General features: G+C 34.5%; 1 protein-coding gene and 1 long non-coding RNA gene across 2 annotated transcripts; one reads left to right on the top strand and one right to left on the bottom strand.

Moving 5' to 3' along the window:
- Positions 1–34,782: 34,782 nt before the first annotated feature.
- On the bottom strand, positions 34,783–36,536 carry LOC125683330 (uncharacterized). Its single transcript, XR_007372907.2, has 3 exons — positions 36,196–36,536; positions 35,499–35,562; positions 34,783–35,327 (listed from the first exon to the last, which is right to left on the bottom strand). It is a non-coding gene; the product is annotated as an uncharacterized LOC125683330 (long non-coding RNA).
- A 187-nt stretch (positions 36,537–36,723) lies between these two features.
- Positions 36,724–47,669, top strand: LOC125683317 (homeobox protein Hox-B6a-like). Its single transcript, XM_048924349.2, has 2 exons — positions 36,724–37,312; positions 45,549–47,669. The coding sequence occupies exons 1-2, from the start codon at positions 36,820–36,822 to the stop codon at positions 45,845–45,847; spliced, it is 792 nt and encodes a 263-aa protein (XP_048780306.2). The 5' UTR covers positions 36,724–36,819; the 3' UTR covers positions 45,848–47,669.
- Positions 47,670–72,089: the final 24,420 nt, after the last annotated feature.

Raw genomic sequence — 72,089 nt, 5'->3', positions numbered from 1 at the left:
GGAAGTGACAGACGACTGAAAATGATAATAAAAGTGTATAATTTTGAGGTGAGGTGTGTTGATGAAAAGACATTCTCATGTGGTGATAAAAATCGGCGACAAGGAGATGTGCCATTGTTCTGTTGTTTCCGACTAAAACACTGGAATATTTACGACTTCATAAATCTTTTTTTAAACCTAGAATGACCAATGTGTGAGGGCCCAGCTTCAGCGAAACGGAGGAGGCAGAAAATTGAATCCCGTGAAATAGAATGCTACACAAAATAAATGTACATGTTATATAGACTATAAGAATAAATATATCTGTCAAATAAAATATTTTAACAAGTTTAAAATGAATCATTGAAAGAACAAAATAAAGTTGTGAGGTCGACTGATCATTTTTGATAAACATTTTCCGTTAAATTTCCATTTATTTATTTTATTATTATTATTTGTTCTACATCGATAATTACCGGGGACTAAAAATAATTATTTTGAGGAATCGCAGGGGAAAAAAATCTTTTACATCTATTCAAAACAAAATTTATATATTTTACTAAATGAATCATCCTTTTAAAAAACACGTACTCCATTATTAGTATAGATTTTTTACAAAACCTTCAATACGTAGTTACATGTATGTTTTGATCGTTGCTACAGTGCAACTTGAAATACAAAATGTGTAATTTCTAAGAAAGAAATATGATTTAAAACTTGATCAATACTGAAAACGAAAATGTGAGCAAAATCTAACAATTTATAGTTGTACAGAAGTGACCCATAGCCCAATGATTAATATTATTCTGAGATCAACGGTATCAACTACATATTTGTGTTTAGGAAAATATATCTTTCACTGGATTCAACAAGCGATAAGCATCTCTCTCAACTCCTATCAATATTGTAGTGACAGCGATACTTTGCCCTCACGCATTTGTCTTTCTGCAAACAAAGTGCCCATCCGCCATATTGGATAGCTTGCCGAACTAATCTTTTTCACGTTATGGGTGTTCCGTTGTCCTGCGTGCTCTACTAAGGTGGCCGAAAGAATTTAACCTTTGCAGGTAGAAATACACTGAAAGCGACACACCTTTCCTGTCCGTTAGCAGATTCAACTGAAAAATGGTTTTATTCCTTCCCGTATTGCAGACAATTAATAATAGTAATTACCTAGTAGTAAATGAATGATGTCTAGTTCTGTTTATGTACAACATGAATAAATTATACAAGGCACCTTTGTTTTAAAACAAGTACAAATAAAGAAGTTTGCGACTCTCTCTGAACACACGAGGTCGTGATAGTTGGCGGGATTATGGTTTGGACGGCACACGACGGGTTAGACTCTAAGAAAAACAATGCCACAACGTGTAATAACTGTTTGTTCCTTTAAACTTTGAAGTCTTAAAGGTTTATAAATTCTATTTATTCTTGTAAACGTGGTACAAAGACAACAAGACATTATTTCTGTAGATCAATGGCTGGAGCAGAGTTGACGTACAGATAAACGGGTGAAGATAGCAAATTACCATTGATTTATTGACTCTTTAAATGGTTTTACAATTGTGCACAACATTATTCCATGGTTTACACAAACACACAAAAGAATAAAGTATCCTAAATATCCCAAATCCACTTTTGTAGTGTAATTAAAAATCAAGCAAATTAAATTAATCCACTTCACATCATGTTTGCGAGTCGGCACGGGATTGCTCAAGTCCGCATAAACCTACCTGCAGCTAGAATTCATAAACATCCTTTATATGAAATAGAAATGAAGGGAGAAAAAAGAAGATATTTCCAAATTTTGACAAAATTCACATTTATTTAGGAAGTTTTCCAAAGCCAAGATTAATACCAAGTAAACCGCAGGTGCGCGGAGGCCTCTTATATCTACCGCAAAGAAATTTTATGGCGAGTTTATTTCTCTCAATCTGACCCGTTTTAAGGAAAAGACATAAACTCTGGAGTCAGACTCCCATAATTATAGAAATATTACCTCGTGGTATTCATGCCAATTCGCTAGAAAACAAACGCATGTAATCAGATAGGAGACTTTAATTTCACCCAATTACGATTTACAGCGGAGGAAATGACCGAGGGGATTTATTTTATTATTTTTATTCAAAGTTTACGACATACACTGGTATTTCGGCCAGTAAGACGGAATCACAAGCAGATAAAATTAATAAAAACCTGCAGCAGAAGCCCCGTAAATCTTTAGTTTTCGATTAGAGCCGACCATCATTAGTCGGCAAAATAGATGTTTGCCCGTTTGTTTAACGAGATGACAAATATTTCTCGAATGCTCTCACTCTCACAAGTAAATCACAGCAAAGTTTCATATCGCTGACACCTACAAGGACCGGAATGGTCGTGTGAGGTTCATTAAGAAACTAAAGGCGATGGCCAATGGACATAAAATTACATGCGATTTTAGAACACGTGCTGTTTCCTTTGTTTGGATACTATCCCTCTGAGGATATTCTATGTGTCTCACACATCGCATCTTCTGAAGATAACTAACATTATTTGAAGCGCCTCTTGACGAGAATTAGGTATCGATTGAGGAAAACGTATTTTGATAAGGTTCCTTTAATTAATGAATCAACTGGGTAGGAAAAGTTGCACAATCATTTCGACCCAACGTGTTTAGTTCGTTAATTAAAATGTTAATGCGGGGATTACAATGATTTATGTTTCCTTTCGAGATTTTACAAACTTCTGCAAAAATCTGCAATCCGCTCTTTCCGTGGGAACGCTTGGAAGATGTTTTTCATTTTGTGTCTTCTGAAAGTGATTTAAACCATTTCTTTTTTTACAACATTTTTATTACTGATGGGGCCGTAAAGTGAGGTTAAAGATTTCCAGATATATTTTACGAGCTTTCTTGTATGTTAAAAATAAACAATGAAAAACATGTATACTATGATAAATATAACTGTTTCATCCTTTCAAGAGGATCATTTTCATTTTACTTGTTTTCACTTGACATTTTGTTGTTTTATAATAGGACGCATTATGTCATGTATTTACTATGATATGTGTGCGTTCTCTACGTCATACAATATAACTAGTATGTACATATTGTACATGTACTATATACCAGGTAAATATAATATTGGATCTCTCTCTTAAGAAAATTAATGGTCAGTTTAAAGGAAAATAATATTTCAATTCCTTGATAGCATGCGTAACATCTCTATGAGGATCTCTTGAAAAGTTCGCTTCATTGCATTAAAGCAAGCAGTTTGAAAAATTTACAAATTACCAATAGAATGCCAAACCCTTTTTCTTATTTTTCACACAAAATGTTATTTTATGAGTTACGACAAAGTTATAAACTACGTGCGCGTCTGAGAGAGAGAAACAGATTTGTCACGGGGTTACAATTTACAAAGCACATACTTTTCCCTTTATTTATAATTAAGAAACTGGAAACTTCCGCGTTGTGCAGACCAATAAATTTTAATATAACTGATAAAAATCGTGACGAAATGATACGGTAGCTGTTTTCTGCATGGATAATAATGTGGAACTTAACTTACGAAGTTCTACACTATTCTTTATGTCGAAAACAGCTGCAATATCTTTTCTTCACGATTTTGAAAAGTTATATTCAAATTTCCCGCCGATATAAAACTGTCATTGACTTGGTATGTGACGTCATTCCTTTTCCTAACACCGAACAACTAAGTTTGATACGTAACTTTATGAATACGTCCTTCTGTGATGAAAGTAGAATCGCATTTCCGGATCTTCCAATGATAGATTACCGGTTACATCATGAAAAGGTGAAGATAACGAACAGTTATCAATGTCATGGCTCTTATTAAGATTACAAAATCCGGACCCATGGACATACCAGAGGTGGGATCAAGGTGCCTTTGAGTAGTAAAGCACCCCCTGTCGGCCGGTCAAACCCGCCATGAGCCCTATATCTTAATCAGGTAAACGGAGTAATTTGTAATCTTTCTTCTGTGTACGAATGTTGCAATAAGCCTTAATCTATCTACGTTTTTGTTTATTTGTATGTGATAATTGATCAATGGCGACCAAGGCCGTAGCAGTCAACGTTCGTTATCCTGTCAACGCATTTCACTGAAAAGATCCCTCAAGCTTAGTGAGAGGGAACAGTTCTCATCTAAGTCTGACAGAGAGTCAGTATCGAGAATCGAACCCGACACCTCCCGGTCGCGAAGCTACTACGACAGGTCTTGATCTACATGAAACCAGATGACAAGTGTTCGACTGAACCTGGTACCGTCCGATTTCGGAAATTGAGAATACGATATCAATGTATCTTGAATGAATCCTATATTTATGATTTGAAGCATACATGTAAAGTGCAATAGAAAGTCCTGGCCCTGGAGGGACCCCCTATTGATTATTGTACTCTCTCCACCAGTAAGCCCCAATCCAGGAGCGAAGATGTAGGTGGATAAGGCACACTCTAAGCAAGTCACACATTAACATCACAAGGAAAGCGCAAGAGGGGTAGACCCAGAAACATCGGACGGAGAGACATGGAGGCCGACAATAAAAGAAAAAGGAAAGTGTGGAAAGAACTGGAACAAATTGTGCATGATAGAGGGACCTGGAGAAATCTTGTGGGCGGATTGGGGTACAGTGTAGTAGACATAAGTAAGTAATACATGTACAGTAAGGTTTCCCGCCGTAATGACGTTACATACCAGAGTATGTGTTGCTTTATGATTTTCAATACAGATTATTTTTACTACAAGTGTTGCTGTTCAGCAACAGATTAATACACACTCGGTAAAACACACGATACTATTTAATTGAAGTAATTTCCATGATATTTTATCTGCTTAATAGCAATAGAAAGCATCAGCTCTGCAAAGTTTCATATAAAATCATTGCCTTAGATATATAATGCACATACAACAAATTAGTAGGATTTAAGTCGTCGGAGTTACATTGGTTTATCGAAGATAAATATCAATATATTTTACTAAGATGTACATGTATCATCAGGGTAATTTCTGGCTGGTAGCCATTCTCTTTTCGGGTATTAGGTCATAGCGTCACGACCACCATGCACGATTCCCCAGCACTTGGCATATGAAAATTCAAGAGCCGTGGGAGATGAAATGCTAAAAGAAAGGTAAGAGACCAGGGGAAGTAGTGTTGGGGACCTGGGCCAGCCCACAGGTGTCTACGACATCCTCCACCCCGCTCCAGTGATGAGCAAATACAGCAGATCACAGATGCGATCTCTCCGGGCATGGCGGTCAGTGTAAACAAGCCTCCCATCCCAGTCCGGGTCACGGATCCAAGTTTGAATCCTGAGGGGTAGACTTGGAATTTATTTTCAATGACAGTGGGGTGATAATTACCCATCTAGGCAAGCGCATAGTTACAGTCTTGAGCTGGGTTACAATGTCCCCAATAAAATCAACGTTCCCATTTCCAATGGGCAATATGTCAATTTAATCAAATTGATGCATAATTCTTCAGACCCAGATGATGAAACACAATATATATTATAATATAACTTCAAAATGGTAATCTAGCAATGGCCAAGAAATCTAAGCTAAAATCTATCACATACATCGAAGTCTGGACAGATTTATTTGTTGTTTATTCAGCTATCTTTGCCATTGTGCATCCAGAATGCATCACTTCAAGTATATGCACATAATCCACTTGGGGGACTAGCAGGTCACCTGGTTTGGGTTGGCGTGACTACGATATTCAGTTTCGCTTAAAGAAAGAGCAAGCCCTAGTGTTGACCATGAATCGTTGTTGTACATGGAAGCCCCTTAGCACCCTCGGTAACAAGAACACGGACCAAGTTAACAAATGTTACGATTTCTCCGGATATTGTAAAAAAAAAAAAAAAAAAAAAAAACCACCTGTCCATGCAAGCATCTACATGTATGTATGCGTTGTTCGTGCAAACACCCTCTATCAAGTGCTTCTCATCAAACTCCTTCAACACACCACAGTAATCTGAAAGTGTCGCAGTCAACAACAGACAACAGCCTAAAATAAGGGCAGTCATTTACACATCAACTAGGCATATACAAATTCCATACTTAGAAAGTTATTTTAAAATACCAACCAGATAAAAATATAGCAGTTGAATTATTACAATTTCACATGAGTTTCGACTCTCGTACAATGGTTCAAGGTATTCAAGTTTGCCATAACCTTCTATCATTAGAGGGACTTGAAAAGCAAGCAACTAAATTAATTGATAAGGAAATACATTTAGGGAGGGCGGCAGGACCATTCCCCACCCACCCTGTCTAACCTTAGGTTACCACCAGTGAGGATAGTCCCCAAGAAGGATGTATCTTTGTTCCTCGCGAAAATATTAACAGCTGTGAAGGAGAAACTTCAAACGTTCTGTGCGACTACATATGCCACAATTTGTGTAAATCAAGTGTGGATTCTAAAAAATTCTAAAGAATTTTCAGTAAAATTGAAATCGCAAATTTTTTCTCAAATCAACATCAAAATGTATGACTTTTCAACACTTTACACGACCATTCCTTACGATAAATTAAAGACTTGACTTTTTGACATCATAAACAGTTGCTTCATCAACAAAAATGGAAAACACAAATATTCCTATCTGGGGATCAGTCATCCAAAATATTACTTTGTTAAATGCCACTCTGATTCCGCGCACAAGTTCTCTGATGTTGAAATCAAAAATATGCTGTAGTTCCTCATTGACAATATCTTCGTGGTTTTTGGTGATTAGGTCTTCCAACTATCTGTTGGAGTCCCTATGGGCACGAATTGTGCTTCTTTGTTAACTAACCTGTTTTTATATTCTTATGAAGCAGAATTGATTTAAAAACTTCTACGTGAGAATAAAAAAATCTCTTGCTGTGGCCTTCAATCCGACATTTAGATAATACTTTTCATTCATATGTCGATTCGATATATCCTGTGGCCGAGTGGTTAGAGCATTGAACTCAAAATCACACGGCCTCTCACCACTGGTTGGCGCGGGTTTGAATTGTATCTGGGTTCTCTCTTCCACCAATAAAAAAACTGGGCGCCACCATATAACTGAAAAATTGTTGAGTGTGGCGAAGAACAACAAAAATCAATCAATCGATATATCCCAGTTAACTCGAAATAAAATACATCACAGAATCGTCCACTTATGCTTCATACTTGGATATTTTATTGAAAGTAGATATTTCAGCTTCTCCATTGTGAACTTCCCATATTTATATAGCAATATTCCATTATCACCTGTATATGGTGTTTGTATATCTCAAATGATTCGATACACAAGAGCTTGTTCTGCGTATGGTCAGTTTTTAAATCTAAGCAGGCTACTGATAAACAAGTTGATGGTGCAGGGGTTCCAAAAGTCTCGTTAAAGTCAGCATTTCGCAAATGATATGGTCGTTATAACGATGTAGTTTGCCAATACAACCTATCATTGGGTCAAATGCTATCTGACGTGTTTCATACCGATTGTTAGGCCGTTCTTGTGAGCCTGGTTTTGACTAGGGGTAACTCCGTTTAACTGATCAAGATATACGGCTCACAGCGGGTGTGACAGGTCGACAGGGGATGCTTACTCCTCCTAGGCACCTGATCCCACATCTGGTATATCATGGAGCCCGTGTTTACCCAACTCTCTATTTTGTACTCCTTATAGGAGTTATGAGATTGATCATTTTTCGTTATCTTCACCTTTCATGTATCCGTTAGGCTCATTCATCACCTATCATACCCTGCAGGAGCTAGTGGTAACGATTTTATCGATTAAAATTATTGTTTTGGGAGACAATGAATGGAGTTCGAATTTTATGTAACCCCTATCATTTTCCACTAATTTTGTGTCAAGTGCAAGTAACTGAATTTCTGTAAGTTAGACCATTAGATTTGTAAAAGACTTAATGGATCTGATTAGTAAACGTTTATACGTGTATTCATATATTCTAGAGACAAAGCACGCTTTATTTATTCTTGTGTGTGTGTGTGTGTGTGTGTGTGTGTGTGTAAAAATGGGAAAAAAAACACAACAACATTGTATTGATTGTGCTGTGAAAATGTATTATGAATGTATGATAATAGATATAATCTTGATAATGATACGATTGCTCGTAAGTCCACATACTTTCTTATATTTCAATAGTCTAAAAAGCATCGATATAAATACATGTAATAGATACACGAAATTAACTAATGATTGAGAGAAGCCAAATAGAATTTGCTAGTGTGCTGGAATGGTGTATTTTTATTGTAGTCCTCAGATTTTATTACCATTAAGTCTGTTCCTGCCGGGTAGTCAGTTAGACGTTTGATAATGTATAACCCAATACAGGAGGCGGGATGACCGAGATCAAGAGGTGATAAATGCATTATCTGGAAAGTGAATAGGTACTGAAAATTGATTTGTCAGAAAGTTGCCTCCTGTGTAAACCAAGTTCTTAATTACAGTTAATGAATCGTAATACCTTTGGCCGAGTGTCTATATTTTTCACCACGTAGATGACAGCGATTGCGTGATATCAGTTTCGTTCATAGTATAAATTGTTGTACCCCTGGACGATCCAAGAAAAAAAAATGTAAATCGTTAATCCGGGATTCAACTTTCGGTTCATTATTATATGCGACACTTCAGCCGTGATTTCCGAAAATAATTTCATGTGCGTGTTTACATCTGCTTCAAAGGAATAATCAAGAACCATATCACTGTAGATTTATGTTTGAAATGACAAATTTTGAAGTTTTAGTATCTGGTTTTTACCAGTATATGTATCTCTTAAGATGAAAGAAAAGCAGAAGGGAACAACAACAGGAACATGCATTTGAACCAATATGAATTCCAGAATTCTCTTTAAATTCTACGTTTTCCCGCCAAGCTTCAACGAGTGCAATTAAATAATATTCATCAGTCGTATATCAAAGTAAAACATTAAAATTAGTTACATTCTTTGTTTTGCTTTTGAAATAATGTTAAATGTATATCGAAAAAGTAAAAAAAATAATGAAATCCCATTTCGCATTTGTACTTGCAAACTCGTTTTGTCACAACGAAATGTCATTTAAAACAACTTAATTAGCTTTCTTTGTTTACCGTATGCATAAAACTAAGGAATGCAGTTCATGTTCATACCCTTATGTACTTTAAAAATTCTACTTTTTATTTGTCGACATTCAAAACGTACTACTACATGTATATGTATATTTATCCGTATTCTTGCGCGCATTGTTTACAACACATCCATGTGGAAATGACTGTCATTAGAATTTGTAGAACTATCAAAGTCAAAAACCTTGGAAATGTGAATATCTAGTGAATGAAATGTGAATATCTAGTGAATGAAATGTGAATATCTAGTGAATGAAATGTGAATATCTAGTGAATGAAATGTGAATATCTAGTGAATGAAATGTGAATATCTAGTGAATGAAATGTGAATACCTAGTGAATGAAATGTGAATATCTAGTGAATGAAATGTGAATATCTAGTGAATGAAATGTGAATATCTAGTGAATGTAGTGAATGAAATGTGAATATCTAGTGAATGAAATGTGAATATCTAGTGAATGAAATGTGAATATCTAGTGAATGAAATGTGAATACCTAGTGAATGAAATGTGAATATCTAGTGAATGAAATGTGAATATCTAGTGAATGAAATGTGAATATCTAGTGAATGTAGTGAATGAAATGTGAATATCTAGTGAATGAAATGTGAATATCTAGTGAATGAAATGTGAATATCTAGTGAATGATATTCGAGAAGTCGGATACTATCTCAAGCCTAAGTCATGACTACAGATGTACAGATGTACATACAATATAATAATAACAAAACCACATGCAGAAAAGGTGTTGTGATCACTTGTTCAATATCCCCATCCATCATGAAAATCAACAGCGTTAATCACACCCGATATGGTTTTGATTTTTATTTCAACATTAACTTAGTATATATACGGATGGGTTTTTTTTTCACTGTGAGGGTGGAGCGAGTGATAATATGGCTTGTTTTGAGTTCGGTTCCTCAGCGTGTTACGTAAAAGGAGTGAATTATTCATTCGCGTATCAGCAAGGACATCCTTGATTACAATAAATATGCCTGATGTATTATGGAGTTTTCACATGTTAGATCATGTCAATGTTGGTACTCTACATGTACATTAAGCACGCCCCAGCGCGGGAATGTTAAGATCAATGTGTGTCAGAGTGGTTTGAATTTAATTGTGAATGGATTATAACTGACGTTTCATGTAGGTGTTGGGGAACAGATAATTGATAAAGTGGAAATGACATTAAGTCTGCCAGAAACAAAACTTCATAAAGTTGGAAAACATTGAAGTTTATGTCTGTCAGTTTTTACAAATTTTATTACTTTTTTTCCAAATGGAGTCATTTAAAACTGATCATTACCAAAGTTAATTTCTACATCCAACCAGCGGATTTTCAAGCTTACCTTGATTATTTCAAAGCGATTCTTATAATCCAGAAGCGTATTTCCGTATAAAGTATAGAACATATTTATTGGGGTGTGGGCAGCTGCAGTTGAATTTCAGCCATTAATTACAAACGCTCTTCAAATAAAATTGTTTTAGATTAATCCAGTTCAAGGCTTATTCACAAAGACTTGAATCTTTTCGCTTTGAAAGGAATACTAAACTTCATCTTGGTATTCTTTTGTGATAATCCTGGATCCGCCGCCTTTTCTATGATAATAGGAGGAAATTGGAAAAGGCTTCTGTTGGACCTTCTGTATACTAATTTTCTTCCCATTTTCTCCAAATAATTAATCACCAATGTCCATATATTTTACCCAAAAGATCAGATATTTATACTGAAAATCTATTCAGTTTTTTGCAACCCGTCATTGTGCATACAATACAAACATGAACAAATTGCGAATGACCATCTGGATTTACATTTTCAAAGGAAAATGTTGATAATGTCAAGTGAGGTTTATGATGTACAGACCATGACCAAACATAGTAACATGACATAAATTGTGTGTACTTCAAACTTTCACAAGTTTGTTGATTTAAATAAGAAAGTCTCGCGGATTCTTAATGTTATGGATTATACTTGAATATTTTTTTTTAAGATTCACCGTGTTAATTTATTTTTAATGATTGTCTCTCGAAATTATCTCGTTATTAGTATTCTATGATGATGCCTTATATGCGATTTTGTGATCTAGCTGTCCATTGGAGACTTCTATGAAGAAATAACGTAATTTACATCAGATACTTAAGAAAAAATACACCAGAGTCGTACACTTCTGTTTCATACTTAGATATTTTATTGAAATTAGATATTAACGGCAAACTGACAACTCAACTGTATGACAAACGGGATGATTTCAACTTCTCCATCGTCAACTTTCCATATTTATGTAGCAATATTCCATTATCATCTGCATATGGTGTTTACATCTCTCAACTAATTCGATACGCAAGAGCTTGTTCTGCGTATGGTCAGTTACTAAATCTAAGCAGGCTACTGGCAAACAAGTTGATGGTGCTGGGGTTCCAAAAGTCTCGTTTAAAATCAGCATTTCGCAAATGATATGGTCGTTATAACGATGTAGTTTGCCAATACAACCTATCATTGGGTCAAATGCTGTCTGACATGTTTTATGTCGATTGTTGGGCCCTTCTTGGCACCCTGATTTTGACTACGGATAACTCTGTTTACCTGATCAAGATATAGGGCTCATGGTGGGTATGACCAGTCAACAGGTTTATGCTTACTCCTCCTAGGCACCTGATCACACCTCTTGTGTGTCCAGGGGTCCGTGTTTGCCAAAATATCTATTTTGTATTGCTTATAGGAGTTATGAGATTGATCACTGTTCGTTATCTTCGCCTTTCATACAGTAAACTGAAACAAAGTAACATAAAAATTGCATCAGAATCAGGCTGAGTAGCTTTTCTAAAGACGTCACAGTGCTAGGAGTATGCAAAAATGAAGATAGCGAACAGTGATCAATCTCATAAATGCCAACAAGAATACAAATCGAGAGAATGGCAACACGGACCCATAGATTCATCAAAGGTGGGATGAGCTGGTTCTTAAAAAGAGTGAGCATTCCCTGTTGACTGGTTACATCCGCTGTGAGCTCTATATCTTGAGCATATAAACGGAGTAATCCTTAATCAAAATCAGAATATAATGGTCTAACCATTGGTACAAATGTATGAAATATGTCAGACAACATTCGATCATTATAATGCTCATATAAAATTTGCGAAATGATTACTTCAAACGAGACTATGGAATTCCCTGCGAATGAAAGCAAAATTTATCACACGCAGAACATACTTTCGTGAAGGTAAAGTCAGCCCATTAGTCCTAACGTTTAGTTGTTAGTTTGCTGTTAACATCTATGTTCAGTAAAAATTCAAATATCAAACAGATGTGGAAGACTTTGTGGTGTCTTTTATCTGAGTGCACTGGAATATGCATAAAAATAAATTAAACGCCGTTGGTGTATCTAAATGTCGAGTTCAAGGCCACAGCAAGAAATTTTATATCGAAGCTTATACCTCATAAGAATACAAAAAAACAACAACCCCAAAACAGGTCAGCTAATAAAAGAGCTCAATTTGTACCCATGGGAATTCCAACAGACTGTTGGAAGACATGATTCCCGAAGACTGTTGGTATTGTCAATTAGGAACTTTAGCATCTTGTGTAATATCAGCTTGAACGTACACTGCACATGTGCGTAGAATAAGAATGTTTAACGAAGTATTTTTGCATGGCTGATCATAAGTCTTCGCTATGAATATTTTCAAGTTTCATTTTTATTGAAGAAGCAGTTGACTATAGTGTAAAAAAGCCAATTCTTTAATTCATTATGAAGAATGGTGGTGTAAAGTGTTCAAACTTCGCTTGTTTTGATGCAGATCATTTGGAAAAGATTTTTTTAATTTCAAATTTACTAAAACTTTGGGAATTATTGAAACCATAATCAAACTTGCTGATTTTATGTTTGTTTACGTCTCATCGGAGCATGTGTCACTCATACAGCGACGCTGTCAACTTTAGATGAAGTGGTACAATATTGTGACCGATAAATGGTGCCCAAAGCCGTAGCAATGAAGGTTTTTTTATTGTGCCAATGCCCACTATGACACGAAGCTTCGTTTTTAAGGTCATAACCTACAGAACGATGATTTAAGTTTTATCAGATATGGTGTTACATGTACCTTTGTAGCAATAGTGTCAGAATAGCAAGACCTCAGTATGGTGTAATCTAGACGAGTATTGACACAAATTCTGGGACCAAAGAGACGTGCAAGTAAGTCAAGAAAGCAATTTGCAGGTTCTAAACATGCTGATGAGGTTGTATATTGCTTAACGTCCCGCTCGATAATTTTGCACTCATATGGAGACGTTATCATAGAACTGCAAATTTAGGCCTATGGTCGGCGCTTACGGCCTTTGAGTAGGGAGGGAACTTTTTCGTGCCACACCTGCTGCGACACGGGATCGGTTTATGCGGTCTCATCCGAAGGACCGCTCCATTTAGTCGCCTCTTACGACAAGCAAGGGATACTGATCCGGATCCACACGGTATTTTTGATTTGTTGTTTTTGAAGTTCAAAGATTACATATACTGTAGTTCAAATTTAAGAAAGAAAGAAAAAAGAAATCCTGTGCCAATTCTGATATGTGTCATCATTCATCATTAATTTGGAAGGACCTCAAAAATTTCTATTAAGAAAGTGCCTTAGGCAATATGTAAAGTTATGAGGCTTTTTTGTTTTGTTTTTGTAATGTATTTCAATCAGGTATTATAAATTCAATTCAAGTGGCATGTTTTGAAGTCAACTGTGCTGTATAGTAAATGTGATGTAAAAACAGAAGGTATATTTCCAACGGTAATATTTTGGAAGTCTTCAATAACACTTTAAATTCATAGAATTAGAAAACATTAAAGTAATGTAGCATTTTTGTAAAATGTTTTTGTGGTGTCTATTTACATGTACATACATTTAACTTCATTAATTGTTTCCCCAAATTACTGAAAAAAGAGTTGACATCCCCAGCATGTGGCATACACATCAGTGAATAATTAACTCAATATAAATACGCGATTTGAAAATCTTGATTTCGTAATTTACATTAAATCGAATTTTGAGATTCTACAGACACTCCCGACATTACAAACAATCCGTAATGAAGTGGCAAACACTTCATCAACCTGACATGCACATGTAGGAAGCACATGTTTCGATAAAGAAATGACTGAAATGCTTTAGCTGAAAAGGAATTGCAAGGTTGTAGTTAAGAATATCGATCAACATGAAGTAATATTGTCATGTATCCCCACTAGTGAAACATTTTGATGATTGCATAAGTACAACCACTAGTAATCGAACCCGAGAACCCCCGACCGCTTTAACAACAAGGTTAACATTGTTGATATAAATGTATGATGTGATCCGGATTTAAAGTCTTCAAATTCTATATTAAATATATAATTGTTCTGGTAGCCTTGTGGTTACTTAATGCATAAGTTTGATATTATTTCTTTATGGCCTATATATACCGAACAAGGCTACGAAAACAAGCGAACTTTATTAAAGTTTTTAGTGTTCAGTTCGATTGGGGCTTTATTTCTTGTAGACATGTCTTGACACAAGTGTAACAGAAAATATGTTAAGAATTTTTATACTAAATTTTGAAGCGGCTATTTTAAACTACAGGGGAAAACCCTGAATCATGTGCATAAATAGTTCTCTGGTCTATCCCAATTTTCCCCAGCGAGTTTGTGTTCTACAGCTGCTTAATCAAATGACATCTCGAGCACTCTTAAGTAATTTCAAATTCCTCAACTTTCCTTGAGGTAGACTAAGGTGGTTATTTAACATCCTACCCTCCCTCGTATCATTTTCATCACATTAGGATAAATTCGAGGGGTATAATTTTACATACTGTAAAGTCATTAACTTTTCGTTCCATGGACGTAAAATCATATCCCAATAAACGAAAGATATTGAGTGCAAAAGAAGAACACAACACGAAGTCCCTACTAACATGCTGCATTTCATAAGCTCGAAAATTTAAGTTCTTCCAAAATAAGTGATTCTATGGTTCTGGGAAGTTTTTTTTTCGCGAAAAAAAACACCCAACCCAGTTTTAGTATTATTTTATGCCCTTTGCTATGCATTTGTTGTTCTTTGTTTTTATTGTTTTACATGTAAAGCACTTTAGGGCAATTATCTTAATCAGTTAAAGCGCTATGTAAATTTACAATAATAATAATAACAAATATCTATATATAACCGCAACACGTTTAAAAAATTCTAATCTGCAATATATCCATAAACTAACTGCAGGGCTGAAATTATTTCATCTGAAATATTTAAATGAAGATATTTGCGGAAAAATAATTAACATCGGCATTTTTGTTCCTGAATATTTAGCGATAATATTGATACATCTGAATAATGAAATCAAAACTATTCGAATTGACTGGCAACCAATTATGTTTGGTAAACTAGTGAGTCTTATTGAAGTTGTGGGTTTTGATTTCCAGTTGGTCTATAATTAATGAAAAAGGTATGGTTTGTGAGGAAATATATACATGTATATTAGGAATTATTTGGTATTGAAATATAGAGTATATAATGTAAAATTACAGTGATATATGTATAACCGATGAATCGTGCTCAGAAAAGGTTGCGCTGTGAATCTAAATATTTTATAGTGGATGAGTCCGTAGCTCTCAGGTCAACTTTCCTCAGAGAGCTACACTTCAGCAGCTGTCCATAGATGACCTGCCGATATTCAGTCCAGCAATATTCCAAACTATCATCTCTCCGTATTGGAAGACATCAACACTATCTTTTTGTGGATATTAATCTCGTGGAATGTATTTACCCACGAATTCAAATCCTTCGTGAATGCAACACACGTAATGCCCTTCCAAGATAGAATGAAACATGCAATTGTTATTTTCTTCTCTCTGAGTTTCTATTGTAACATGTCTTAGTTGTCAGTCCTTAGTACTCATGATGCTTGAACCAAAACTATGTACGTGAAACAGACAATTACTAGTATTTTTGTTCACATCACATGTACTTGCATTTCATATGATAATCGATTGGAACTGTCTCATCGTTCGCTTTATGGATATCCAATATCTCTGAAATCTTCAAAAGAAATTACGTTGAATACGGGAGCTTCATGGGTGTATTAAGCGAATAAGGCCGCCCTTTCCTTTTATGAAACTTTTCATTATAATTAAAACGATGTTCCTGAGTGCAAGAATGTTTCGTTTTCTATGCAGCTATAATTCACCGCACGTCTTCTGTTACTAGAATTTTCATCACACCACTAATAATCAAATCTAAATTCACTTATTCTATTTCTAAAACATGTTTCCATGTTATTATAGGAGAAAAATAGTTATGCAAGTGTATAATTTCAGAATTGTGAACAGGCTAAGTCGTCAATTTGGAGAGTGTCTCGTGTATGCTCTCTTTGTGCTCTTTTCTTACCTTTTAGCGGGAATTTTTCTTGTTTACACTATTTATAGAATGTGCTCAATATATGCTTTAAATCAGGAAAAGTAGTGTACGCATCAAGTAAATGTGAATATTTCTGACGTCATATGCATGTTAGTTTTCTTTATCGCCGTATTAAACATATTCTATAGAAAACCTGCATCGGCATTAAATTTACATACATTAAAATTGTTTATCAAATTAAAATGTGATGACTTTAATTTAATACTATGTGTACGACAAGGGGAATAGCTATCGCCACCTACAATACGTCAGAAATGTAGACCACGTGTTTGTTGTTTATATTAAAGGTTACCTAGTTTTGAAAAGCGTTACAAGATATATCTTTGTTAGTCAGTGTAATGAAAATGTTTCAGATATGCAGCATGCATAGACTCTATACTTATATTGTAAAAGTTTGAGACTTCAGATTAATGCCAAGAGAGCAGTCACTGTTCTGTGTTCAGGCAAAGTGAAAGAGTAATGAAACAAAAATCTTATCATTATTAGAAATGTCAGAATTAAAAAGCAAACCATCGTTTACAAAATGTAGTACATACACTCTACTGAACATTAAAAAATGCGTTCCAAAGAAAACGAAATTGAAAACGAAAGTTAAAGTTGCATGATCCTAATTTCAACATTTTTTCCCACTTTATAAAAAAAACGCTGTTAAATCATCGCTCATACGTATTTATGAGGCTATACGACATTTCATACCTCATTTCACCTGTTTTAGCCAGATTTATTTGATTTTGAATCGGTGTTTACAAACAACCGTCACTCGGCCATTTCAAGTGACAGTCAGATGTTCAATTCAAACGTTCCGATCATCGCTGGTCTTACGTTTGTAAACCTGTGTACTGTGTTGCAACAATACCTTGCCAAAATAAAATCATCGAATACCTCTTAGTAATTCGATGTTTTACGCGCTTTCAGTCTTAACGTTCTGTACATTATGTCGGGATTCCCTTGACGCGTGGGGCCTCCGTGGCCGAGTGGTTAGAGCATCTCGCTCAAAATCACACGGCCTCTCACCTCTGTCGGCGCGGGTTTGAATCCCGCTCGCGCCGGTAAGTGAGAAAGTTTCCCAGTTTACTTTCGGAAGGTCGGTGGTCTCTTCCCAGGTACATTAGGTACATTGTATCTGGGTTCTCTCTTCCACCAATAAAAACTGGGCGACACCAGATATCTGAAAAATTGTTGAGTTTGGCGGAAAACATCATCGCGTGGGGCTATTTATAATGTCCCAACAGACAATGTATAATTTATGTATACCCACTTTATTAACGTTGTAAATAATCTTCCCACTGTTTCCTTTTACAACAGGGGATGCTTACTCCTCCTAGGCACCTGATCCCACCTCTGGTGTGTCCAGGGGTCCGTGTTTGCCCAACTACCTATTCTGTATTGCTTATAGGAGTTACATGTATGAGATTGATCACTGTTCGTTATCTTCACCTTGCATGCAAATATTTTCAAGCATGTAATTAACGGAAAGTTAATAACTTTAAAAACTAATTAATCTGCTTTAAAGTAATTCTGTACAACAATGCATCGGATCATACAGCTTTAAAGGGAAAGGCAACCCTAACCACATTGTTGCTTTTATGAATAAAGTATTACTTACTGATATAGTAAATTACAGTCTTTAACAACAAAAACTCTTGCTTAACAATTAAATAAATATTAATCTATTATATATTTTAAATTACCCGCCGTTAAGAGAGCGGCCATTGAAGTTTAATCTATGACGTCACACCGTCGGTCCCGGTTTATTTTATCAGCAGCACTTTAAACATGACAAGTCACGAACAGTTAAGTATGGAGCCGTATAGATTTTAGCTCGTTCTTTCGCAAGAAATTAAGAAAGGAAGACTTTCAGTCGAGTCGCAGACCAGGCAGACGGTACACATTTCTTCATACAAATGTCTCGAACCTCAAATTGCCATTACGCAAATGATGGATCCACAGTTTACATAGTCTTTTCTTTTCAAATATCAGATGACTTGGTTGGATCAGGAATTTTGAAAAAAACACAACTTTTTTTTCACATCTCCCCTTCGCATTAGTGTAATTAACTGCTTGACAGGAAGGCATCAACCTATTTACAATGTATTCGTAAAATCTACCACATGCACATCTTTGATGATCTTAGAACCTCATCAAAACTGGAACAGAGGGTGTGACGTCAAAGTTATTGATTGTTGTGGTCTTGAATACAAAAGCGTTCCAGATCATGGCAGCCTCTATAGATAGCAGGAATTTCAATTTTTAACATTTTCAAATTAGTACTGAAACTTATCTAGGCCGTATATCAACAGAATAGTATGACAAATCTTTTTTCATATAATTAATTCTATCATATAATTTGTTTTAAGTTGCCTTTTCCTTTAATAAATGTTACTATAGGCATAAGATGTTTTTGTTCTTCATGAATTATTATTAAGATACATGTATGTTCATGTATATTTTAAACGAAGTTGCATGACAATGTGTTCGTAGCAGAAAGGTTTTATTTTTAAAAATTTAACTACTGAGTACATGCACACTGTAAAGTTGATTCAATTAAAGTATTTGTCATCAAATGTAGTGGCTTTCTGAAAATTGAAGTTTATTTAAAAGTTGTTGACACAGAAACCCTTTCTATATTTTTTTAGTATCAGCAAATATTGTACTTCGTTGATCTCTTGTTTTCGTGGTCTGACACGAATCTCCACAAAAAGTGGTAGTCAACGAAAAAAGTATCATGAAACTCCGGTATGAAAGATTGATTAAGCACAACGTTGCGTGTAAAAATCTGCATTGTTCTTCCATAATATTGCTAATAAACATTATAATGTAATAAAGCGATTTCATTAACACCGAAATGGCTCCCACAACACCAGAGTTTAGGTACTCCTCTACTCTTAAAGTTATACCGGGTATTTGTCCAAACAGGCAACATTTGGGGAGGACAGATCCGTAGTTTGGGGTTCAGGTACGTATACATGTATTTCCGAACTCTCCCGTTAATACAAGGTGTTATTAACTATTTTCGAGATTAATACTTAACATATATGAAAAGATATCACTTGGCACCGGAATGAGATTTAAGAAATAAATTTTTGAAATATATAAGAGTATTAACTTCGATGCTTCACGCCAACATGCTTTATGAAGCGCATTAGCACGTCATTAAAAAGTATACCAGTGTGACGCGTTAAAAGATATACCAGTGTGACGCGTTAAAAGATATACCAGTGTGACGCGATGCAGCTCATATTCTCATGTATTTTCAAAACTGAAATTTCTTTTTCCTATTTACATTCTGTTTTCATTTCTGTTGAAATTCCCAGTCGTTAAAGTTAAAATTCACGTATATATTGCACTATATTTATCAAGATTCAACCGCGCAAGGTGAAATATGTGAATATATCTAAAAATTAAAAAAAAACAATGGAAATGTAATCATTTGATTATTAGGCGCTTTCACATGATTGTCAGTCGCAAGCTCCGGTATTCAGTTGCTGTTCATGGATTACAAGCAGTCCTCTATGGCACTGCTTATGATATTCAGCAACTATGAAATGCAGTTCAAACATTTAAATATATGTGTGATGACATTGTGGAAGGCGTTAGTGCTGTTCGCTTGTGGTACAATTGCACACATATCATTCCATTCCTTCAGAGTTTGGTATATACATGCACAAGCCATAACTTACAATTTCTAAAGTAGATAAAATAATTCCAATTTGCAAACATAGGTACGAGATACATATCCATCGTTCATCGATATGACATTTTCAAAGATATAAATCAACTTTGATAGATAAAGACGTGTAAACGCACTATAAATTGTGGCGGGACGTTCTCACTTCGATTTCCCTATTTTTAGCACAGATAACGTTAAACATCTAAAAATATGTTATTGATTCTACAAAATCGGGACTGATGAATACATGTATAGTGTTTGCAACCAGAAAAATATATCTACACACACAGTTAAGGTGAATTTACTTTTATAATATAAAATGTACATGTATATAATGCTGATTCAATGAGATATTTCATCTCTTAAGCCCCGTATTTTTAACATTGTGACCCCTTAGTGTGGTAAGTAGCGCACTGAACCACAGTTTGTGAGTTTGTAATCTATCGTACATCCATAGAAGAAAAATATATAAACTTTGCGAAAAAAAACCCCATCTAGATACATGCACAACGAGAAGCAAATCACGTGACATAAACAACTCTCTCAGGATCTTTCTATTAACACGCAAAAATAGTTAACTAATAGATCACCAGACAACCGCATTCGATTCGTATGCATAATCCTTGAATAATAAATGTAATTATGTTAAATTCTAGATCTATTGTCATGTATATTTCAAATTTGTTCTTCAAGCATGCGGAATGATGATGTTTAGTCTGTTGCGTCAATAATGCTGGCCCATTGGGCGGTTGCCCACCCAGGAAGCACACAGTAGAGTCAATGTTCAAACACCTTGTGAGTTGGTTGACTTGCATGAAATTGTTATGGATTTATTGTTAATGTAACTGAAGGATATACTTTAGAATTCATCTTCGTTTTGTTCTCAAAAGGATAATATATGCACAAGATGTAAATATTCCGGACGTGACGTTGCTATGATCAAATTACAATGTAATAACTGACGCAACCTTTGACCTGCCCTGTTCTACTCGGAATACTTCTGACACTTATTAAAACGAAAGTTATGGATAGAAACAGACACCTACATGTATCTATCTTTGACTTTGGGCAGAATGAGATTTAAAGAAAAATATAAACTGCATGGATGTGATACAACATTAGTGATGAAGAAAGAAAGCCTTCGGTGCATAGTACGTGTTTGCAGTTTAGCAGATTATAATAATTATTACCCCAAAATTGTTCTTTTACCATGATTGACTTCAAGAATACTCCAACGTGCGTGTACGAACTTCACAAACAAAATGTTAGTTTGATGTAAGGAGAGTACAAGACTTATTTTAGCGCGATTCAAATGTTAGCGGTTTTGATGATGAAGCAAGAATTCTAATTTATGGTTACGCTAAAATATGAAGTTCCCCATTTATCCATTGCCATACATAAGAGAAGCGCTAAATCATAAGTACGCCAAATATATGTAGTGCATCAACTCCGCCTGCGTGAAATTTTAAACACTCTAAAATTAGTAGACATATAGACATTGAAGGTCTCGGGCAGAGTGTAAAACCATAAGTGATGAGTAGAATTCAAATTTAGGTCGGGTAATACCAATCTTCACGAGAGCTATTTGTTCGAATGATAGAGAGCAAAGGGTCTTAGTCATGGTTATTCAAATACTGGTGTACCCCAAGGTTCAATCCTTAAACCAATTTATTATACAACAATGACATTGCAGATAATTTATCGTAACATACGAATATTTACTGATGACACACATCTTTATACAGATATAAATTATGATATAATTACTAAAGCAAACTTATCAACACACACGCATATTCTACTATAGGATGGCCATGAGCTGTCAGTTGTAGTTCTCTATAAAACAGTTAAATATTATTTTTCTAGAACAATAGAAAGCTAACAATACATGGATCATGCCTATCTTAGACCGGTAGCCTCTAGTACTTAGGGAGCTTACTTTGCAAGTGGGAGGACCGGGTTCTTATCTCAATCCCGGATTCCCACGGATCCGGGTTAGAAAGGTCCTTAGTACCCCTTGTTTGTCGTAAGAGGCGATTAGATGGTCGGTCCTTCGGATGGGACCGCAAAACGCAAGGCCCCGTTTCACAGCAGGTGTGGCATGATAAATATCCCTCCCTGCTCAAAGGCCGTAGGCGCCGAGCATAGGCCTAAATTTTGCAGCCCTTCACCGGCAATGGTAACATCTCCATATGAGTAAAACAAAAGAAAGACGTAAAACAATCTGTAATCAATCTCAATCCCGGCACCGCGTCAAAAATAGATAGTGACTGTTCCCCTGTTCCGAGCGCTCGGCATTAGAAGTGAAAGTCGCTGGTCTTTCAGATGTGACCACAATAACTGAGGCCTTACCTATATCTGGTGACGTCTCTACATGTACATAAGTGAAAAATTCTCGAATAGGACGTAAACCAATATACTTATCTTGGTCCCAGTTTCCAGTCTGATGCAATATGTTGAATGCAAGACACGGGAAAATCGTAAAAAGAATGTCAAAGTATACTATTCTGCTATTTGTCTAACTTTGGAATATTCAGATGTTTTGGAGACAATTGTTCATTTCTTAATTGGGAGAGGTTTGGGGAACACATGTGCATGTAAAGGTCCTCGATGAACTTTTAAACGTTTTGAAAATTGAAATACTGGTAACTAGATTCGTTAAACTTTTGCGAATAATTTCATCACATTCTCCACTACATAATGAGTCAGATTGAGATTTGTCATGGGAAATAATATTCAAACATTGATTTTATTATAGAACATTATTAAGGAGGAATATTACATCATCATAATAGCTGACGTGAATTAAAATATAAATACCAACAATACATGTATGTAAAACTTATACGGTACCAATTTTGATGCACCAGATGCGCATTTCGACAAATAATGTCTTCAGTGATGCTCAACCGAAATGTTTGAAATCCGAAATAACTATGAAGTTTTAGAGCTAAATATAGCCAAAAACAGCGTGCCAAAAAAGTGGAGCCAAATTCGTCCAAGGATAAGAGCTATGCATGAGGGAGATAATCCTTAATTTTGAAATGAATTTCTAAATTTTATAACAGCAATTAAATATACATCCGTATTTTCAAGCTAGTAACGAAGTACTTAACTACTGGGCTGTAGAGACCCTCGTATAAGTCTTTTAAATCTAATTACCTAGCTGGATATATCAGTAGTTCACTCACCGATTGCTGATATATAGTACATCAGAGTTTAGAAGTGGGTTTTTTTCTGATTCCTTTGTCCTAAAACTCATTTTTCACTTATGGAGGTAAATTTGAAACTTTAAAATTTCATAATATTATTGTACATATCGTCCACATGCTGATACACTTGCAGGTGTGTGTGTATATATATATATATATATATATATATATATATATATATATATATATATATCTCCGTGTAATCCATTCTCATGATAGAATCATTATACAAAATGCCAAAAATAAAATGTTTCCTAGTTGTAAAGTATTCTCCCTTCATCTGTCAAACAATGAAGCGGACTCTTGTGACAACACAATGTGTGTTCAAGAAATGTCTGCATTCAAAGACGTATTAAGAAACCATTTCAATAGAAAAAGTAATTAACTTTATCTCTCTAGTGTTGGAAAATGCAATTTATGGCAGTACCAGCTGCGAAATTATGCTAATGATTTTAATACTAAATTGTACTCACATACACGATACTCCAATACTTCAGATTGTGACAAAGATCCTGTTGCAAATGCTTATATACATGTATAAGTTCCTGACTTTTATGTACATATTTCACTTATTTAAAACTTATCCGTTATCCTGATAAAGCGACAGGTCGTCCCAAAATTATTTGTGTGTCAATTTAGTACTCTCTCTCTCTGTGTGTATATATATATATATATATATATATATATATATATATATATATTGTTTTGCTGTTTTCCGTCTCACTCAACAATTTTTCAGGTATCTGGTGGTGTACCTGGGAATTCACCAACCTTCCGAAATTATATAATGTCAATCACTTTAATGTATGATAGTTCCAACCTGAGGATTTCAAAATAACATCAATTATGCAATGTATGTTTGAACCCCCTCCCCCATATTCTGTACATGGAGAACTAATGTTTATTTATGTTACATCCGAATTTAAGTGAATATTACCCATCTTCTATTTCAACTTCCCTTTCTGTAATTCAATATGAGTTTACTAGTATTATATAATTTCATGTTTGACCTTGTCCGTTTAGGGGAGAGGGCTCGGGTTAACTTACTCTGTTGCTCAGTTATAATTATGTGTTGAATAAAACATTTCTTTTAGATAAAAAAAAAATGAGGTCATGCATGAAATTTAACTGTCTAATAGCAATTTCACAAATATCCTTTTTTGAAATGTACATGTAATTAGTGAAACGTTTGTTGAATTTCAGCGTGCGTTTTATAACAAAGTTTTCATACATATTTAACATCACCATAGGTATCATGCCAATGTCGTTTCTATGACCAAGTACACTTGTCTGAATGACACCATTGTAATATGGTGTTTATGCTACAATATCAGAAACTTTTCCAAATTGGATTTATTTTCTGAATACTTTACTGCATGTGTGAAAATTCAATACACTGTACGAAATTATCGATGCACTGTGATTTGCAGTAAATCATGTTCATATAAAAAGTATTTCCCTTTGTGAATTCTAGGGAGATTCTCGTATAAATACTATTCACTTAATTAAGATGAAATGTCGAACGGATTTTCAAATCCTACAGATATATTTCATACATGTACATTAAGATTACATGTATCTTCATGTAAGTACATATCACTGCAATCATTCTAGCGCGAATATATTACCGTATTTATCCTACCACACGTATATTACAGTAATAATCATTGCGGGAACATATTACCGTAATCATCCTACCACGTACACATTACCGTAATAATTCTAGCACGTATGTATTACCGTAATCATCCTAACACGTACATATTACAAACAGTGCGACATTTAACTCCGGGCATGATAAAGTACGGACGTTTTGCTACGCTTTATGATAAAGATTATGAGAAAAATCAATGTGCAGAGGATGTGACTTTTAGCAGTATTTTAAAGGTTGAGCTCATATATCCATGACAAAACTCCTATAGGATAATGGCAGGAGTTTATCTCCTACAAAATTATATTAATCCTATAGGATAAAAAATTCTTTAGGATAATTTTCCTATAAAAATTAAGTACATGGAAGAAATTATCCAGTTTATGTGTTTATTGGATAATAACTCTAACGCACTATTAGATGAAAGGTGAAGATAACGAATAGTGATGAATCTCATAACTCCTATAAGGAATACAAAATAAATAGTTAGACAAACCCGGACCCCTGGGCATACCAGAGGTTAGATCAGGTGTCTAAGAGGACTAATCATCCCCTGTCGACCGGTCACACCCGCCGTGAGCCATATGTCTTGATCAGGTAAACGGAGTAATCCGTAGTCAAAATCAGTGTCAAGAACGACCCAACAATTTGTATGAAACACGTCAGATAGCATTTGATCCAATGATTGGTTGTATTGGCAAACTAGATCATTATAACGACCATAGAATTTGCGAAATGCTGACTTTAAACGAGGCTGTTGAAAATCCTTTAATATGATTAATCCCATGTATTTGGCTTGGTGGGATAAATAACCCTTATTGTTGGAAAGGAGAAATTATCCTATCCTGAATTATTTTCTTGACCATCCCTTTACTTTCATTTGTGCAGATTATTATGAGACATTTATTTAGAATCCTATAAAATTGAGAGAGAAACAAACTAATACAAATATCTTCCACAAAATCATTAAAAGTTTTCATAAGTTATTTCCCCAAAGTAAAAATGATATTACCATTACCTACTATAATAAACAATCTCAAACTAATTCATTTTCTTTTAACATTCTATTGATTATTTATTCATTCTTATGTACATGTGTACCAGTTTATTAATTTACACCAAGATGGTGATCCGGGGTATAAAATAGGTCCTCAGTACCCCTTGCTTGTCGTAAAAGGCGGCTAAATGGGGCGGTCCTTCGGATGAGACCGCAAAAACCGAGGTCCCGTGTCACAGCAGGGTGTTGACACAATAAAGATTCCTCCTTGCTCAAAGGCGAGCATAGGCCTTAATTTTGCAGCCCTTCAATTTAACGGCAATGGTGACGTCTCCTTATGAGTGGAAGATTCTCAAGCGGGACGTTAGTAAAACAATATACAACCAACCAACTACACCAGGGCAGATGAAAACCTTTAACAGTAATCAACCTAGCATGTATGTATTACCGCAATCACCCTAGCAAATATGATATCACAGTACTCATCATAGCACTTACATAGCAACGGAATTATCCTAGCACTTACATAGCAACGGAATCATCCTACCACGTACATATCACCGGAATCATCATAGCACGTACATATTACATTATTCTAGCACGCACATACAGTGTATAACAGTAATTATCCCATCACGAACATACTACAGTAAACTTCTTAGCACGTAATAATCCTAGCCAGTATGATATTGATGTACTCAATCTAGCATGTACATGGTACCGTAATCATCCTAGCACGTACAATTTACCGTAATTAGTTCCATGAAACATAAAATTACGAGAAGTTTCCAATTGTGGATTTCCTTATTCAGATTAATTCAGTTTAACATAATGTTACATGCAGCTAAATGTATCTCTCCTTGGGTATTCAAACACACAAGCTAATCTGCGCATGCACTACAGCTCTATTTCTTCTCACAATAAATGCGCATTTGTTATATTTCGATGTTTGTCTATACGCCAATTCTGTTGCTTGGTTGTATCTTGTTTAACGTCACGCTCGAGAATTTTTCACTCATATGGAAACGTCACCATTGTCGGTGAAGGGCTGCAAAATTCAGGCCTATGCTGAGCGCTTTCGGACTTTGAGCAGGGAAGGATACTTATCGTGCTATATCTGCTGTGACACGGGACCTCGGTTTTTGTGGTCTCATCCGAAGGACCGCCCCATTTAGACAAGCAAGAGGTACTGGGAACCTATTCTAACCTGGATCCCCACGGGACCGCCAATTCTGTATTTGGGGACAAACTGTAATGTGTAGATTTACTGCCGCAATGTCAATTTATTTCGCTGGGAAATACAAATCGTGGGGTGGGAGGAATTACGCGGATAATGTTCTCCGCGTATTTCATGGAAATTAACCACAGGCACTTGTTTCTGGAAATGACTTATGACCTCTGTATACTAATAATAACACAAGGTACCTAGCTTCAAATGACACCGAATGGCACCCCCTGAGAATGTCGGCCTTTTGAGCTTCCAGGGAATATGCGATGCAAATGTATTTACTACCGTTGTATTGTACAATCATTCAACATAAAAAGCATGTATGACATGACTGCATTCATTGCCTCTTATCGCCGAAATCTGCAACAAAACATGAGTCTACAGCTCGATTTTCTGTTTTATACCACGAAATGCTATGTACTCATACCGCGCAGAATACGTGGGCGATTTTGACTGGCTAGCACGCTCTTCTAAAATTACAATTGGAATTCTTTAGAGTTATTCATAGAAAGATCGAGCGTCAGAGATGAATTAAAAATAACAGGCAAAAGGATGATTTTAATGGTGACCATTAACCACAATTGATCTTATTTTATAATTTAGTTACTAACATTAGAGGGTCCGGGGGATGCTACAAAAAATAAAGGGGACTCCATCCCTCCATGGTCTATACAACTATACCCTCCCCCCTTTTTAATTTTTTTGCGGTGACAATTCCTCCAAAAAGTGTGGATTCCTTGTTTGTCTCATCTCAATTTCGATTGATGTAATCGTTTTACGCTTTTCACAAGCTTTAGAGATTGGCCTTCTACTGGACTGGTATAATAAAATATACTTGTTATAAACAGTATAAGGCAAGTATAAGGCTTACAAAAAGCATGTTCACGATTACATAAATCGAAATTAGAATGGAATAGACGGGGAATCCACACATTTCGGAGAAATAATCGCCGCCCCAAAAAATCAGAAAGGGGGGGGGGTAGTGATGTCCATCCGTAAAATTAGGGATGTGGGGGAGGGGGTTCGCCGGAGAAGTTGGAAGTTGCACAATGGCTTGCTTAAATTTCCTGACAGGCAATGATAAAAATATAATAGTCATGATAAAGATCTTCAGAACCTTAATTAGTGTGTGCAGGGGGGGGGGGGGGGGGGGGGTGTTATAGTGTTCGTCATTGCTGTCTCAATTTTTTTCCCTCAGGTTGGGAGGGGGGGGGGTCATTCTTTGCTCCAGAGCTTCAATTTATAACTTTCAAACTTACATGCATTAACATCTTCTCATTCACTACTACATAGTACTATCAAAAATAGTGGAGGGGCCATTCTCGCAATATATCTTCATTTGCATGCATGAAAATAACAATTAATGTTCATTGTCAATTAAATGGGTTGGCCAGTCCCCTCCGAAAAAACATTGATATGTGCCTGCAACGTTCTTGGTATACTTATGGTGGGTTTCATAAAACTTCAATGTAACAACAGGTACTTGTCACATCAATGCATACCACAAAGTCAATAACACATCACTAAAAAACTTTCCTTGCTCTATTTTGCATACTTCCAAATAATCTTTTATCTGTATTTTCTCTGACTTTCCATAGATCTGTATGAAACATGCAATTGGCAGAAATATTTCTCATACTAATTAACGAAGTTGTATTTACAGTAAGTCATAATTTCATTATTATCTTCATCAGAAATTATTCCGACACGAAAATAGTTTTAAATCTCCACTCGGGAAGTCTTAGCTTCTATCTGCTGACGACATGTAAAATCCCGAAACGTACGAACAGGTTTGGGTTTTTTGAGTAACTAAAAATAGCGTACAGCGTCTTCAATTAAAAAACAAAGCAATATTTTCAAGATTTTTTGATAATAAACCTCGTATCAATTTATTGTGATAATAAAACAATGATACTTTATTTTTCAACACAACGAATATACAATTTTCATTCTGTGCGGTATCGGTACATAGCACTTCGTGATATAAAACGGAAAATCGAGTTGTAGACCTATATTTTGTTACAGTTTTCGGCGATAAGAGGCAATGAATGCAGTCATGTCATACATGGTTTTTAAGTTGAATGATTGTACAATACAACGGTAGTAAATACATTTGCATCGCATATTTTCCTGGAAGCTCAAAAGGCCGACATTCTCAGGGGGTGCCATTCGGTGTCATTTGAAACTAGGTACCTTGTGTTATTATTAGTATACAGAGGTCATAAGTCATTTGCAGAAACAAGTGCCTGTGAAATTAACCCATTATAGTAACTTCCACGTTTGCAGATTATTTGGGGGGAAAACATTTTTCTCACATTGTCATCAGTGGGAGATCACTTATGTGATACGACTTTATCCATGTGAGACAGCCATTTGAGTTTTTTCTGTCTCACACTGCTGCACGTCATTTGATTGTGATGTCATATATTTTCTATTATTTATGCAAACTTCCACCAGAGTTCGTTAGCTCACAAACCAAAATCATTATGGGATAGCGATTTCTTAGGAACTTCAAAACCACGCGGACGCGTATACTTGAATGACGTAATTGTAGAATGACGAAAAACCATGATGTCAAACGTAAACAGTTCATGGTTGATTGATTGATTGTATCTTGCTTAACGTCTCACTCGAGAATTTTTCACTCATATGCAGACGTCACCAAGACCAGTGAAGGGCTTCAAATTTAGCGCTATGCTCGGCGCTTACGGCCATTGAGCAGGGAGGGGTCTTTATCGTGCCACACCTGCTGTGACACGGAACCTCGGTTTTTGCGGTCTCATCCGAAGGACCACCCCATTTAGTCGCCTCTTACGACAAGCAAGGGGATACTGGGGATCTATTCTAATCCGGATCCTCACGGGATCGTAAACAGTTCAAAACAAGAACGTAAACAGCAAGTTCATTATTTACACTATAATTTGAACAGAGTCTCCCTACTTTTTAGTGATCTTTTGATCATTTTATGTTTAAAATAAAATTCATACTTTTATATTAATGCTCTTAATGTCAATATTTTCAAGTTTTAACCACGAACTACTTTTTTTAGTGTCATCTGCCCGCGTGATAATCGCGGACTGACAATATACAAATCTGTATATTGTACTGCGTCACCAGTCTATATGTAGATGACGTAAAGAGGCCTCGACGGGGAGCTTGATTATTTACGTTACATGGTGAAATAAAATATTTTGTATTGCTTTCCTTAAATTTCAATTTGATATAGCTTTCTGGTGGACATCTTTGGGTTTTTAAGTTTACACTTATAATGTAAACCATTTTTGGGTATGCTATTTCTGGCCGTTTAATTAGTTTTTGCATTGAAGCTCATATGAGGATTTTGATAATTTTAATTTCCTCGAAGCTCTTGAGTTTATGCCCTAAACGGTAGGTGAAATGTGCGAAAAATAATCCTTCATTGTTTACGCATGTGTGATAGGAAAATTCTACCTCTGGAACAAGATGACTCGGCATAGCCTCGTCCTAGAATATGAATCTTGTCCCTTCGGTGGAACTTTACTATCTCACACTCGTACTAAAGAAGGATTCTATTAAATCCAAATTTTGAAATTATTTCTATTGCAAAATATCTAACAATTTAATGTAGTGAACAATCAGGTCTCTGACAGATAATATCGCAAATTGAATACTGAAGACTCTGACACATGATATCGTAAAATTGAATACTTGCGTATACATTTGTTGAGGACAATGAGAATACAGAATAAGATACGATAAAGGCATATACATGTTTTTCTTAGCTGTGCTCAAAATCACTGCTTTCTACATGTATTCTTAGTTGTAATCTAAGGGAAATGTTATCAAATAATAAGATTTATGAATCGAAACCACGCCTTTATATATATTTGTATAATAAATGAATAATATTTACTATTTTCGACATGTACTCATATTTGTAATCAAGGAGAAATTTTATCAAATGATAAAATTTCTAAATTGAAATCATGCTCTTAATAAATATTTGATATAATAAAGAAATACATTTTAATGCTTTAATATTTGATGAATTTAGTTTCGTAAGAACCTTCCTGACACATATTTGGTACATCTGAGAAATATTCATTATCTTTCTCATAAAAAAATCCGGCATTCAGAAGAAGTGCCCGCTGACGTCCATATATATAAACTCCGTTCAAAGAACACCTTGGTAGGATACTACATACCAAATAATATGTTATGATCTATTTTGCGTCTTTCTCTATCCTACTGTTATTGTACAGTGTATGTTTTTTCTACTAGAGAGTTTGGATTAAAGGGACTGGTTCACGATTTTTGATCAAAATATTTTTCATTTTTGATGTTGAGCATTAAAAATATAACTCATTTAATGTTGACAGCCAAAATTTTGACCTTCTGAATGCAAGAATGAAAGCAATATTTTAGCCTTAAATCTGTGTTATGTAAACAAAGACTCGAGTCTTTCTATGTAAACAAACAAACAAGTGAAATATTGATTTTGTAATATAATTCATCTTACTTTTGCATAATCACAAATTTCAACTTTTAGATGACACATTTTACTCTTAAAATGCTTGAAATGTGAAAGATATCATAAACTTAGATCGATATCCATTTCTTTGGAAACTTCCGTAAACAATAACATATCGCAATCTTTGTTTACAAAACAAATAATAAACTCTCTAAAATGAGCTTCTGTGTTGATGTATAACCTTAATTTTCATTTGAAATCTTTCAAACACATTAGACAGTAGATTTTGATCATTAAAAGTGAAAAACAAAATTTTGGGTAAAATCGTGAATCAGTCCCTTTAATTACAAGTACCAGAGAAGTTCATGTAAATTGTGCAACACAAAGCGAAAATGTGTTAGTTGTATCAAAAGTATATCATGATACAGTTTCTAATCAAAATTAACTTTTTTCTAGTCAAACTATTTTTTTCTTCTATGTCATGATTTAATCAAAACTTATTTAAAAATTTTGAGAAGCGATTCTTCACTCGTTAGAAAAAGAGATACCCACTTTTATTTTTAAAAGATACGCTATGCAAGTCCTGTCTTTTTAACTGTCTTGTACAGTGAGAAAGTGTTTTATAAAAACGGACTGTTAAGACTATGTTGTAATTTAATAATATTCAAGTTTGCACGTATTAATCTGTAACAGAATTTAAAGCAGAATACTGTATGGTGTTGCTATTATTTCTATTATAATTATTATTATCGTTAATTTTTATCATTATTATTGTTATTATTATATATCATACCTGTATTAAATTATGTGTATATAGAGTAATGGAACGGTTTTCTTTTTTTAACAAATGGTCGATTTTCACAAACGCCATTGAAGTACTTCATTTAAGATAATTCTTGTTTAAAAAAATATACCGACGAAAAACTAATGTTGATATTTTCATATACATTATTTATACATTACTTTTATTTTGAAGAACTTCTAATAGAATGTAAACCTATTCAACAGTGTAAAATTACAATTGGAATATATTTCTCTCTCAGTACAGTTTAGATAAAATAAAAGCTTCGTTGTATACTTGAATTATTCTAAAAATTGGCATCGTGCCTTTGCAACAAAATTAAAGTTCCTTATATTATGTTCAAATTTATATTCACTTTAGTTAATTTTCGGTACAAGGAATTTTGAATTTTAGCGAGTTCTAATACAGACGCCTTTTTGCAGTGTCTTGTCTTTGTTTCTTTGTTTTTTGGGGTTTTTTTTTTTGTTGGTTTCTTTATCTTTTAAAAATAGAATTAATAGGATTACACGTAATTAAACGTCTTGTGAGAAGATACGACCCCCATTGTAGTAGTGTGCTTTCACTTAGTTGTAGTCATTTAAGATTTGCATTATTATAATCATATAAAAACAGCCTTTAATTATGTTCTTACTTGTAAACTGCCATTATAATTCTTTTATTGTTTAGCCGTCATAGTATGCCGATGCGGACGATCATTACATCAGTGCTAGTAAAGAAACACGGGTACAGCTATATTGACTATGTAATGACCAGTCTGGTTATCTGATATCTTTTACACAGCCATCGTTTCTGCTTTTGAAAATGAAAATGACAGCTAAAGATGATTGGAATTCCGAGAGAATTGATTGACAGACACGGAAGTGCGCTTCGGATACTGGGACTCAGAACATGAAAGTGGCACATATCATATAGTACTCAAAGTCAAATATACGACATTGAGCTTTTGAAAATGTCGATATTGTGAACCATTGCAGGAGAACTATGGGTATTAGGTTCAAGATTTCCATTGTTAGTGGTGTTTTTGTTTTCTTGCTACAACCTGGTACCTACAGGTACAGTATCTTAAAGTTTGGGGACCTTTTGTCTTGCATAGGTAATTTTCTTCTGAAATTCATGACAAGGTATTCAATTCCTTATTTGCTATAGACATACATCTGATCATATCAACATATTATATAATTACAAACAGGTTGTCTAGTAAATATATAAATACACTGTATACCTTTCCATCTAGGGTGCCAGAATATATGCTTTGGAAGCCCATAAGTAAAACAATTTTTGCATACTGTCCTAAATATGATGTGCTGTTGTGGGTAATCCTACAGACTGAAAACACGGGAACTACGGGGGTACTTGAAGAAAGCAATTCATATGAAAGTCCCATAGAACAACTTGAAAACTCGAAATTTTTGGCAGTTTAAAACATTGTGTTTCTCTCCGGGTTTTTTTTTTTTCATTTTTGCAGACGGTGTAGGCTATTGTATTCTTATTAAAGTCTTTTCAAACAATTTTGGACCCCTTTTTTATCTCCTAAATCTGGCTGATAACTTGAAAAGACCATGATTTAAATTGTTCGTTGAACTTCAAAATTCCTTTTCCTGTAAACTCAGGATATCCGCTATTGCGACAAGGTACAGTTTGTGGGGTCATTCGTGGTTCTGAATGTTGACTGTTAATTATGTTGTTTTATTAACGATGTGATTAAACCGTGTGTGCATATATTTTCCTAGATCAAAGCTCTCCATCGTGGCATGGATTAAAAGGATTTTTATCCCCCAGAAACAGAACAGGGATTGCAAGTCTCAACTTCAAACCTTCTGAGCTAATTAATTCATCATATATCATAAAATGTCTCAGATTGTTTACATCTTTTACAGCCCAGCAGTGATATCGTTTCCTTAGCCACTTGCATCAATTCGTTAATTGTATATATTATCAGGAGAACCTCATTCTGAAATGGAACAGGTGCCCGGATCGAGAGGTCGGAGGAACGATCCTTCCCTAAACTTACCAAAATTAGGGGCAATTCTGAACTTTAAAAATGCCCAAAATCAGATCCAACCAAGATAAAGTCGGACCCGAATTGTGGTGTGCGAAGTCCCAAAAATTGGAATTTTCGTGAAGAAATTTGATGTTCCTAATAACAGGGGTACCGGCGCGATGCGACAGCTTAATTGTTCATCATTTTGGACAGGATATCGGAGAATATCACCTGGGTCGAATAATAAAGCTACCCCGTGGTTTTATGATCACGGGGGAAGGTAAAACCCATTATCAACTAGACAAATTTACAGACCCTTCTTAACGGGATAGTAATTGATATCCTTCTTCAATATGGAAATTATACATTATCCCTAGAGTAGATGTTGCTCTATCAAATGACTATTTATTTATCGAAACCACAAAGTAAGCAAATAACCCAGACAAATAATTGTTACTTATAGTGTCGTGATATGCCACAAATATTTCACGAATATCTTATTTTTATAAAACGGAAAATTCTATTAAAACTACGCGTGCATGAGTGTAATATTTTTGTTTTTTAGATATATACATATTATTTATGAAACAAAACAACAGTTTTAAAAACTTGTAACCTTTAGCCTCCTCCCTTTTTCAACAATTGAAAATTTACAGTTAAAACAGTTTTAATTAGAATAAATTGTTTACATCTATGTCTGGAAGCGATCTCATTTTTTTATTCACAAAACAAGATATTGTCACGGCGTTTGATCGATGGCGTTCGTTGGTGTTCCATGGTTCGACGAAATGCTTATTTGTCCTAATGGTTCCATGTTTTAGCTCTCGTCACTCTGTTTTTAAAATGCATATCTCTTAACTAACTTCTTAAAACATTATTATATAAGGATGTGTTATTATATAAAGATAAAAGTCTCTGACTGTAAATTCAGAAACTATAGTATGAAATTATCACTCAAAATCATTTTAAAGACAATATGCTAAATATATTTTTTTATTATTACCTTGGCACTTCAATTTTAATATTTTACGTACGTTTAGACACAGTTACGTTTGTGCAAACAGTACCTGAAAGAGAAAAAAAAAGTTGATATAGTAACATTAAATATATTATCATACTCTACACAATCCCTATGATTTAAAACATGCAAATATTTGCAATAATTAATTAATGTTTATTTCGATAAAATAACACCTTGTATTCTTTCAAATGACGATTGTCTTTTGAATAATGAATTGGCATAATTTTACGACTTTTAGCAACGAAAAGATTGTAAACATTTAATATATATTTTTTAACTTTCTAATGTAAATCTGTAGAATTTAAAACGGCCGTAATTCAAATTGAAAAGAATATTTCATTTTCAACTATTATAATTACTGTAAAAAAATTATTGTTGATAATAACCCGTCGAAATGAATTATCCTAATTTTGCAATTAATTTTAAGAGAATATACAGTATATTTATTACCTAAACGTTGATATATAGTGTTCTTTAAAAGTTAATAGAAATAATCTTTAAGGTGATAAACAGACATAGATAAGAATTTAGATTTGAACGAGTACATAAATTTTTTTAACGAATTTTACAACCCTAAAAATCGAAACTTAATTAAGGCAGAGATTTAATATTAAGTTTTGCTTTAAATGATGATACCCCAAATAAGGTATCTAATCTTAATTTCTGATAAATAACCAACATATAAACACCCAACTATCTCCTCTTCTCAATAGTTTTCCGGCCACCAAGATACTCCCGAAAGCTCTCCATGGTCGAAAATTCATTTAAATCAATTTATCATTTTGGTAAGTTTGGTATTGTGCAGTTCTGTTTGAAGTTAGCAATATGCACAAGCGCTGTATTTACCAACGTAAAACCATACTATAAACCCAGAGTCCGCAATTTTGAAAAATTGGGAATTAATTTGATCTCCGTCAAACAAGTTTCTTTGATCCTCGCATTACTCACGTTAAACAAATTGGTTTGACTGGCTGTTATAGCATTTCACTTACCTAAATATTTATTCCGCCTCAAAAGATTTAAACAAGCTACCGATACTCCACATATTTGTTTATATTATCAACATAATTTTAAATATCTGTAAAGAACTTGTTGAGGATTTCTATGCAACGCGGAACTACTTTTCATAGCGGACGAAATCAGACAGTGAAGTGCGAGAAGGCGAGGTTACGGCAGGTCACGATAAATGTGTTTTGATTGGTGGACTAGTAAATGTGTCGGTTTATCTTTATAGTGAAGGGTTGCAGGGTCTTTGAGCCATCTAAAACGAATTTCTGGAACTCAAATAATTTCTCTAGAATTGATGGTTTTGTCGTGTCAAAATTTCTCCGAGAATCTTTCTCAATTTTCCACACGGTCGGGGATGAGCTCGTATCATCTACCTATGCGACCCACCGTCCCGACCCGAGCAGATGAAATTCACAACAATGCTGAGGGAGCAACTTACATGGACCATTTCTTAAATATCCCCGATATCTGTCCCCCGGGGTCAGACTACAGATCCCGGGGGTACTATATGGGATCATATCCCGATGCTTGTCGAATGGAAGCTCTACAGTCACATCATCGCAATCATGATTTTTCAAGAATGGGTTTAGCGAGTGCCAGAAACTCATATTTCCAAAATATGAATGTTCCCGGGAGTCTTCGATTCCGGGAGAGTGTGTCCGATGGACTGTCCAGCAATACCGCGTCCAGTAACAAGAACGAGCCCATAAGTCCGTGTTCCACAGGGACCCCCACCACAGGAGAGGGTGACACGCCCCCATCCTTCTACCCCTGGATGTCGATCGTTGGTAAGTCGTAAAACAGTCATAATATATGTTATATGTCACATCATATTTTGTTTTTTGCGTGGCAAATTTGATGGAAAGCAATTTTAGCATGTGGTATCTCAGTTTTATTTTTCTGTGTCTGCTCGATTATGAGCATTAATGTGTTTACAATATCATAGTCATGTTTTCTGTAACATAAAATATTATACAATAATTATTTGTTTTCATTATTCATATATTTTCTACAATCATTGGTTGTTGTTTACGTTTTGCTTTCGATCAATCTCACCTCGTATAACACAGCCCTCGTTTGCTTAATGTATATGCATTTTGTAATGGAAGTGTTATTGTTGTAAGAAAATATTTTTAAAATGTTATATTTTCCAAGAAAATATTATTGTATCAAGTTTTTACGCTTCTTTGTGACAAGAAACAAAACCTCGTAAGTTTATCCATTAAATGAAATTATTTGATTTTATTACGTAGTAAATATCTCGGTTTTTAGAATGCACCAGTAAAAATACTTGTATGATAACAAGTGTTGCAATGGAGTTTTATTCTCCAAAAATTCTGAGCAGTGTTACCCACAATCAAACGGCAAAGGGAGACAATAAAATCTGCAATATATTAGGTATCTCACGGCACCAGCAATCAGATATCTTTATTTTTTCTTAACAACATAAGAGTTGTCAGGGTCTTTCCAAGTAAATTCAATCCTTTCCAATTATCCAAGCATTCGCTTTTATTTCTCTAGCGCTCTCAACGGCAATAACTAGAAACATAAACCCACGATATGGCAATAAAAAGTCAGAGTTTTTATATTCTTCCTGCAACGATGTTTCAGAGAAATTCAGACAATCATTTTTCTTGTCGAAGATATTATTGCAGTTTTGCAGAACAAAACAGCTGCAAACTAGATTTTAAATACCACTTAAGCCGGGTAATAAAGGACTGATAAAATAAGTGATGGGATTCCTCTATTCAGGCTCTACAATGTGGATCTTAAAACTCGGGAACAATAGGATCATTTGATTTTATTTGTTTGTTATTGCATATGTAAAATATTTAAAGAGTTGTTCCCCTTTGCATACATAAAATTATTTAGATTATACAAAGTTCACGAAATCTGTGTATAAACGCTTTCTTATTTTGTCTGCATGTAAATAGGAAATAGCAATACTTGGAGAAATCTAATGTAAGAAGATATATACTATCCATCACGTTAATCATTTCAAACAAATGCTATTTCAACTCCATATATCTAGATTATATACAAATCCTCTCTAAAATTTGTTACATGTCATCAAATATTCATACTCTTGGCGAGAAAGGAAAATAATGAAAGAAACATAATTATAAATCAATAGTGAGAATGCAGTGATTGGGTCATGCTTTATGTGGGATATTTCAGATAGACTACAAGTCAGTAAGTTTACCAGAGGGTTCATTAAAATCTATATCTCTGATAGGGCTTACTTCAAATACTCAGCACATTATAGATGTTGTAAGGAGACCCTAAAATGTGTTAATGGAATGTTATTAAGTTCATTTTATTCAGTGGTCGCACACACGCACTGGACCACCATTGATAAAGCGACTTTAGTGGCGACCCATAAATTATCTAAATGACCCGTGATTTCTAAAAATCACACATAGCAAAATAATATACTTGACCTCCTTAAAAAGGTGTAATGGTTAAAAAATATTTAGGACTGAATAACTGTACAAAATGTTATTATATGGTGTGAATATGCACTAAAATTTTGATTTATTATATAGAGGACGAAAGGCTTATTTAATAATAAGAGGTTCATTACATTCATTTTATTTTTAATTGAAAAGTCTGTTTGATGCTGCAGATTTATTCATTTGTACATTGATCAATGTGTAAAAAAAAGTGTGCATTTTATTGTTCACATCAAGGGTAAATTTACATAAAGCTCACGGCTTCCACATTAACACATAACGCATGGTGCATATTTACAACCATACATCATTCAGAAACGTTTAATCGACAGTAAGGCATTCAGGTAGATAAATATATGGAATCTGCAAATGTGCAGAAAGTGAACAGATAATCTATATGTTATAAAAAATAATCTATATTCAGTGTATTCCTTAATGGAAATGACGAAATTAATTAAAATTACTCTCTCCGAACAAAAATCAATGAAAATGACTAGTCATCGGTTGTACTAGACCTATTCTCTTGCTCCAACATTATATGAATTGCATAAACACGTACTTACGCTGGCTTGCAATGCTCCAGGAATTTTGTTTATATGTATATAGGAGCCCAGAAAGTCCCTTAAACTATTGACCGTTGTGCTGTCGGGCGGCCTATTTGTTTTGGTCAGTAGATTGACACATTTTACCGTGAACAGGTGTTGGATAACCCGTGGAGAAATGACAACTTGGAAAAATAAAACGCTCATAGCCAGCGTAACTTGTCCCAAAAGTGAAAAATCTATCTGACCCACTGGAATCAGTTTTTTGTACTTAATAAACCTGTGTTAAGTCCACGACCGACCCACAGTGTTCGGAACTGACGGGCTATATCATACATGTAGATACACATACATGCAGCGCTGACATAGAAAACGTAACTGGAAGCATTGTGGTAGTCCTTTCTCTGGACCATAATTAACTAACTTTTAATTTTAATACGATGAATATTTCAAAATTATTGGTAGTGAAATATGTATTTTTTTAAGTTCGATTTTTATTTAATAACGGTTAAATTCATAATCATGAAAATTTATATACATCTGACGGTATTGTCATCATAAAAAGTACCAAATTCTGGATAAATTATATATATTCATATTTATAAATATATATCTTATACAAAAATTATTGAATTGTCCCATATGCCATAAGATTTATTCCGCTAATTAACTTTATTCTACAATGGAATACGTCGGGATGCAAAGGGCGTCATTGTTATTATAGTTATATTTTACAAAATACTTACACAGGTACATTGTACAAGTAAGTTCTGAAAAGTTTATATATCATCAACAAATAATGTTGAAACATAAACGATAGTGTGTTTGATGAAGATCGTAATAATATACCGATATATTGATACATGTATATATGTATAATATAAAAGGACTTTTTTTTTTTTTGATAAAAGTGTAAAACATGAAGTGATTAAAAAAATGTGTACTTTCAAAACTCGGAAATAATTGTTCTAAGATGGCACTTTATTCATTCTACGTCCAGCTTTAAGAAAAAAATTGAATTGATCATTTCTTGCTGAGGTTTGAATAGATATTGATATTTTGTCGTTTAACTCGTAAAACATTGGGTTCCTTATACATGTACCTGAACTAGTGTGGAATTTCGGGGGTTGTTTTGTGTCTATTCTTCCAAGTTTTATTGTTTATTACCAAGAACCATACAGTTCATAGGTTTAACGTTTTTACATAGAATAAGTAAACAAATATAAACAAAAGTTATACAAGCAAGTGATTCTGAGATGTATTCCTCAGCGAACCGGAGCGTCAACTGACATTTACTAAATATTTATAATTTACACAAACTTTATTAGCCACATACAGGAATTGTCAACTTCAGTCTGTTGACTGGCAGTAGAACATCGGTTTGCCTTCTTGTACTAAAACGTACGTATTTCTGACACGGATATTACGATTTTGAATTCTTCTGTGGGTATATGTATGGGGTACATGTATGGGCGACATGTAAAGTCAGACAATTTGGCAAATTATACACTGCACTGAATCGAGAGTGAACGTCCAAGAAATACTGCAGGCGTTCCTTCAACGTCCGTGTCCGATTTGCCTGGCTGTTCCTCTCGATCTTTGGCACGTATCTTCATGTTTCATGTGTCCTCTGTGCAATCTAGAAATACACGTAGTACTACTAAGCCTTGTGAGTTCATCTGTACACTGCTGTCTTAGAATTATAAATGCAAATTACGGTAATGTCTTATTTTCATGACAATTCCAAAAATATCTACAGATTCAACACGAGAACAATGTTACGGTACAATTTTCGCATTTAGACCCACCCTGTAATTGGGAACTATATTATATGAATAATAACTGATCACCAATCTACTGGACGAGCTCCACGTGTAAAGTTAAAAGGGGTAAAGATACTTTGATGATCACAACTTGTCTTTCCTCTGCATTAATCACGATTCGGTTAACAGTAGTCACTAATGTCAATTAACTTGATAACGTTGAAGATGTAGTTTTGGGAAATATAATATTTACCATACGAAGTGAAGAAGTTCTTAAATTCTTCACAGTTCCCAGAGAACAGTATTGGCTTACAGTGACTTCTTAACACGAAGTGTTTCATATAATCTTCAAACATATAATTTGTAGAGACACTGAATATACATTGTAACAATATACAAATAATGGACTGTCTACTGCCACCAATGTGGCATACTCATTTTATGGACAGTGTGGAAAAAATATGCTAATATGTCTGAGGGGGAAAATCATACCGAGGTATTTTACGCACATTTGATTTAATTTTCTAGAAAATAAAAGCAGACCGGTTTTTTGATAAATAGAAAGATATGTTGTGGTGTTCGTACTTTACATATCTGCCAAAATGATAAAACTAATAATAACTCGACTGTCGTCAAGATTTATCCATCCTCTTTGTTCGTTTGACGGAGGATAACAAGGCACCGAAATGTTCTCTCTTTTAAAAAATGATCACGTGCGTATAATTGCGAGAAATCAATATCCTAAACATTCTAACAACTAAGTATTATTATCCATGACGATTCCATGACAACTGGGCAGGTGTAAGATAGAGTACATTACATTTTTTGTTAGGATATCCAATAAAATGTTTAAGCAAAATCTTACATTTCTATTATAATTATCTTTAAGCAACAATTAGGCCTCTTAAAACATTTGATTTTTTAATATGATCTATTGAATGAAAACACTTTTTCGATGAAACTTAGATCTTTATATTCTTTTTTATTGTTGTGTATCAATAAAGAAATATAGCTTACTTTTTTAATCAGCTATATCTAGAATCTTGCGATGGCGTTAATTCAAATAATCGGTAATTTACACGGTAGTGTTGTGATCCTGCGAGTAGAAATTATCAGTAATTTTATAGTGTGTAAGATAGCTATAACAGTAATGTTGATTACAACACACAAGTTTTCATTGAGATGATACTAACACGAGCAGTGGGAAGACATTTCATTTCTTATATGACAGCATTAATCAAAGTCGTGCTGAACCCTGCCATCATTCATCTTTTTCACAGCAAAAAGACAAGAGTTTAAAATTATTGTCTTGCACAAATATCAGAAAATTCATCATCTAGTGCAGGGGCATAGTGAATTGATTGTTCAAGAATCTCGATATATCTCTTTCTTTTTGGTTTGGAATATGATAACATTAGCATATTGTCAATACTTTGAATTATGGACGTTCGTTAGAACTTTAAATCTCATTGCTTGATCCCTATAAACCTTTATAAAAAACATAAACACATGAATGAATTATGCACCTTGTGCATTTTATAATATATATACCCCGATGATTATGTAATTGTAAGGAGTGAACGGGAAGGTTCAATACACTGCAGCACGATGACACGTGTTGGGATCGATATTTACGGGTAATTAGTCTTGTTGCGCTAAAGGTTCTAGGTGCGCGGCTTGAAGCGCACCCCAATTGTTCCCGGACTTCTAGCGTTTCCTTTGTAAGAACATAAATAAAGATTCCTGCTTTGGCTGATCAGGCGTGTAGATCGAGTTTATTCGCCATTTCAACGGCTGACATACCCGGCGTTTGATATGAAATGTTGATCTGAATTTAAAGCGTCGGTGTGAATTCTGTTGTTCATTTCGGTAACACTTTACTTCTGATTTATGAAGAAATATTGCTTTCGTCACGATTGTTCTACACGCAATTCTTGTTAACCTGAACTGTTTCCATTTGGTGCAAGTGTGTGTTTACACTTCTACACATATCAAATAAATAAGCCTATTAAATAAAATATTCTTGTTGAAAATGAAATTCCAAATTGCACCATGATGAGACTGGATATTGAAGTAATCTTCAATAACGATAGATATGGAGTTAAACCTCCCATTGCGTGCCCTCAACCAAGGTACTGACCTAGGAACAGTTTTCTGAAACATTAACCTACAAGCAAGATGCCACTAATGGCCCATTAGAGGTACCAGCACACAAACAATTTCACATAGGTATTCCCATTTATTCCGTGCTTAAGATTACAAGAATACTATACAGAACCTCCTTTCAAGATCTCCCTCTCTGTTACCCAGCAAAGCTGTTCAGTCGTCAGACAGTCAGAGGCTTGCTGTATCACAACGTTTTGCAAATATAGCAATTGTGACAAGTAGTCACAGATCGTTTCTAAGTAGTATGACTGTTAATGTGCAACGAACAATTATATTTAAGTGCAGTCATCAGCTTCTTAAAAACTCGATCATCCTATTGTTTGCCAGTTTTGGTCAATTCTCGCTTAAAAGATTTCCCAACTTTCGTGTGAGTTTCCTATTATTTTCCCATGCAAAATGTACATGTATATCAACATCCGGGTGTCACTTCAACACTTCCATGGTTGAGAGCTAAGGTCTGCGACTCGATTATGTCTCAGAGAGCGGGCATAGCAAAAGTGAAGAATTTGGCAGAAAATAAATGAATAAGGCTGCAATTTGATTTATTTGTAAAACAGAGTGTTCAGTATAATTCAAAAACATTAAACACATTATCTAAATGGAAAAATTTTATGATAGTGTATTATTTATAGCTCGTAAAGCCCATTTACCGCACACTAGCTTAATATTTTTTGTTCCTCGATTTATAGAGGCACAAACGTGGAATTGATGGCGAAGCAGAGTTTCATTTTACAACTTAACCGTGTGGAAAAGATTTATTGGATAAATTTGGTTTTCGCCAATCCGTAGTAACTATAGCATTGTAGAAGTATTGCTGTACAGATGTTCTGGTGATGAAGATTTTGAAGTGACTATTTTGCAATCCGATAAATGAGTATAATCAAGAAGTCTATTTAAAGAAATTTATTTTCAAAAAGAAAAACTTTGCTCACACCATTCCTATTCCTAGTCAGTATAAACTAATATGAATACCACTTGACAGATTAAAGAGCAAGGATATTTAGAAAGAGCGGCAGAATTTCTTTAATTGCATAAAAATATTCATAATTGTCACGCGTGATTAACTGAATGAAGTCGAATTGTATTGATAAAAACCATACAGATCAGGTTTTTTTTTATTATTATTATTTGCAGAAAGCCTTTTTGTGTCTTTGAAGAGTGTATTCTTATGGTGACAGGGATTAAATTGTCAAATAATTGTCACTTATATTCTATAGTATTTTCGCAATTTACCAAATTATAAGCAATCGGGTTAAAACATCTACATGAGTAAATAAAGGACATCCTTGTTAACTTAATAAATAAGTATCTTACAGGACAATCAAATTCTTTATTCCGTTCAACAAAAACTCTCGTAAACCGATGCACGTCTTAACGATTGATCCCGATATTTAAAGAGAGCTAATCATTATTGTAGGCTTTTTCTGATATTGCGGGGATATCGCGGCTTAATACCACTGACATAGCCTTTGCAGACCACCAATAGGTACTTACTGGGCCAAACAAAGAGTAGGATCAATTACCCCAGTGTCCATTCAGTGTGGAAGCCTAGTTCTCTGTTCTGAATTTCAATAATACCAAACGTGCATACCAACCCAGGAGAAGGCAATCGAGGCATTTGATGTTCTTTCAAATATATTATTTTTCTACAAGATACATGCGGAAGTTCTCAAATTAAAGACCGGATAATTTGTTGCTATAAATAGCAGGTACTTCTAAACTTTAGAGCTTTTATCCTGGAAGGCGCCAAAGCCTATAAACAATTTACAAACATACAAAAGCCTATTTAATCCACGCAAAACAATATACAAACATAGGAAATTAAAAGCAGTTTTATGTGTAAAAAGATACAACAGTTATATAAACATCTTCTTTTTAAGTGCCCGTTAAATTCCGTCTAAATTGAATATGTAACATGTTCAAGTACTTCGTCAAGTAATGATAATTTTCTGCCTTTAAAGGAATATCATTATACATGTACATATTAAATTTCAACCTATACCAGATGACATTTAGATACTGTAGCGGAATTATTGAATTATCAATGATTTAAAAAAAATACAGATGATAGAAATCAATTTGACTTTTATACACTTACAGGTCCTAATTCTAACCAGCGCCGTAGAGGACGGCAGACGTACACTCGATTCCAAACCCTAGAACTCGAGAAGGAATTCAAATTCAACCGCTATCTCACAAGGAGGCGGCGGATAGAACTCTCTCATATGTTGTGTTTAACGGAAAGACAAATCAAAATATGGTTTCAAAATAGACGGATGAAGGAGAAAAAAGAACTTCAAGCTATTAAGGAATTGAATGAACAAAGCCGTGTGGTGGCAGATGCCAAAACCAAAGTGACCCCCGATCCGCCCTCTCCGAGCGAAACCAGCACCAGTTGACATAAGTAATGTGTTCCTATTAAGGGTAGCTACCTCTGTATCGTGATTTCATCGTTTATATAATGGTCTTAAAATTCGGGCGACCGGGCAGAACTGTAGACAGACTATTGTAGCAGCTGTCGGGAAATTTTGATGGGAAAGTTTCAAGAAACTAACTCCCCAGGACAGGTATTACGTCCAAGTTAGATATGTCTTAATAGTTGGGAAAAAGTATTTTCCGATCACCCTACCAAACGAGAAAAAGAAGGAAAGGGTATGTTCTGATAGACTATCCTATGTATAACGAGAAAGAAGTCCATCAGTTTGCTAAAACAAGACATCTCTCACCTGAAGCTTTTAGTTACATTAATGTACATGCATCATATATTCGGATATATATTTAATATACCAGCAAGGCCTATGTTTAGATTATCCTCAGTGTGTTGTCATACTATAATTTAGCTTTATTTTTGGGTGCCATATGATGAGTAAAAATTAATAGTTTCACAGTAATAATACAAAAATGACAGAAATGTTCATGTACAGACAAAGAATTGATATCATTTTGTTACAATGAGAATGGTTCATTACGCATACTGGTCAATATCAAATATTACCTCCATGAATTATGCCAAAATTCTTTTTAGTGGCATTGTGTATAAGTATTAGAATAGATTGTTTATTATAAGAATTAGTCTATTTTATAGATTGCAATTCAGTTGTTTGTTTCCTTATATTGCATTATTGTTTTGTTTTTTCTTTCTTACTTTTTTATACATCACAATATTTTAGCATTTTATTTGTTTAAAAACCTATGCAAGATGGCGAAGATGTATATACATATATATATTAAAAAAAATAGCAAATAGAAAAAAAGTTTTTACCATAAGAATTGCAAGGTATGATAAATGTATAGTAGCAGTGCTAGTGACAGGCTACACGTAGTTAATTGATTGGGAATCGCATAAGCATTGACCGTTGTCAAACGTTTGGTTTGACCAAGACAAAGTCATATCAGGTCTGGTCATTTGTCCAAATCACTCCAAAGATGTCCATGTCTTGGACTGACATGCTATAGTTTATGCGATTTACGATGATAACTGCTTCAGTCTACATTTCATTAATGACTATCGACAGTTGTGTGACTTTGGATGTGTTTTATGAGCTATAAAAATCACGACATTTCCCCCTCATTTCTAATAGACCAATTTCGATTACTTCCCTTGCCAAAACTTGTCTGTAAAAGGACAGGAAAAGGTGTATAGGAAAAATACTTTCAGTAAATATAATATGATCAATATATATGTTCAATAAGAAAATAAATTAATTGTTGTCCAGAAATACAAGATATATAAATTTGATAGACAAAATGCTTCCGGAAATATAAGATAAATTTTACCAACTCACTTCCAAAAACATATCTTATCAAACAATACATGAATAAAGAGTTGAGAGCTATCTGAAACTTAAAAGCCCGGAGAGACTTCCTTTGTCCTTTGTCGCAAGAGAGAAAAATAACTGAAATGTGGTCCATTACAAGCAATCTAGTGAATCGCCAAAAAATGGTTTCTATCTTTTCATACTGCAAAATTTGCTCATGTATATATGTTGATTTTCATGTTTTTACTTTCTTTCTCTTTTTTTCTTTTACAATGCCTTATATATGTGAACGAGAATTTGAAAACGAGAACTATTTCGAGCTATTATGTTATGATTAAATACGTTAATGGTCTTGATGTTGTATGAAAGAAATTATGTTTTATGTGACATAAAATATGTGCTTGTATCGATATATTGGCACGACCAGAACGAGAACTGCAATAAAATGTTGTTATACTTTCAACTCTAGTTCTTTTTCCTCTGTCAACAGAAACAAATCAGTCTTTATAGGGATAGGGAAAAATTATTTCCATAGTTTTAGTATTTCAGTGCTCATTATAGGTCACAAGTGGAATTAGACTCTCCATGTTTTAAAGCCTAATTCAATAAATTTGAATTTAAAAACAAAGATTCAAAACACACCAACAATAAAAAAATACCAACAAAAATTCACATTGAAAAGCCTGGCTTTAAAAAGATAATGAAGAGATGAAATGCTGAGCTACAGTTTCAAGAATTGGAAGGTAAACTTCAAACAATACTGTATGTAATGAGTTTTACGGGTGTTCTCACGGACAAAGAGTGGAAATGACGCAATCGTCAGTTGAATCAGAATACTTCAAAATCAACAGTCTTTAAAGGACATTTCGGACATAACAACTGTAAATAAATGCGTCAAAGTCTAGTTGGACAGAGAAATGTGGTTTTTGTGGAGTTTTTTTTTTAATTCACAAAGGCCGTAATACAATGTAAAAAAAAAAAATAGTAGGGAGATATTGATATGATTTTGCGACAGACGTCTGAAAATTCTGAGTTTTTTGCATGATACTAAATCATGTTATGTATTGATCCTTAGATTAATCCCAGAATCTACAGACGTGTGTTGCGTAACGTCGACCTTTTCATATGGATGGGTGGGGTACGTGAGAATAGTACAGATGTTCAGGTGCTCTAGATTGAAACTTGATATTACAATCCGTACGTAGCAGTCCGTCTAAGAATCGTGCAATATTGGAAATATTTCATTTATCCTTAAGGAACTTACAAATAATTGTTTTTAGTATTTTATGCAATGCTACGGGTGTACATCATGAATATAAAAATAATAATAATAATTCTTCGACATACTACTAACGCATATCTGCCCTTAATGTAATAAAAGTGCAACTTTGTAAACAAATATCTTTCAAATTATCTATGAAAGTCATGCGATGGTATTTTTTCGCAAAAGGTATGAATATTTCTGTTCTTCAACATGTGAAATTAATACGTGTGTAATAGTTTTTCTTTAAAAATGCTTTCTATCAGTTGAAGCTTATGAAACATTTATGTGTATTTTGTTTTCACAAACTAGATACATGTATATTCAGAAGGTAAAATAGTGGTTATATGTACTCAATATATTCTTACTTTATGTGATTGTGGAAATAACACACGATTTATAATATTTATATACGTCACTAATTTGAAATCGAAAGTTGAAGTGGTCATCTTCAAGTTTTAGATGAAATAAGGGGAAAATGAATAAGGTATCCATTGTAATTATAAATATATAGCAAAATTTCCTATCATTGCTTTGAATTTTATAAAATTAAATTTTAAAAATAATTACTTTCGAAACAAATGATATGCAATAAAGAGAATTTAAAATGGGTGATCTAAGCTGGTCCTGGAGGAGTTCGCAAAAGAGAATCGATGAAATACATGACGTGACGTTTTTAAAAAGCGACGAATTTCACTTGTGACAATCGAGAACCCCAGTTTACATTTGAATTTAATGTCAAGTCATGATATAATTTCTGTAACTTCATTGGGGTGTAAATCTGCTAGTACTACACTAGATCTATCACAACACTCTTGGCCGCTTTAGCTTTTGATCAAGTGACCAAGTTCATGCACATCTTGATGAAGTTTAATATAGAAATGATATAAAAATGATGACATTTAGCTCCGCAGCTTTTCAGCACAACATGTAGGTACTAGTTCACAATTCATTGTATCAGCATATATTATATGTATCATATATAGCTGGAGTATTTAAATTTCAATTCAAATTTAGAAATGGTTTTAAAAGGACACATTTAGTGCTGAGGAATGTTTTGAATTAAAAAAAAACCCTCTAAATCTGCATGCTTTTATCATTTCTATTTCATTTATGATATTGTTAGTATTTATATCTCTACACATGTATTCCAATTTTGTTATTCATAATACAATTAGTAGAAATTTGGAACAAATCTATATATTGTAAATTGATGAATTTGCTTAATATATTTTTTCAAACAGAATACCGATTCTTATGAATGTCTAATTTAACCAACCCAATGTTTTGTATGAAAAGTGAGTTTCTTGAACAATAATTCAAAACTTTTATCTAAAAACTCCATTCATGTATGCCCCCATCTTAAATTTGGAGGCAAGCCATTGTAACGCATGTGCACTTTTAAAGACTGTTCATTCATATTCATAATTTATATATGGTGACATTTTGCGTATTATAAGAACAAAAAAGTCACAATTTATTAAAAATATTCTAGTATTAAACTTTTATTTAATTAGCAAACACGAATGTGCATTAATTCAATCTTATACCTGTTTTGTGTTGCATATAATATTGTATTGACAACAGTAAACAAAAGTAGTTCATGAGAATGAATAAAAAATTCATTGCAAGTTAAAAAGAATATCAAGTTTAACACACTGTAAGCACAATTACGATACAAGCACTGCCACGCGAATTTGTTTTAAAATTTATACTTCTCTGTCGGTGTAGAAATTAAAAATATACTTCCAAAAGTTTGATAAAACTACAGAACTCTTGATAAGTTTAATCCTCTTTATAGAATTATTACAAAGCGATTTCAGGCAAATAGGATATGACGTCATAATACATTTACTATTTCATAAAGTACTGGTATTATAGGGTGATTTGACATATTCTTGTGAATGCTGGCCGAGCTGGGTTTGAAAAAATCGCGGACTTGTGTGCAAATTTTCACATCCTACGAGTGCCAATATTCACCAATATAAGTTCAATAACTCCTTTATTGTATCGATAGACTATATGTCCGTTGTTTTGTATTGACAATTTATTCATTTTATCGTCAAATTAGATCGATTGATGTTATATTGTTTAACGTCCCACTCGAGAATTTTTCACTCATATGGAGACGTCTCGTCAAATTAGAAACCATTATCACAGCTACGCACGTTTTCAACGTTCGTCCAACATTGCATCAATTAATTCATGCTTCTTCATGCTGCACAATCTATGTTGTTGCTTATGAAATGTTTCAAATAGTGAAAGGTGAAGGTAACGAACAGTGTTCAAAATCATAACTCCTATAAGCAATACAAAATAGAGAGTTGGGCAAAGACAGACCCCTGAATATATCATAGGTGAGATCAAGTGCCATAGAGGAGTAAGCATCACTTGTCCGTGAAATTATTTTTGCTGGTTCTAAAAATATTTAATCTAAATAATTAGTTGATACTTAATAAATGAAATATCGAAACCGGCTACCAGAGATGACCAAATGATACCCCATCCGCCATCTTTCTTTACAACTTAGCGTGTGATAATGTTATTCTTGTTTTGATACGCATCCTATTCTTTTATGAAAAGTTGGCATTCATTGATTCGAATTTCCTTTATTCACACAAACGCACTCAACGCCATCGACTTCTCTTTTCATGTAAGACCAGAAATGCTCTAACTTTCAAATGTATAGTCAATGCAGAAATATTCGTTCAGTAAATTATTAAAATAATTGATATTTTTAAATCTTCGGTGAATACAGAGCCCCGTAATGTAAATAACATTAAAAAATCCCATTGCTTTGTTTTTCATTTGAAAGGTGTTCCTTATGTATCGAACAAATACATTAAAGTTGAAGAGCAAGTTAAAATAACTAATTTTTTAATAGATCAGAGTGTATATTAAAAAGGTGAAGATAACGAACAGTGACCTATCTCATGAAAACGTGAAGATGATTAACAGTGATCAATCTCATAATCCTATATCGTCATAAAAATCTTTGGATAGAATAACCGTTCAAAAAATGTTATTGTTGTAAAATACAGGTAAAGGAAGTTCGAAAGACACCGGCAGGATTTACATATATGATAAATTATGATTTTACTGTATGTTCTGTGTACCTTACTTTCTCTCTCTCTCTCTCTCTCTCTCTCTCTCTCTCTCTCTCTCTCTCTCTCTCTCTCTCTCTCTCTTCTATATTGTTGCCTTACACATATACATGTTCATTTATAATATAAATGTTATTGTGAGTTACACATTTATAGATGTGTGTGTGTCTGTGTGTAAAATTCAAATGAAATAAAAGGAATACAAAAAAAAAAAAACAACCCCGAAAGCAGGACACACACGGACCCGTGGACGTTCCAGAGAAGGAATCAAGTGCTTAGGAGGAGTATGTTTTCCCTGTTCACAGGTCACACACAATGTGTGCCCACTATCGTGTTCAAGTAAACGGAGTAATTCGTAATGATCTTCAGTAAATAACATGACCTAAGAATTGGTATGAAACATTTCAGACTGCATCCGACAGGTTGTATTTGCAAATTAGATAATTATCACAATCATCGCATATGTGAAATGCTGACTTAAAACGAGACTGTTGAACCCCTGTAATATAAGCTTAATTGTCAATAGCCTGTGTCGATTTAAAACTTAATCATACGCAGAACATGCTCACGCGTATCGAATCAGTTGAGAGATATAAACACCATATGCAGCTGACAATGTAACATTGTTCCATGAATATGGCAAATTGACGATGGATTGATTGTATATTTTTTAACGTCCCTCTCAAGAATAGTTCACTCATATGGAGACGTTACCATTGGCGGTGAAGGGCTGCAAAATTTACGCTTCGGGTTTTGCGGTCTCATCCGAAGGAGAAGTTGACGTCATCCGGATCCCGTTTGTGATAAAGCTGAGTTGTTGGTTTGTCGTTAAGGTCTACATGTATGTTCAGCAAGACATCCAGATATGGAGCAGATGTAGAAGACCAATAAATAATCAATCCATACATGTAATGACACTGTGTGCGCTGCAGCCTTCTATGTCATGTACACGGGAGTTCGTCAGTGGAAAAATGGTGTGTTCTTGCTGTAAATGTTTCTCTGAGAGGAACAGGAGATATTGCAGATATATAAGCTGAAAAAATATCGGCGTTTCTTGGTATAAGTTTTATGTGCGTTTTTTTTTTTATTTAGTGCTGAGCATAAGTTGTCCTGAAGTCCCCCTCTACCGAAAAAAAGAGAATAATAAGGAAACTAGTTATAACAGTCAATAATTCATACCTGTGAAATCTATGTGGCGATGTGTAATAGATGAGTTTACTATGCTGGTTGACCAAAAACGAGAGGTTGGTTAAGGCGACAAGGATCTGTCATGACATTTGTATGACCTGAGACTCGGTCACCTTATTTCCATAAAAAGTGAAGAGGTCATATCAGCGTAGGAATACAAAAACTGGAATGCATAGCTTTATGTATATACATATTATCTGCGATAATAGTATTATTAATTGCCATAGTAATGTCGAACATAAATAATTATGATTCCCTTAAATATTATACTTTTAACAAATTGTCTCGAATTTACATTACCTGAATTCCTATTGTATCTACTAAGTAGCTGTAGTGATGAAATCTTGTGAATAATTTGTACCATGTACATATATTTCAGAGTAGATTTAGTAGCATGCTATAGATATCTTCCTTAATAGTTGTTTATCTTGAATACCCAGAGTTCTACGCCATTTGCAGTTATTATTGACGGTAAAATACAACGGCGTCAAACTTTTCATAGAAATATAATGTCCAGTAAAATATTTCGTCCATTTAAAAAAAAAAAATACATGATCCTTTTGGAAACCATCTATTTACATTTTTCTTTTGTGTTTTAAAGTTTAATATTCGAATAATGGTATCGCATACGATTTCCTGACCCTGCGTCTACGCCATTTCAGAAAAAGGATATCTGCGCTAAAACCAATAAATTGCAAATGAAAAACCGTAATTACTCCATCCTCGTAACCTTAGCCAAAATATGTACCTGAGCAAAATTGCGTTTTTGAACACTGACTGAAGAACTTAATTCTAAAATTATGAATATTTAAAGTAACATACAACTTGATAATAAATATGCATTTGGAAAATCAACCAAATTGTCTAAAATAGTCAATTAAAGTTATCATGTGTATTGTTTTGAGAAATTATTATGATAATTAAAACTAATCTTATATATTCAATCAATGATTTGTTTAAAGTAGTATTTTTAAATAACAACCTTGGTATTACATCATACATGCATATCCGATTGTTACTTATGATAGTCTGCTATAGTATGATATTTATGAACTCAGCCAGAGTACATTATCATTTTCTTTCTACTTTCTTTACTTCTAGCCTTTGTTTAGTATGAATGTATGTCTATGTGAAGGTGTGAGTGAAAGAGTTGGAATTCTTAAAACCCTGTACCCCCTGGTCAAGTTGGGTTGTAAGGGTTGTGAAAAAGCCTGACTATATAACTATATACCTGAATAAATGTTGTTAAAACTAAAACAAGAAATAATTTTATGAGACACAGACACATCGTACGGCAACTATAAACATGTGATACAAATGCATTAGTTCCTACAGTAAAAGAAAAAAGAACACTTTACAATACGGTCTTCACAAATGTCCATAAACTCATTTCACAATGAATAATTATGAACCATATAACACAGAGTTATCATGAATTTATCATATACTGAGATAAATTCATTTCAAAATGAGTTGTTACATGAATTAGCTTTGCATTTGATTTTGTTCATCTCAATAATAGAATATAATAAAAAATGCTAAATACATTAACCAGGCATGTCTCTGAAAATTTTATTTCATAAGCATGCTTTGCAATTGTATGTGGCAAATTGAATGGCAATTAGAAAACGTCTTCCAAGAAAAGAAGAAGAAAGAAAAAAACAACCCGTAAAAGAACCTAAAACAGAATTGCGTTCTTGTTATAGTTTTATGCAATTCATCTTATTGATGTACAGTGTAGTGTTAAAGATTGAAAATAATGTTCTTCATGCAAACTATTAGAATGTAACTATAAAATTCAAATTCTACGAAAACTATAGATGAGGTTATTTCAGATCTGGTTCCAATAAGGAATCTTACATGTAACTATGTATACAGTGCCTATGAAAAACAACCCCCTTTAACTACAGTACTCATCAAAAACAGCCCTCGCAAGCCAAATGTCCGATTCGCTTACTTTCATCTCACCCTTGGCGGATTAAGTTGCGACTGAACTGCCATCTAACGGATCGAGCGAGTTATGGTTCTTAACAGAAAAATCTAACCAAACAGATAACGCATTATAATTTCTGTTACATGTATGTGTATTCTTGCAAAATCATGGAGTTGACATACGAAAACATACTTGTACCCCCATGTCTTCTTTGTGTTTAAGGCGTAAATCACGTACCAAACCAAGCCTTTCAAATTTCAACATTTCTAATTCTGTTTGACATTGCACTCAAATTTGCTGAGTTTGTTCAGTTTATTCCAGCACACATCGTCTTTTATCGTCATTTGGGTGAGGTACATGATTGATTATCTCTAGAAGTTGATCGTTAACCCCAAAACCTTCTCCGAAAATCGTCCGTCTTTGTTTGTTTTTTTTTTGGACAAAATATCATGGCAAAGGCGACAACACGGGCTATACATGGGGGCCCGCCATTACTCAAACCAAACTGTATGTATGGCGCGATTTGATTGGATGCCTTGGAAAGTCAAAGCGCGACATTTTGAGGGCTTGGAAATGTGACAAAATCTTCCGGGGGGATGATTGTATATTGTTTAACGTCCCGCTCGAGAATCTTTCACTCACATGGAGACGTCACCATTGCCGGTGAAGGGCTTCACAATTTAGGCATATGCTCGGCGCTTATGGCCATTAAGCGTTTTGTCGTGCCACACCTGTTGTAACACAGAACTTCGGTTTTTGTGGCCTCATTCGAAGGACCGCCTCATTTAGTCGCCTCTTACGACAAGATAGGGGTACTGAGGACCGAACAGGACACTTGGCTATCAAAGATACCCAATAACTAAGCTACTCAAAACTAAAACATTAACTACAGTACCCATTAAAATAAAACATTAACTACAGTACCCATAAAAATAAACATTAACTACAGTACCCATAAAATAAAACATTAACTACAGTATCCATAACGACAAAACATCAACTATAGTTTCCATAACAACAAAACCTTAGCTATAGTATCCATAACAAAACATTAACTATAGTATCCATGACAACAAAACCTTAACTACAGTATCCATAACAACAAACCCTTAGCTAGAGTATCCATGACAACAAAACATTTATTTAACTATAGTACCCATAACATCAAAATCTTAGCTATAGTATTCATGACAACAAAATCTTAACTATAGTATGAAAGGTGAAGATAACGAACAGTAATCAATCTCAGTTTCCATGACAACAAAACCTTAACTATGGTATTCATAACAGCACAACTTTAACTATAAAATCAGTAACAAAACCTTAACTACAGCATCCATGACAACAAAACATTAACTACAGTACCTATAAGAAAAACAACCCCCTTAACTATTGTGCATATAGAAATACCTGTAACTAACTACAGTAATCATAAAAGCACACAAAATTGATAAACATCACATGCTAAGTTTTGTGCAACTAACAGACAAAAAATTGAAAGGAAAAACAGCTAGATACATTTAATTTGTCTTTGTTTTCAATATTCTTACAGGGATGTCCCGTAGATAGAGTCAATGTCATTGGATCATATATATATACTACAAGGTGGATGATCTTTTACTATCTCATTTTTTATTTGTGGTGTATTGTTCTATATTTGGGTGCCTAAAACTTGCACATGCGTACTCTGGACGTCCGAAATACTCGGACAAAATTAGTGACTAACTCCTTATACATGTAATTCACCCGCCAAACTCCGTCGCTTCATTTTAAAAGGAAACATAGATCGATTAGAAATCCATAAATATTGGACATAACCGACGTATTGTCGAAAAACGGATCAGAAAACAGCAAACAGAAATTTACAGTCAGATTTTTCTACAAACACAAGTGTGTTTATGTATTAAAAATTATATAAAGTATTAATATTTTTGCCATTATATCAATCTGCTTTATCGATTATAAATATATTCTGAAGGAAAATTGCAATGTAGAAAAACGTAGAAGCATAAACATTATGATTATCGCTAAGATAAAAGTAATTTTTGTTCTGAATTTCAAAACTATTTGAAAGATAAATCTGAACCACACCCCTCCTCGTTTAATATTTAATCAAATCAATATACGTATTTATCTTTCCTGAAGGAAATTGTTCCTGTATACTGGGTTTGAAAACTGTCCTCTTTGAAATTGAAAATTAAGTCTTTGTCTACAAAGTGTTTCCTCTGTTTACACAGTATTCTGTTTTTATACGAGTATGTATCTTTTAACTTTGTTGTATATTTTCTGAGCATAGCGGTATCTTCGTTGTGTTTGATTGTACGAATTAGTCTTCTTGGTCATGTATCATTTTAACCATTTGTATGGTGAGGCATATTACAAAAATTAAGAGATTTACGCTTGCCATTTCCCAAATGAAACTAAATTCTCTTTCTGTATTTGAATAAGCGTATATAAAATTTATGAAGTTATATTTTAAATGAAATTTAAATCTTTTTTTTTAATCATTCTGTAGATGAAAACTGATTTAAAAAAAGATATGTTTAATAAGGATTAGATTAACTCAGAAAGATTCCGTTAGATGTTATAATAGAGGTTTATTTGATTAATGTAAAAACAATTATTGGAATGGAAGTGAACTTGAATTGTTTTTAATAATAATTCTATTAATTAAGGGAAGATCACTATCTTTGATAAGCAATAGGTATTCTAATGGATTATTGATCATATATAATATACCGGTAATACATGGGGTTCCCTGAAAACGTTATGGCTGATTGGAGTTCCAATAAAACGGAACTTTTGAAAATGTTTGTATGTAAAACTTATACGGTACCAATTTTGATGCACCAGATGCGCATTTCGACAAATAATGTCTCTTCAGTGATGCTCAACCGAAATGTTTGAAATCCGAAATAACTATGAAGTTTTAGAGCTAAATATAGCCAAAAACAGCGTGCCAAAAAAGTGGAGCCAAATTCGTCCAAGGAAAAGAGCTATGCACGAGGGAGATAATTCTTAATTTTGAAATGAATTTCTAAATTTTATAACAGCAATTAAATATACATCCGTATTTTCAAGCTAGTAACGAAGTACTAAGCTACTGGGCTGTAGAGACCCTCTGGGACTAACAGTCCACCAGCAGAGGCCTCGACCCAGGGGTCATAATGTAAAACTTATACGGTACCAATTTTGATGCACCAGATGCGCATTTCGACAAATAATGTCTCTTCAGTGATGCTCAACCGAAATGTTTGAAATCCGAAATAACTATGAAGTTTTAGAGCTAAATATAGCCAATGTATCTAATTTTTAACATTTTCAAAACATAGCCCACTTTCATAGAAAAATATCTATAATATAGTGGGATATTTTTTTCTTCAGCATTTCAAAATGATATATGGAACACAAGTTTTGATTTGTACTGTGCATGAGAGCGTTCCAACAACAGCTTTTTCCTTGCCTAACTTTAATCTTGAACCAGAAGTGAATTTGAAACAGAATGTCAATACAGTGTATATTTACAAGTCAATCATTTTTCTTTTTCAAGTTCACCGACTAAATGCTTTGAAATTCTGAATGAATTTTTTTTTTAAGAATATACAATGTACACTCATAAATTTAAATTTTTTTGGGGGTTCAAACAATTTCCGATTTTTGATTAACGAATTTCATTTTTATATCATGTTAAGTGATTAAATTTGAACCATTTCAATTGAAATTGCCAATAATAGAGAAATCAGTCATCTGGAGCAACAAAGAATCACATACATCGGAATCTGGAAGTATTGGTGAGGACATGAGCTTGAAAGACGGTGATTACATGTATGTGCAATGTTGACATTACATCAATATATTTCCTAGACCAAGGAATACGTATCACTGATATGTCAATCGTACATTTGCTGAATGTTTAATTTAATTTGATACTTGATTCGACCCCGTCATCCCTTTACATTTCTGGAAAATTCATTTAATAGACTTCAATACCATCTTTGGCAAAGAATTCATCTTTTGTAGGAAATTTCATGGGGAAAAGAAAATTCCTTTGGAAAAACTAAAACCTTGTTAAACGCTAACAATATCTTTACAGATCCCTAAAGGAAATGTCCCCTAAGAAAACTAAAATCTTACATAATTTATATATTTTCCAATGGAATTAATTTCCTTCGGGGGGACTTATTTCTAACGAGAAATAAAATAAAATTAAATAAAAATCAAATTATATAGGAAAATTTGTTTCTGAAGAAAAAGTAAATATGTTATATAGGATTTAAAAATTACCATAGTAAATTAATAAATTTATTTTCCTTTATGTATTTTTCTTCAAAATGTGGATGAGATTCACACGTGACTGTTGCAGAGGTCGTTTAGATGGCACCCATGTTTTCCTGAGAATTAAAAAAAAAATAGCGGAGTTGAATGTCCGCGAAATACATGTAATATCAAATTGTGCCCACCAGAAATTATTTTCTCTGGGTGACGAAAATGTCAAAAACATTTTCTTTTTGAGTAAACGGTTATAATCTTCATATAATTTTGATATTCTGGTTTTAGAAATAAGTGGTCAAATTATTTTTGATGTCTTTCAAAATATTTTAACAGCCTCCGTAATTCAACAACGAAGCGAATATATCTCACCTCGTAAAAGTGGTGAAAATACGCACGGACTGATTACGACTGGCCAGAGCCCATTTTCAGAGGCTTTAATTTTGATCTTCGTCTAATTGACATGTACATCCTGTGCCGAAGCATTTCTTCTTCTAGAAAAATACCATCTCCGACTTTGTAATTATTATATGCCAACATTTCATCATAAACCTGCCAAGATGAACTCATTAAATTCGCAAAAATTTGCCGAGTGATGCCTCACCGCCGTAAATTGAAATTCTACCCAATTAAAATGTGTCAACCCCAATGTTACAAGTCGAAACAAGTTTGATAGGAAATAAAAATCACAACCGTTTACTGGTGACTAGAGGCAGAAAATTTTGACGATAATACGGGGTGATTGAAAAAGGTAGCTAGACAAAACAAACCTACTGCCTGTCTTTCATCTTTCACTATCGGGTTTTCTTGCCTAGATTTTTAGTTCATTCTGATGATAACGAAACATTGCAAATATACAGTAGTCAGCAGGATGCAAACCAAGCTCACTTTTTTTTAAAGAATTAGTTGTGATCACGTCGCGGACTCGGGCGATCAGCGACAATAACAAAAAGCAAAGAATCCATGTTTAGAAACTAACATCTTTCCAGAACGACACATGGCATGGTGCCAATGAAGTTTTCAAGCATTCTAAAACCTATAAGCGGTCAAATTCTATAAATAACTCAATAAGTCAAAACAATTAAAAAAATCAGAACATACCATATGAAACAAGTTTAAAAGTAGCAAACTAGACATACTAACATTAAAAAGTAGCAAACTAGACATACTAACATTAAAAATTTGCTAAAAGAATATTTCACTTTTGGAGCTTAGAAATGTCATGTGCCAGGTGTTTAAATATTTTGATTTTGTTTCATTTTGTATTTTACAAATAGTTCCCGATAAGGAAGTATTATTCTAACTGAATAATGATATTGAACAGAATGATAATGCAACTTTAACAGTAGTTGTATTGCTGTTTTTAGTAGCGAGTCGTCATGACATGAAGTTATTTGGTAGATGTATTTCTGTTCCGTGCCTCTGGTCTCATCGCGTACTAAACACTTAATTATATTTTCACTTCTAACCTCAAATCATTTTTCTTCAGTTTTAGATTTTAGAAATAGACACAATTTTAAAATTGCTGCTTTATTTCAATTTTTAACAATAAAAACTAGTTGTACAAGAAGAGGTATGCAATAGCTTGAGTGTGATTAGCTTATCTGTTTATAAATTCTGACTCGTTAACGGTATCAAATGAATGCTTTGAAAACTTATATACTTCTTCGATACAATCTTATATATAAATCTACAAAAGAACAATATTACTAACATTGACGTTAACAGTTTATTACTGAGTGTAATTTTATTTCAGAAATCGTTTTACTGTTCTCATCCCCATCAAAATCGTATAAATGTCAAGAAATTACCAAGATAAACCTAACCTCCAGTTCCCCCGGCCTCTCAGCACAAACCTATTTTTGATAAAAAGAATTCAAACATTAATAAGTCGTAAACGTCAAGATTTTCAGTTTGAAAATTAAAACGAATATGTTAGATTAATTCTCAAGAATCCTGCTATCGTTTGATGCGGGCAGAATCTGTCTCTTACAACTTTTATGTATTTTTTACTACCAAAGTTTAATTTTTTGTGAGCGAAAAAATATATAATGAAGTACCCTTTCCATATTGCGGTGATAAACAGGCTAGTATTTTATTTCTTTTTTATTACCCGGGAATTATTTTGAATTTCTGGGGCATAAACCTGAATTTGCCTGTTGATTCCAAAGCCCTCTGATGGTATCAGGTGCCTTTATGCTGTGTTTCCTAGGTACTAAAATTCACACTCGAAGACACCCCTAGGTCATAAACACAACCGATAGAGCGATGATGTGTCAAATATATTAAAATCATATCAAAAATTGACTTTGTGTATCTCAAATTTATGTATAATAACCGCTTTCATCAAATTTAGTAACGGATGAAATTTTGTACATATTTATTTGCGGTTTATTTCCTAAATTTCACACGTGTTTGTAATTGACAGTGTTATTGAGTACAGCAATGCCTTCACATTTTTCCAATTAACCTTCAGACACACCCGTCATGAACAGCGTTTTGATCAGATGAAAGCTAAACCTATTTGGAGATAGCAATACTGACAATACTTGCTTAAGGGTTCTTCATTTTGATTTTAATATAACTATATGTATGAATGAGAGGCTTCCTAATCCCATGCAACCTCTCCTCGTTTCGTTTCAATGACTTCCGCTTACTTTCGCTCACTACGTCGACCGAGTTCAGAATACAGTCATGATAGTTTTTAGAAAATAAAATTCACCAGATATTATTTATTTGTTGAATTCATTAATATATTAAAAACAGCCAAATATCCAACCAACTTCGAAACAATACTTTACGATTGATGAAACTGTTTTACAAAAGAGGTAATGCAAAAAAAAAAATCCTCACCCTCCTATTACCCTGTACGTTTCAATATTTGTATATTATACTTATAGGCCAGCTTTTCATTAATGATATATACAATGATTACATTTCAAATCAATCCAATATAACGTAGTTGAATATTTTGCTGATAGATATGTAACTAATAAAGGGACATCTTGTAAATGTCATCATCTATGTTTTAGGAAAAGATTATTGGAAGATTTTCACCGAATGCTAAACGTTTTGGATTGGAAGAAAAGTTGAATAATCTAAGGTACATTATGTCAAAGAGGAGTGGTTTGATTGCATGAAATAATGCACATGGTTTACCGATGGATGATGAATGCAAACTTTTAACTAAATGTGTAAATCGAAAAGGTAAAGATAACGAATAGTGATCGATCTCATAACTCCTATAAGGAATACAGAATAGAGAGTTGGGCAAACACGGACCCCTGGATATACCAGAGGCGAGATCAGGTGCCCAGGAGGAGTATGCATCCCCTATAGATTACTGTGGAATCATTTTAATTCGTGGGGGCCAATGTTCGTGGGTAACCAAAACTTTGCTGGTTCGTAGGGACGTAATTTCGTGGGTAAGCGATATGGTGTCACAAGGAGAGATAACTCTACTTGGTTTGAAAAATGTTCAAGGACACGTAAATTCGTGGATAAAAGTGAGCCACGAAATCCACTCCTCCACGAACAATGACGATTCCACAGTATTCTAATTCTGACTGGTAATCATAACTTTAATATATTCCTCTACTACAGGATGTCTGTAAATGAGTACAACATACAATGTACCTTTCCTACAGGGTGGATGTAAATCAGTATGGTATACCTACATGTAATTACAGGGTGGGTGTAAATCAGTACGGCAAAACCTACATGTAATTACAGAGTGGATGTTAATCCGTACGGCATACCTACATTTAATTACAGGGTGGGTGTAAATCAGTACGGCATACCTACATTTAATTACAGGGTGGGTGTAAATCAGTACGACATACCTACATGTAATTACAAGGTGGGTGTAACTCAGTACGGCATACCTAAATTTAATTACAGGGTGGATGTAAATCAGTACAGCATACCTATATCTAATTACAGAGTGGATGTAAATCAGTACGGCATACCTACATTTAATTACAGGGTGGGTGTAGATCAGTATGGTATACCTACATGTAATTACAGGGTGGGTGTAAATCAGTACGGCAAACCTACATGTAATTACAGGGTGGATGTTAATCCGTACGGCATACCTACATGTAATTACAGGGTGGGTTTAAATCAGTACGGCAAACCTACATGTAATTACAGGGTGGGTGTAAATCAGTACGGCATACCTAAATTTAATTACAGGGTGGATGTAAATCAGTACAGCATACCTATATCTAATTACAGAGTGGATGTAAATCAGTACGGCATACCTACATTTAATTACAGGGTGGGTGTAGATCAGTATGGTATACCTACATGTAATTACAGGGTGGGTGTAAATCAGTACGGCATACCTACATGTAATTACAGGGTGGGTGTAAATCAGTACGGCAAACCTACATGTAATTACAGGGTGGATGTTAATCCGTACGGCATACCTACATGTAATTACAGGGTGGGTGTAAATCAGTACGGCATACCTAAATTTAATTACAGGGTGGATGTAAATCAGTACAGCATACCTATATCTAATTACAGAGTGGATGTAAATCAGTACGGCATACCTACATTTAATTACAGGGTAGGTGTAGATCAGTATGGTATACCTACATGTAATTACAGGGTGGGTGTAAATCAATACGGCATACCTACATGTAATTACAGGGTGGGTGTAAATCAGTACGGCAAACCTACATGTAATTACAGGGTGGATGTTAATCCGTACGGCATACCTACATGTAATTACAGGGTGGGTGTAAATCAGTACGGCAAACCTACATGTACTTACAGGGTGGATGGAAATCAGTACGGCATACTTGTACTGAAGGGTGGGTGTAATTGAGTACGATATATCTATACTACAAGATGGCTGTTAATGGGTATGACATTCCTACACTAAGGGTGGGTGAAGATTAGTACGACATTACAAGGTGGGTGTAATTAAGTATGAATGTGACACCTACACTACAGGATAAATGTAAATAAGTGCGATATACCTACTCTACAGGGTGGGTGTTCGCTGGTTGTTTGTTTTGCATATACTACAGGGTGGGTGTAAATGAGTACACTACACCTACACCAAAGGATGAGTAGGATATACTCACAATACAGGGTGGGTGTAAATCAATATAACATACCCACAACATACTCCGTTTACCTGATCAAGATATAGAACTCACGGTGGACGATCCCGGTCAACGGGATGCTTACTCCAAAAATGCACTTGATCCCACCTCAGGTGTTTCCGTGGGTACGTATTTGTCCTCATCTTAATGTTGTATTTTTGAAAGGTTTTAGTTATCTTCACTTATTCTCCAACACTAAAGGTGGGGGTGTAAATGAGTACGTCATATCTACACTACAGGGCGAGTGTCAATATTTGTCATGAGATTTTTGCAATCACATTCAAGAATGTATTACGGAAGTAGTGATAAAAATTCTGGACCTTTTTAATTGAGTGAGGTCTTCAAAATTTTAATAAATATATTTTTTACAGAGATTCTTAGAATCATATTCAACTCCCGACAGCATAGTGTGTAAAATGACTAAAGTCTTGATTATTTTTACTCCAAGTGCAAATATTGCATGTAGTCAAACTAGGTGCAAATTAACTTTTAAGTATGAGTAAATTTACTCCTGATGTATTTTTAGCATTGTGAACGCATACTAAAATTTATATCACGTACACAACTTATTGTAATTGTCTATGAAACATTGTATGATTGTCTTTAAAATGGCATCACGTCCTGTATTAGAATGATCAGTGACCCTCTGTTGTGTCGATAAGTTCAAATGTTATTATACACCCGTTTTTAGACGAGACGTATTTTGGTACAGCGATGTCTGTACATCCGTCCATCCTTCCATTCTGGGTTTTCCATTACTATTTTCATTTCTCTGTCACGTATTAAGCTGAAACATGCGGTCCCTTGCAGACATTTTGAACCTTTATTTGAAAATCGATGTCATATGGCGGGAACAAAATTTGTCCGGCTCATTCCATCCACAATTTCTGAGTGAGGACCTTCTTGTTTTACAGTGTTTGTATGGTTATTGGAGATTTACATGTGACATATATTTTGATTTTCTTTAATTTTTGAGAAAATTACAAGTTGTTGAACTAAGTCCGTTTTACATAGAGAGTTTATGATATATTCGTCTAAACTCTTCTACCATTTTCAAGTGAAGACCTTTGAATTTTACCGAGTGTTTATATGGGTTTTGAAGATGTGCATGTGGCAAGGATTTTGATAGTTTTGATTGATTGAATATTGTTTTACGTCCCTCTTGAGAATATTACACTCATATGGAGACGTCGCCACTGCCGGTGAAGGGCTGCAAAATTTCGGACTATGCTCGGCGCTTATGGCCATTGAGCAGGGAGGGATCTTTATCGTGCCACAACTACTGTGACACGGGACCTCGGTTTTTGCGGTCTCATCCGAAAGACCGCCCCATTTAGTCGCCTCTTACGACAAGCAAGGGGGTACTGAGGATCTATTCTAACCCGGATCCCCACTGTTTTGAGAAAATTACAAGTTATAGAACTTAATACGCTTTGAGGAAATATGACAAAGTGAGTAACTTGGTTTGTCCTTTAAAATTCACATACAGTTTTAAAGCTAGGACCTTTGTAAACAACATGTTCAAAATATTTTCAGGTTGTTCAACTTGATCATTTGAGGAAATATTTTACACACAAAACTCTTAGTTTGTCTATCTGCCTCCTATCACATTTTTGAAGCTAGGAACTTTCATTCATACGATGCAAAGAAAGTATGCCACAGCTTGTTGATTGCTGGTACTACCATAAGCGAAATTCTACAAATTATGGCTTACGAAAAACCCTACAAAAGCATGTGACGGGCGTATTATGAACCGTTTCCGGTACTCTTGTTACACGAAATGAAAAAGCCTAAAGTTACATAATAAGGAAATATCCATCTCATTCTTTGTCTTCAACATACATCCACACTGCTTGGAAATAGCTAACTTAATACTGATTTACACAGTTTGCTAGTGCAAACTGTACATCTACACACTAGACGTATATATACGTGTAAAATGTATACCTATTAGTAATTTGGCGCATGTGAATGGGACTTTAGTTATTGTCACTACATGTATGACTCTGCATAGCTGAGGTTGAGAGATCTAGAACAAATATAGTCAGAAACATATAAATAAAAGGATGACTTCCATAACAAATATAGGATATCCAACATTCTGAAGTTGGAAGTGGAATGTATTTCATGAGTGAGAGAGGGAAAGAAATGAAGAAGAAAAATTCAATATGAAAATCAAATATTATCAAAAATATCATGTCTCACGGGTGAAAATAAACTCTATATATATTTTCTACAATATCTACAATTAATTTAGTTGCCTCCCTTGATATTTTCGCATTATCAAAACAACATGATGCGGTCAATACATTCACATAAATCCTTTTTATTGACCACTTAACTTTCATTTCGATTTTTCATACTTTGATGTAAACAAACACTTGCAAAGGACAGAGTTTCGGTGAAGGAGAATAATGCATCAATAATCTGCAGTCCATTGTGACCTTTACCTTTGATGTTGCGATCTCTATCATAGAAAATGAAAAAAAATTGTAAAGTGTTGACAAACAGAAAGAAGGTCGAGCAAAAGTTAATTTTTTGCAATTTTCCATGAGACTCCTAATAATTTATCCCATTTACTGGTGTAAGTAACCTATAAACCGATAAAAGTTTTGTTGCGGTTGATCAAATTTACCCATCTTCACTTAAGTAAATAAAAATCACACATTAAGAATTGATTCAATAGCTCCAAACATTTGATGCGCTGTCGATAGCCATTTATTGAACACAAAATTAATTTCACTCAAGAGCAAGGTTAAATCCAATCATTCACCCACCCTCTTTACAACGAAAATATTCGGTTGTGCAGCAAACAATTCCGTAATCATTGGATGTTCTATTCGTTGGTCACATTTGGTAATGATAGTCACATGATTTATTATTTATCAACCTTAGTTCAAAAGGGATCGAAATCCATTTATCAAATAACTTAGTCGATATTTTATTGCATTGCATATTTACTGTACGTGGGTAAGGGAATCTGGAATGCAGCTAATTTGCAAAACATTCCAATTTTGTTGTCCCATTGATGACTGGGGATTAACACAGTAATCTAAATATAGATTTCAAGAGATTGGAGTTTAATCATACACAGGTTCTCTATAGATTTCAAATCAATAGTCCGTGCTAAGAAAACGTACTGTGATTTATTGAATAACACTAAATGTTTGCTTTGATCTGCCAATTTACGTGTTGACTTTTTCGTGTTTGATCTTTTATATTTTGTATCGTGTTCTAAAACAAAATATGTAAGGCAATCCCTGCAATGTTCCATATAACAAAAAAATCAGAGTCATTGTCACTTATTTTGCGCATGCGCATTTAGTAATAAACATTTGCTATTTGTGACGTAATTGTTTGTTAATAATTGAAATAATCCTGACGAGTAGGAGTTACAGTGGGTATGTTTGTCTTTTGATAAAGTCCTCAACTACATAGACCGTTGTTTGGTTCATTATTAACCGTTTAAAGAAAAGTGAAGATTACAATAAATAATCAATCTCATAAATCACATAAAGAATACAAAACTAAGAGCAGGGCAAACACGGACCCCTGGACACACTAGAGGTGGTACCAGGTGCTCAGGAGGAGTAAGAATTCCATGTTGACCGGTCCTACCCGCCGTGAACCCTCTATCTTGAACAGGTACATGTAAACGGAGTAGTCCGTCAAAATCAGTATGATTGATTGTATATGGTTTGATGTCCCTCTCGGGAATCTTTCACTTACATGGAGACGCTACCAGTGCTGGTGAAGGGCTGCAAAATATAGATATTACCTCGGCGTTTACAGTCATTGAGCAGGGAAGGATCTTTATCGTGTCACACCTGCTGTGACAGGGATGGATCTTTATCGTGCCACAGCTGCTGTGACAGGGAGGGATCTTTATCGTGCCACACCTGCTGTGACTTTAGTTTTTTGCGGTCTCATCCGAAGAACCGCCCAATTTAGTCGCCTCATACGAGAAGCAAGGGGGACTGAAGACCTATTTCAACCCGGATCCCCACGGGATCAAGAACAATTGGTATGAAACAGCACGTCAGACAGCATTCGACTCAAGGATGTTTATGGTCGTTATAATGATACAACCTAACATTGGGTCAAATGCTGTCTGACGTGTTTCATACCGATTGTTGGGCCGTTCTTGATACACTGATTTTGACTACGGATAACTCCGTTTACCTGATCAAAATATAGGGCTCATGGCGGGTGTGACCGGTCGACAGGGAATGCTTACTCCTCCTGGGCACCTGATCTCAACTCTGGTTTATCCAGGAGTCTGTGTTTGCCCAACTCTCTACTTTATATTGCTTATAAGAATTATGAGATTGATCACTGTTCGTTTTATTCACCTTACAGACGGTGAGATGTGGTGAAATATAATAATAAATTCCTTGTGTTGATACTGCGGAAATTTCAAAAGAAGCAACATAGGTCTGGTGGTGAAACTGTGGAAAATGAAATACACATAAAATTGTATTCTATTGATGGAAATTATGTCACTATGACACGGTATTTTGATAATTTTACTAGTGACCCCCCCCCCCCCCCCCAAAGTCTTCTGTCCCACACTCTAATTAACAGGTCAGGAATATTCCCTTTATGTCCATTAAAAAGATTCCCAGAGAATGTTATAAATTGGATTACAAATAGAGTTCAAAGGGTTGTAATAGAAGGATATCCGCTGAGCAGAAAAGCACAAATGTAGGCGTCCCACAAGGATCAGTCCTGGATCCATAACTTATGATTGCTTTTTCTTATCTACAGTAACGATATTACGTATAACTTGGAAATCTAAATAAGGAATGGTTGCTAACTTTTCTATGTTTATTGTTTTCCAAAACATGTCTCCTACTGCTCTCTATGATAGTTCTTATAGAATTATGTTTTGACATTATAAAGAGGCATGGAAGAGAGAAGATACATTATTAGAAAAAATAGAATCGAATAAGTCTACAAATACGGTTGTCTGCAAACGATACATTTTTATTTGGTATAGTTAACATTGATATACATGTAAATGTGATTAGCCCAAACATCTTGTTTTCTAAGAATTAATTCGCATACCAACTGTTAAAACTGCTCTTTTAAGAATAATTTTATTCTACAATTTGTCTGTGGAATGACCTACCTCAGCAAAGTAAAAGTTCACCCAATGTATCAGTGTTATGAGATTGATTACTGTTCGTCATCTTCACCTTTCATCTAGCTTTGAGAATAGTATTTTAAAGAAAATCACCAATTAGTTACATCGGGAGGTCGTGAGTTCAAACTATTGTGCCATGGTTACGACAAACCTAATACGCCAACATAGGCAGTGATTGCTCCTTCGTCAAAATCACGGTATTTAGAATACGCCGGTTTCGAGATACACCCGAGTTATTTCCCTTTGGAGAACTCTCGTATATAGTGAGGCGCGAAACAATTTGTTTACACGCGGGAGTGGGACTAATATCCATCACTGCGTAAGTGAATGTACTCAGCAAGTTTCTCATACACTGTTAGATCACCCGAATTCGACTGATGTACACAAACTAAGTAAGCTATAAGTATTTAGGGAGTAATTATATACATAGAATTCTTATCATATCACGTTATTTCGTTGGTCATAAGTACCATATCTAAGACATTACTTGCAAATCTGACATTGTTTTTATGTTTCCACTTTAGTAAAACATTTCTTTCGATAGTATATTGTATTTCCCACATTTACATATTAAAAGAGAAGCCGCTTTTAATACATTTCATCATCTTCCTCGCTGACTGTAGGTCCACTCTGTCCCACTTCGTCATTTAAAGTTCCACTAAATGCACCTCCTACACAGAAGAGTTCGTATCTCGAAACTGGCGTATTGAGAGATGTAGTTCTTTCGGACATAACATTAAGAACGGAGGTACTGTATCACGACAGGAAGAACTATCACTACTATGGTACTCAGCACCACTAAGCATAGGTCTGCATTTGTGGTACTTCATTCACAAATGGTGACGTCTCCATACGAGTGAAATATGCACAAAGGGGCGTAGAACAAACAAATCAAAATGTTCGAATTGAAGATTTGAAAGTACCTCTATCAACCAGTATTTTGAACTATCCCCCCTGAAGAGCCATATAAAGGTTAATCGATGAAAAGCCATGTTTTCTTCCTTGCCCTACCAAATGTATTAGGTCTCTTTCGTGAATTATAGCCAATCATTAAGTTTTCAAACTCTTTTATGGATTTCTTCATCCTAGGACGTTATTATAGTTGAATGCAGTTGATAAAAAAGTAACAATGTCAAAGCTACAGATCTGAAAAGTACAAAGGCCAACGTTGTGAAATAGGACTTTTTCATCGAAAAATGGCGAACACGGGACATAGCTTCCGGTGAAGTGTTGACACGTGTATACATGTGATACGAAACAAATACAGCAACCTAAACGCAGATGTTTTTAAGATCCTCATAAAGAATCAACGAGGTGTCAATTTGGATATCACTTTAAAGATTGTTTTCATTATCTTTCGCAGTTTCCATAATATACTTCTCATAAACAGGAAATTGATTAATTAATCAGATTAATATCTATAACAATGTACAAGTTAATCAGAGTATTATATTGTATGACTCTGTGTCATTACTGTATAATATGATTTTTTTCTGTATTAATGAAGTACATACTTTTATAGAAGAATTCATGTTCCATATTCTCTCTCTCATTTGGAAATAGCATGTTCTCTCTCTCTCTCATATTTGGGAATATAATATTATTTATACAGCAATGATCCTATATGGTGTCTGATAATATAGAGTATACCTTGGTTTATGGAAAGAGCATATGTACATGTAGGTATACCAAAATGTCAGTCAGTTGTTCGGTGATCCCTATTCATAGTATGCTTACTCCTCCTAGGCACCTGATCCCACCTCTGGTGTGTCCAGGGGTCCGTGTTTGCCCAACTATCTATTTTGTATTGCTTGTAGGAGTTATGAGATTGATCACTGTTCGTTATCTTCACCTTACATTCAAACTTAAGTTTTATAGGAATAAATTATATTTCTTAGAATGAATATATATATTGAATAAAAGTGTTGTTAAAGATATTTCTTATATTGAATGGAGACATTTATAAAATGAAAGTACTGGTTATTTTCGCACTGCTAAAATACACAACTATTATTTTCACGCTGTGAAAATAACATCTGTATTTCCCTTAGTGAAATGAACGGCGATATGGCGTCTCCCAATTGATTCCGCTAACTAAACGTTGTGTTTCCTCTCAATTTATCTAAAGAAATACCCATCATGTAGATGGTTAGCTTGTGACATTTTGAACGAATCACAAAGTTGAATTCAGAGGATTACAAGCAGAGAAACTTCCATCACCATCCTATCTAAGAACACTATCACATGGACTTTCTATGAGATGATTGATTGATTGATGTTTTCCGCCACACTCAACAATTTTTCAGTTATCTGGTGGCGCCCAGTTTTTATTGGTGGAAGAGAGAATACAGATACAATGTACCTGGGAAGAGACCACCGACCTTCCGAAAGTAAACTGGGAAACTTCCTCACTTACCGGTGCGAGCGGGATTCGAACCCGCGCCGACAGAGGTGTGAGGCCGTGTTATTTTGAGCGCGATGCTCTAACCACTCGGCCACGGAGGATGCTGTCCACTTCCTTAAGGATAAAAACGTCTCAGGTCAGGGTTACAGGATCCCGTCAGAGGTCAAGGTTACAGGACCCTTCTAAAGGTCAAGGTGACATGACCTTGCCAAAGGAAGTGATTTCTGGTCTGGAAGAGTTGAAGATTCATGTAAAACGTTAAGAGAATGATAGCAGATTCAGAGAATTATACATGTAGTAGATTCAAATATGACATATTTCCCTCCATATACACTGTAGCACTCAGATCCCCCAGTCCGTGCAATTACATACAATGCCCATGCAGGTTAACACGTATGGCAAGGCTACATAGCATCTGAAGAAGATCAATCCACCAGTTAAGCACATCTTGTTTCTTGCTT

The sequence above is a fragment of the Ostrea edulis genome, chromosome 6 (assembly GCF_947568905.1).
Source record: "Ostrea edulis chromosome 6, xbOstEdul1.1, whole genome shotgun sequence".
NCBI lineage: Eukaryota > Metazoa > Mollusca > Bivalvia > Ostreida > Ostreidae > Ostrea > Ostrea edulis.
Note: the sequence above shows the minus strand (reverse complement) of the source record. Positions and strands in the feature narration are given on the sequence as shown.

Coding starts and splice junctions, on each gene's coding strand:
- LOC125683317 (XM_048924349.2), top strand. CDS start 36,820: ATGGTTTTGTCGTGTCAAAATTTCTCCGAGAATCTTTCTCAATTTTCC. Junction 37,313..45,548: donor CCCCTGGATGTCGATCGTTG/GTAAGTCGTAAA, acceptor ATACACTTACAG/GTCCTAATTCTAACCAGCGC.